At 57.8% G+C, this 69,531-nt stretch overlaps 1 protein-coding gene across 1 annotated transcript; it reads right to left on the reverse strand.

The window, feature by feature from the left end:
* Window positions 1-31,748: 31,748 nt before the first annotated feature.
* LOC309406652 (maestro heat-like repeat-containing protein family member 2B) lies at window positions 31,749-52,263 on the reverse strand (the record flags this gene model as incomplete). Its single annotated transcript, XM_082001931.1, has 34 exons — window positions 31,749-31,836; window positions 32,036-32,173; window positions 32,778-32,971; window positions 33,253-33,415; window positions 33,664-33,809; window positions 34,701-34,853; window positions 35,270-35,379; window positions 35,974-35,988; window positions 36,308-36,431; window positions 37,200-37,295; window positions 37,401-37,536; window positions 37,887-37,954; window positions 38,255-38,377; window positions 38,608-38,769; window positions 38,851-39,186; window positions 39,600-39,722; window positions 39,922-40,041; window positions 40,277-40,384; window positions 40,816-40,868; window positions 41,595-41,736; window positions 42,021-42,061; window positions 42,454-42,613; window positions 42,815-42,922; window positions 43,948-44,067; window positions 44,416-44,489; window positions 44,979-45,092; window positions 45,204-45,273; window positions 45,767-45,859; window positions 46,408-46,551; window positions 46,883-47,034; window positions 47,583-47,681; window positions 48,075-48,240; window positions 48,825-48,947; window positions 52,153-52,263. 34 exons carry the CDS (start codon window positions 52,261-52,263, stop codon window positions 31,749-31,751), a joined length of 4,173 nt encoding a protein of 1,390 aa, XP_081858057.1.
* Window positions 52,264-69,531: the final 17,268 nt, after the last annotated feature.

The following is a 69,531-nucleotide window of genomic DNA, read 5'->3' on the forward strand; positions in this document are numbered from 1 at the left end:
GCTGTTTGACGAGCGGTGTCGTGAACCGCCTGATAGCTGAGGCGTCCCGTGACATGCGGGCAGCCCAGGTGAGCTTGTTCCCTCTCAAGGCCACCAAAGGAGCCTGCCTCTGCCCCCGGTGTTTGGGGAAATACAGGGTGGCGCAGAGACATTGCTTGGCTATTCAGAGCCAGCGGAGGTCCCGAGGGAGAGGCTCTAGGGACACGTCATTACGGGGAATTCGGAGAGGGAACGCAGAGAGCTGTGCAGAGAAGCAGACTCAGGGCTGTTTCTAACGGAGCAAGAGCTAGCTTCAAGCTCATGGTTATTTCTCCTGCCTTGAGCAAGAGCCATAGGAATCCACCAGCCCCACGGAGACGTCCCGGGGCGGGTCTCGAGTCTGTGACCGTTGCTTCCTGGTATCTGCATGGAGAGGGAGAGGGGCCAGCGGCACAGGGCTGTGCCGGGGAAAAGCCTCCCTCGTCTCGCCAGGGAGCCGCTCGCCTCCCCCAGCGTAGAAGAGGCAGCAGCTGCCCAGCCCTGAGCACAACTGCCCCGAGGCGTCTCGCAGAGGAGACGGGCTCATTCCGCCTGTCCGAGGGCCTCAGCCTTTTTCTCGCCAGTGTTTAAGCTGTGACGCTTTTGCAGGGCGTGGCAGGTGACGTGAAGGTGGCCGCTAGCGACGTCCTGGTGGCTCTGGCCCGCTCCCACTTCCACTTTGTCATGTCCGAGCTCCAGAGCCACCTGAAGACCATGGGGAAGGCCCCCGATGAGATTGTGCTCCTCACCTTGGGCAAAATGGCCCGCAGCTATGGTACGGCTCCTGGATAGGGTAGGGGTCTGTGATAACAGGGAGGAGGGGCCCTCCCCCCTCCCTAAATGCTCTGTCTTGAACTGCGGGGCTATGGAGGTGCCGTTCCTCCTTGCTCCGTGCCAGGGCTGGCTGGCAGCTCTGCCTTACCAGCCCAACCCCGGTTCCTGAAGGGTGGGAACCTGCTGGAGTCAAACCCGCAGGGTCTCTGCCCCGCACTGTCCTTGGCATTTCCCCAAAGGGCTTCCCGGTGTCCCCCTTGGGGAAGGCAGCCCTCCCCACGCCCTCTGCCATGTCCCTCACGGCCCAGCAGCCCCAGCCTTGCCAGGGATCGACCCCAGTCTCCCGTGTCTCTCACTCACCCTCTCACTCCCTCTGTCCCTGCCTTCTCTGCAGCCCTGCGGTGCATCCCCTTCGTGGGAATGACGCTGCTCGCCCTGCGTGCCATGCTGAGCCGGGTAGGGAGTGGCCGGATCCTGCGCGCCATCTGCAGTGGTGAGTGTCGGCTCCTTGGCCAGGGTCCCAGGGCCAGGGGCCGGGATGGCCTTTGATGCCTCCGTGTGATCTCAGAGGGAGCACGGTGGACGTGAGCCCACAGCAAGGGCCTTGGTTATCCCAAACTGCTGCGAGTGTGTAGAAGGAGCGGGGGTAGGCCGGGAGGCTTCTGTGGGCAGGACGCGGCAGCGCTGCACGGAGGAACTCCCGGGTCCCTTCCCACAGCTTCCGTTCCCCTGCTGTCCTCTGGGTTTAAAATCCCTGCTCTGAAAGGGCGCGTACGTGGGAAGGGAAGGGGCTGCAGGGAGAAATGCTGGAGGGGAACGGGCCGTTGATGAGGAGAAGGGGCAGTGGGCAGGAGGAGAGAAACAGTGGGGTCTTTGAATCCAGACACCTGAAGAGAACAGGTGGCCCTCGGATCCAGAGCTGGTCCTGGGCTTAGCCCTGCCGAGCCTGGGACTGTCCTTAAAGCAGGCTTGGGCGTGGATGCAAGGTACCGCCCCTGCTGCAGTCTCTCACAGGCTCCCTTTTCCTTTCTCCTGGTGCAGCTCTGGAGCAATGGTCGAACGGGGTCAATACGTACTTCTGCAGCCAGGAGCAAGGCCCCTTCCCTCGCAAGGGGGTGGCACAGTTCTGTGAAGCCATTTACCCGGTCTTCCGCTACGCAGTAGTAAATTGGCTGGACTGCAAGGAGGAAGAGGTGAGAAGTGCTGCTTTCCACGCCTGGGGCCGCAGCGGGGATGTCCCCGTCGGTCGATGGGTCCGTCTGTGCCCAGTGGGGTGCGAGCAGAGGGGCGAGGGGAGGGGGGCTCCCTGGCAGGAAGCAGCCGAGCCCTGGGGCCTTTCTGCAGGGAGGGCTGGGGTACCAGCGTGGGGAAACGCTCGCTCTCCTCTGGAGCGAGCCCCTCCCCTGCAGGACAGAAGGGAAAGGGAAACCCCTCCCAGGGGGAAGGGCAGACGGTGTCCCAGGGATGCTGAGCGCTAGGCCCACCTTCAGCCCTCCAAGCAGAGCCTTCCCCTTCCCTCTTCAGGACAAGCAGGCTGTCCTGGGGGCGCTGGCTGCCATGATGGAGGTCCTTCTGCATGAGGAGCAGCACCGAGAGCGTGGCTGGGAGCAGCTCCTCTGGCTCCTGCCCCAGTATCAAGAGGTCCGAGACACCTCCCGGGTCACCAAGGTGAGGTGCTGCACAGGGCCCGGCGCTGCTGCCGGGCTGGGTTCATGCGAGTGCCACGAGGTGCTGGGGAGCTGCGGGGTGCCAGGAGGAGCTGAGAAGCCCTTAGAGAAGGAACAGGGAGAGCAGAGGAGGCCTGAGGCTTCCTGGGCTCTTTGGGCAAGAAAAGAGCAAGCCGGTGGGGCCAGGAGGGAGGCAAGAGTCCCTGGGACTTCTCAGGAAGGGAGGCATTGCCACCTCCCTGGGGCTCTGTGTGCGGGAAGAGCTTTGCCCTAACGCCCAGGGCCATGCGCAGTCCAGTCCAGTGAGGAGCAAGGGCTGATGAGTGGGAAGTGCCGGGAAACGGAGTTGTCAACAGCGGGCTCTCTTCAGAGCAATGAGACCTTCCCGATGCTGCTCTGAGGGGAGGGCAAACAAGAAGCCCCGTGCAGGGGGGTTTCCCCTGGGAGCTGGTGCTAGGGACTCCCCTTGTCCCAGATGTGCTGGGTTTCTCCTTTCCCAAGTGCCTGTAGGTGGCTTTAGCCTCCCTTTCCTCCCCCGGTCTCTTGTAGAGCCTCAGCTATGTCCTGGAGATGCTGGAGGGAGTTCAGACCCCAATCCCACAGGGCATGGCTCTAGCCATCAGCAGCGCTGTGCACCGCCAGGTAAGGGCAGCCTGCGCCCTGCCGCTGGCGTGGGGCCCGCACGCCTGATCGCCTTGGAGGGCAAAGGCTTGCCTGCGGGCAGGGCAGGGCAGGGCACCCCTCTGCCGGGACCTTTGTGCAGGCCAGCAGCATGCCAGGATTTGTGATGCAGGTGCCACCTTCAGGCTGCAGGAGGCCTGATCCTGGCTGCTTGGACCAGGCCCGAGGGGCAGCCCGGTTCCCACAGCAATCTCCCGAACGGCCGAGTCGTGGGAGGACTCTGGGGCGCCGGCACCCTAAGGGCAGCCTTTCGACCCTCCTCAGCCTCAGCTCCTGGGCGGCCTGGGCTGCTACAAGCCTCTGCGTGTGCTCGGGGCCACCGTTGCATGGGCTGGGCTTTGGCTGTGTGTGCCGTGCCCAGAGTGCCCAGGGCGAGGAGAGCGGAGAGCACCGTTTCTTTCAGGCCCTCTCAATTCTGATGCGACTTCCTCTAAAATGGACCTTGTTCCCACAGCTCTCTGATGTGACCAAGGAGCCCAGCCCAGCCCATAAGGCAGCGCTGTCCCGCTGCATCGTGCTGCAGGGTAAGGAGAAGAGACTGGGCGATGGCCTGCCCTGCCGTGGCAGCTCTCTCCCTGTCCTCGGCAGTCGGGAGCAGCTGTCTGCTAATGCAGAATGCAATTTCTTACCCGCAGCACAAATCTGCCCCGAGGACACAGTCACGTTTCTGCAGTCCCGGCTGAGCGGTGGGAGCGAGGCCGGTTGCGTGGCAGCCCTGGGCCTGCTGGGAGCGCTGGCCCACTCAGACGGTCAGTGCCACGCACCAGGGACACGAGGCAGGGGTCAGGGCTGCTGGGCTGAGAGCAGGAACCGGCTGAAAGTGGTGCGCCTGCACCCACAAGGAGCTGCAAAGTGCGGGTCCCCCAGGCGAGCTGACGCCCCGCGACAGGGATCGAGCTCTCCCCCGGCAGTTAGAAACGGTGGCACAGCAGGGACGATGCTCCAAGCTCAGTAACACGGGCAGGCTGGTGGGTGGGCAGCTGAGCGGGTTTGCACAGGAGCTGCTTGTACCCATGCTGTTTCTCTCGTTCTCTGTGTTCCTGTAGCGTTTGGTCCCTATAAAATAGCCCTGCCTCTAGAAACGGAGTTGCTCTGGCTACACCGCTGCCTCCTGTGAAGTCAGAGTCAGGCCCTGCTTTTCTGTCCCCTTGGTGTGCGGAAAACTTGGAAGCTTTAAAAGGGATCCCCTCTGCCATCGGGGCTCTGCCTCGACGCACACCTCTCCCTATCTCTTGCAGCACCTGCGACGAGGGAGAAGCTGCCCCAGGTGGTGGAGGCTGTGCGGTCAGTGTGCAACGACCCCAGTGCCCAGGTGAGCTTGGTGGGGAAGGGACCATTGCAGGGTTGGGTTTCTCTGCAAGGCGAGGCAGAGAAACCCTTTGCCTCGGGACAGAGCTAGGGTGCCTGGGGAAGCGCCAGCGCATTGCCCGGGTGGTTGGTGATGGCTCCTCCCCGGGGAGAGCTGGCAGAGTGGGGCAGGGATGTCGCTGTGCTCTGTGGGGCAAATACCCATCCAGCCTGGTGCTGAAGCCCAGCCCTGATGCCAGGAGCAAAAGCTCCTGCCGTGCCCTCGTCATCGCTCTGCGGGCCACAAAGGCTGCCCCAAGCAAACTCTTTGGGTTCAGAACAGGAGGCTCATAACCACACTCTCCCCTGGCAGGTGCGGAGGGCGGTTCTGGAGTTCATCAGGGAGCTGCTCAGCTCTGGCTCCCCCAGCTGCTGGGCGTGGGATGTGGTGGGGCACATCTTCAACGAGTTCAGCCGGACCTCGGGCAGACTGGTGAGGGCCGAGCAGGACATCCGGGGCTTTGACCGGTGCCTGGACTGTGCTGAGAGCTCCTGCAGGTGTCCTTGGCCATGGAGAGCTCCACGCTGCAGGGCCATCGGCACCAGCACTGCCGTCAGAGCGGCTTCCAAATGGCCGTTCCTTGTGCGTGTCTCTGCTGACGTTGGTGGCGATGTCAGCGGATGATGTGGGTTTACGCCTGGGCGTGCCACCCAGGACCGCGGGGCTGCGTGTGCACCCCACGGGCTGAGCTGTGCCCACAGGCACCTTCAGCAAAGCCGCCGTGCAAAGGGAGGGGCTTGTAGGGACGCGACGTCCTCCATCCTTAAATGCTGATGGACGATCAGCAAAACACAGCCAGTGCAGACAGGTGGGCCTGGCTAGAGGAGCTTTCTGTGGTGGTCTCGTGCTCTGGCCCTCCAAGGCACACCCTGCCCATCTGATAACTTTCTGGGGGCCCGCATCCCTTCTGGCAAGGGGACAGGCCGTTTGGCAGTCCCTTCGGTGGGCATTTCCAGCGGGGTGCCCAGGAGATGAAAGCTGGGGATGGCCGAGCCTCCCGCTGACTTGCCACGGATCTTCCCTCTGGACGGAGCTTCCCTCTAGCTGGGAGATCCGTGTGTGTCGCTTTGCTCTGAGGCTCAGGGAGGCTCTGCTTTGGGAGCAGGGCGAAGGAAAGGGCTTCCAGGTGCTCCTCCGCATCCATCGGGCTGGGCGCGCTGCCGCCAGGGCTGGCACTGAGCACAGCCCTGCTGAAGGGCACGTTCCTCACCTCTGCTTTGGTAGCACGATGGCAGCATTTGGGCTGTGGGGGACCGTGCAGACTAGCAGTGGTGCCCTCTGCTCCCAGGCTTCCCCGGGTCTGAGACCTGGTCCTCGAGCTGGCTCCGGCTGTCCTTGTCCTCCTTCAGGAGGTCAGTGCTTCCAGGAGGCTGGCGCAGGAGCACTGGTGGGTCCTGCCTGAGCCTCATCGGTCGGGAGCTGAGAGTAACGGGGGTTTTGCCAACTCTGTCTTGCAGGTGGCAGGAGGCCTTTTCGCCTGGGAAACCCAGGAGGATGGAGCTCTTCGAGCGCTCTGCATGGACATCCTGGGCTCTCTGGATGTCTCTCTGAGAGGGATGACCAGAGTAAGTTGACCTCTGCCCATCTGCTGTGGCCACTTCTTGCCTTCAGGACGTTTTCCCTCGTTCTCCCCCATGCCCTGAGCCTCTCCCTTCACGTCGGCTGAAGCGCACGCGGCTCAGGGAAACGCAGACCGTTCTTTTCGTCTTCAAGCTGAGTGGAAGTGCCAATGTGGTGAATTGCAATTGCCCGGTTCTTCTCCACAGCTCCTGTGGCCAAGGCTGCTGCGGTACGTGGTGCCAGCCCAGTACAGCGGCATGCTGATCCCGCTCTCCCACTGCCTCCAAGCCCTCGTTGAGAGACGGGAGAGAGCAGGGTGCAAAGAAGAAGAGGAGGAGCTGGATGCCGTGGACTGCCAGGAGCAAGGTAGGAGCTCCAGTGAGTGCTGCTGGGCTTGGCTGGGGGTCAGGCCAGTGTGTGTCTCCCTGCGCCTCACCAACGCTGAGCAGGATCCCGGGAGAACCAAAGGGCAGAGACAGGCTCTGCTGCGGGGCACGAGGGGCTCTGCCTTGCATGGCCCCTTGCCCAGCGCAGAGGCCTGTCTCTCCTGCTGGCAGTGCTCTCCTGGTGAGCTGGGGCTCGTTCCTGGCCATGCCAGAGCTGCCTTCATCTCGTGGTGGGCAGCCCTCGGGAGCGCCCCCCGGGCCAGCGCTGCTGCAGCGCAGCTGCTCTCAGCCCTGTGCGGGGCCATCAGAGGTGCGAGGGGCAGGGCATGGTGGGGGCTCGTCGGCTCACCCAGCCTTTCTGCCTCCCCGTAGGCCAGCTGCCAGCTCCCCAGGCCCTGTTGGCTCGACTGCTGGTGAGTAGTGGGGCCCCGGGGAAAGGGCTTTTCTGGCCAGGGGTGGTGGGGCAGCCTGGGGCAGAGATGCTGTTGAGGCCAGTGCTGGGACCCCCCGCAGAGGAGGCAGGATACCCCAGCCTGCCCGAGCCCATGGAGGATCCCACTACTTTCTCAGGGCTGGCAGCACTCTGGGTGACACCATGGCTGCCCACTGCTGGCCGAGCAGCGCCAAGCTCCCTCCCTCCCGGGAGAAGCTGTGGCTCTGGTGGCAGGAGTGACCCTTCTGTCCTGCCCTTGCCTAGGTGGTGGCAGCGGCTGCTTACGGCAGCAGCCAACACGCAGTCGCAGCCTTGCAGCTGCTGCAGGCGCTCCGCGGCAGGATCCACGCAGCCGTGGGGGCGGCATGGGCGACCCAGATCCCCCTCCTGCTGCAGTACCTGGAAGGTAAAGTGCGGGTGGGGAGGGAGAGGCTGGTGGGGAGGAAGGCGGGGCAGGGAACTGTGGCTCCCCAGCAGGATGGAGGGGAGTTGTCCCCAGTTGCCCAGCTCTTGCTCTGCTGCCTTTCCCCTTCCAGGGAGCCAGCACTGAGGCTGGGGGCAGCCATCCCCCGGCGTCGCTTTGGCCTAGGGGATGGATGGGGCCGTTGATGTCCCCTTGGACGGCAGGTCTTGGAGGCACCCCCATGTCCTGGTCGGAACGGTGTTTGGGGGAGGGACGGGACTGGTGCTCCTGGAGGGGGTGCAGCCCCTGTCTTTGGAGGACCAAGTGCCCAGGCCAGGGCCGGTTTGCAGCAGCCGTGCTCGGCAATAGCCAGGGAGAAGGGCTGCAAATGGGCAGAAAGCAGTGCGTCTTTAAGGAGAAAGTATGTTGCTGGTGGGTGCTGTGACCTCAGTGGTCGGAATTGCTCTGGGAGCTGCACTGACGGCAGCAGTGGGGATCAGCTGTGGTCAGTGCACCCTTCCCCACCATGAATCAGTGGCTCTGACAAATGCCCCTGGGACCCCTGCGGTGTCTTTGGCCTCACAAGGGCCTTGACGTTGGTGCTCGTAGGCACCTTCTAGCCTGATGGCCTGGGACTTTTGGGAGGTCTGATCGCAGAGGAGACCACCGGGCTCTTCTTGGCTGTGAGCTTAAACAGCAGCGAGAGCTTTTGTTCCTCTTGCTTTCTAGGAAAAACCGAGAGCTCCCTGGACTCCGCAGAGTGGGAGCACCGTGTGCTTAAGGTACAGCATCCTTGCGGGGGTGTCTCAAATAGAGAGGGAGAAGAGGGAGCAGACAAAGCCGTGGGAGGCAGCTCGGGGCTGCCTATGTAGGCACCAGGAGGTGGGGGCACCTCCCGAGTGCCCTGCGCCTCCCCCCGCAGTAGGTGCCTGCCCGCTCGGAGGAGCTGCTGTCCGCACACGTGCCACGGCTGATGGCTAATGCCCGCTAACGCTGTGGCACGCGCCTTAGCACCGCCTCCTGCTCTACGTCCGGCGTGCCGGGGGGTCTCGCCTGAGGTGTTAGGAGAAGAGGGAGGCTGGTGAAAAGAGGGTTGGGGAGGAGACTGCTCTTCCCAGCAGCTCTCCCCCCGCCGCATGCCGGGACACGCGAGTGTGGAAAGGGCCCGGGCCAAGGCCAGGGGAACACTCGCTTCCTCTCCTGCTCACCCCAGTTCCTGCGAGCGTCGCTGGAGCCCATCGAGGACAAGGCCTGGACCGTGGGCCTGAGCCAGGAGCTGAGCCAGCAGCTGGGCAGCTCTGCCCCGAGCTCCTGGGAGAAGGTGTGTCTCCTGCCCGCGCTGGGGCTGGCGCCAGTGCTCTGCCCACACTGGCGGTTTTCACTGCTTCCCGTGCCCCCAAAAGGCGCTTACCGCGGGGCTGCCCCAGCGCCTGGCTGCAGCCTGGCATCGCGGCCGGCCTGGCCTGTGCCCAGGGGCAGTCGAGTCCGTCCAGGCCAGCCCTCTCCTGACAGGTCAGGCCGTGACCGCATCTCGGGCTCGGCCTCTTCTCTTTCAGCTTTTCCTGTACAAGGCTCTTGGGACGGCGCTGGCAGCTTGTCGGGACCTCAGGCACGTCCAAGGGCAGGTGCTGCAGTTCCTTCAGGAGACAAACCCTGTGGAGCTGTCTGAGGCTCAGGTGAGGTGATGCTCATGTCCTGAGCATCCCCTGCCTGCTCCTGGGGGAGAGGGAGGGCTGCTGCTGGCCCTGCTCCGCACCTGCTGGATTTCCCCGTTGCTGCCATTTCCCCCCTGCCGCAACGTCCTGCCTGGCCGTTGTCGCTGGCCACAGCTGATGCCTGGGCTGGGGCCGACTCCCTCTTTCTCTGCGGTTGCAGGGAATGATTTTGGTTGTGTCTCACGCTGCCGAGAGCCACTTCCACCTGGTCTTGGACACGGTGACTATGTTCTCTGCCGCTTTCACCCGGCACTGGTTTTATCGGGCTTCCACGGGCTGGAAGGTAAAGGATCCAGGGTTTTGCTGCTTGGCTTTCCCTTTTGGCCTTTGTTTCCACTTCTACACCTGCAGCAGCCAAACCGTGGCAGCTGCCTTTAGCTTAGCTCTCTTGGAAGAGCTACCTGCGACCTGTGTTTCAGAGGGGATGTCCTGGCATTGGGGCCCCTGAAGTGTCTTTGGAAAGGACAGGGTTTGACACCTTGTGGATCAGAGCCACCCAGCTGGGGCAGCTGCAGCACTTGCTTGCTTGCAGCCGCGTTTCCCCGGCAAACCTTCAGCAGGAGCTAGCAACGAGGGGGTGGGCACCGTGTGACACTCTGCCTCTCCCTCCGAGCTGAGGGTCAGGAGCAGGGGCCTGGTGAAGTCTCGCTGGCTCTGCTGCCCCCCTGGGGGCTGTGGGGAAGCCTTTCTGGGCAGGGCAGGGCCCTGCGGAGGGAGCGGTGCCGCCTGGCCTGGCGCGGTGAGCAGACTGCTCTCATCTGCACTGCTGCCCCGCGCAGGCTGCGCAGCTCTGCGCAGGACCGTGAGCAGCTATGGCAGATACCTTTCCACGGGAAGGTGCCAGGCGGCTCCCCGCCCTCTCAAATCAGTGGTAAAACTGCCAGCAGTGTGTGTGATGCTGGCTGCACCCTCCTCCCCATCCCCATGCGAGAAGCCAAGCTGCGGGATGGGAACAGCTCCCGGCCCCGCAGCTTGCAGCTCGAGGAGCGGCTTGGGAAGCTGCTGGGAGGTGCCCAGGGAAACAAGGAGCTGGTGAGGCTGCGGGGCAGGGCCTGCCGCAGGAGCCCGTGGGAGTGCCGGGGCTGACCTCTTGGGGCCTCTCTGTCAAAACAGGTATGGCAGCAGCAGGACGTGGAGAGAGCCCAGGCCACTCGCGCTGCTCTCATGCGCACCTACGGCGGCATTGCGCTGCGTGCCCCCAAGGAGCAGCTGCTCACCCGCGTGGATAAAGAAATCCTGGGCAACATCCTGCAGCTCTCCAGAGACAAACAGAGGGTAGGAGCACGGGGCGCACAGGGCAGGGATGATGCCTGGGTGCCCCAGCTCCAGCCGCTTAGGGCTGGGGCGTGCCAAGATGGGCGGTCTCTTTCTAAACATCCTCCGAGGAAGGTTTTGTCTGCAACGTGGAGGCCCAAAGCCGCCATGGGCTCCCCCTGGCCATGCTCCTCTTCAATCTCTCAGCCCTTCAAAGAGTTCAAGGGGTGCTTTGCTCTCTTTGCCCTCAGGACTTGCAGCTCAAGCTCGCCCTGGTGCAGAGCATCACGGAGGTCAGCTGTGCCATCCAGGCTGCAGGCGACCGCGGCAGCTTTGAGATCTCCTTGAAGCGGGAGGCAACGCGGACCCTGCTGGTGAGTGGCCATAGCTGGGCGAGTCTTGGGCTGCGTCATTAGACTGGTTTCCCCAGAGGCACGATGGTCTTGAGGCTTCATGTGCGCTCCTGGAGCTGTGTCCCAGGCTGGTGGGGCCCTTGAGTGCTCGTGCTGCATGGCTGTGGCTGAGGAGCCGTGTCCCTCCTGCGGTGCCTTTGGGGATCGGTGGGGGTGACGGGGCAGTGTCTGTCAGCAGAGCCTGTGCCCGGGGGAGGCGGGAGGGCTGTCCCGTGTCCCGGCCCGCTGGCAACTCTGCGCTTGTCTCTCTGGGACTTGCAGGACTGGATAAAGGGGGAGCCCTGGGACTCCCTGGTGTATGGAGTGTTTCAGGCGCTGGAGGAGTTGAGGTGAGGTCTGTTCCCTGGGCTCTGGGGATTCCCGCTATGCCTCGTCCCAGCTGGCTGGGGCGGCCCCAGTGGCCATGAGCATGGGACCGGGAGCTGCTGGGGCTGTTCATCAGTGGGAGGGTGTTGCCCATTTTGGGTGTCTCCCAAAGGAGGGGAGCCCCAGGGGTTCCGTAACCGGCTGCGTGGAAGGAGGCAGGAGCTGCTGGAGCTGAAGGCAGTGCTCGCTGGCCTGGGCTGGGGGTGTTGGGTTTGGGGCCCTCGATTAGGAGGAAGCCAGCTGTGGTTTGAGCCACTCTGGAGAGGGCTAGTAAATCCCCTTTCTGTTTCCTCTTCCTTTTTCCTCTGGCCAGCAAGCTGAGGCCGCCTCTGAGCAGGGAGGAAAATCGCAACCTGCTGGCAGTGTGCTGCCAGAGTGTCTTGTCGCGTCCTCCCAAGGAGCGGATGAACAAGGGAAGGAAGACAGTGAGGGCAGCTGTGAACATGCAGGTACCCACTGGCCAGTGCCTGCCCACCTCTGGGTCAGGATCCCACCTCAGCGCATGCTGGCACCCCCCATGCTGTAGTACCCCAGCTCTCCTTTCCCGCTCTCAGCTTCTGCACAGGAGCTGCATGGAAGATCTGGGCCATCTCATAGGAACCCTTCTGGGGGCGGAGGAGACGTCTGCCTGCTTTGATGACATGGTCCAAGTGAGTAGCTACGGGGCAGCAGGGAGAGTGTCATGGGGGCAGAGAATCGAGGCCTTAGAGGGTGACAGGAGGCGGCTGCCTTTCCTGCAGGAAAGTGGGCCTTTGGCTCTTGGCCCTGAGGCTGTGCGTCTGGCCAGGGCCAGGGGCTGAGCTGGGGGACGGGAGCACCCGGCCACTGCAGGCTCAGGACAGGCCGAGACGTGGGCCCTGCCAGCAGGAAAGCCAAGAGCCAGCCCTGAGCTGGGTGAGAGCAGCCTGGGGGAAGGCTGGAGCGGGGATCCGCCTGCAGGGAAGCAACACCTGGCTCAGGGCAGAGGCGGCTGGAGAGAGTGGAGCAGTGCCAGTGCTCGGTGGGGCCGCGGACCGTGCCGGCAAGGGGCCAGAGAAGGAGGGAAGGGGGTCTCAGGGAGAGAAAGGTGCCTGTTGTGAGAGAGGTGCACCCTGCCCCAGGTCCTGAAGGGCTGGCTCACCTCGGCCAAAGAATGGGAGCGGGACAGAGCCCTGTGGGTTTGCGCCCATGTGCTGGGCGCTTGCAAGGAGCGATCTGAGCTCGTGGTGAGTAGAGAGCCCCCGCGTGCCCTGGTGCCCCCTCCCCACCATTCACGGCCTCGGGAGGGAGCCCTGCCTGGCTGGGTGCTGGGTTTTGGGGCTCCTGGGATTATAAGGCAGCCCGTCTGCCCAGTTGCTGCTCAGGGAGCAGGATGGGCAGTAGGGGCGAGCGGGTGCCGGGGCTGCCTGCAACCGTTTTCCTGCTGCTCTCCCCTGCAGAGAGGACACCTTTGCAAGCAGTTTGGCTCCCTGGTGGGACTGCTGGGGACTCTGACCAGCGACTGCCTGGCCATGTCCCACCAGAGGGCATTGGTCTGCCTTGGCCACCTTCTCGAAATACAAGGTGAGGAGAGCAGGCGCTTCCCAGCCTCGCTCAGCCTGATCCTCCCGCCCTTCCTGGCCTGGTGCCACCAGGGTCCCACCGGGCCAGGGCCCTGGGAGGGAAGGGGGAGGCAACGTGCTCGGCTGGTTTTGTGCCCCCGCCCTGGGAGCCTTCTGCCTCCCCGACCATCTCAGGAAGGATCTCTGGCAGAGGGTCTCTGAGTCCCACCTCCCCAGGGCATGGGTGAGGTTGGGTGGTCAGGGCCATCCCCCACTGCCATCTGAGAGCAAGATGTTGTCACCAACGCTGGGGACTGTCCCCCTCCACATGTCTCCCCTGCCGTGTTCCAGGAGAGAGAGCGCATGGTGAGACAGCTCACTCGGATGAGGTCCCTGACATTTCAGAGGGTGCCTTCCCCCTCGCTCCCTGCCTGGAGCCTGCAGAGACAGGCAGCTACCCAGGCAGTCTCCAAACTCATCCCTGCCAGGGAAATAATCCCCTGCCGAGCACAAGAGCGAAAACCAGTTTGCTGCCCAGAGCAAACTGGGCAGGGAGGAGGGATGTGAGCTGCAGGCCCAGAGCGTGCTGTGGAGGGTTGTGTTTGACCCTTTCCTCTTCAGGCAGCAGGGTCTGCCTGTGCTGAGGACGGAGGAGGTTTCCTGCCTCCCAGAGATGACGGTGGCCTGTGCGCGAATAGGGGATGCAGCTGCTAGGAGCAGAGGCTGCTGAAACCCTGACGCCCCAGCAAACGGTTCAAGGAGCAAGAGGGCTCTTTCCAGCGGGGGATTTGTCCGCCACTTATCGGGCTTGGGAAATCCTGCTGCAGGATTCAGCAGGAGGGGCCTGGCTTTCCCTGTGGCCTTCACTGCCACCACTTGTGTTGTGCTTTGTCGGTATCTGGGGCCAGAGGTTGGGTTTCTGTAGGTGTGAGTCCTCTGTTCTCCTGGTGTTTGTTCCAGCCAAGACCATGAAGGTGGTGCTGCAGGCAGGTGAGATCGGGCGCCTGTGTGAGGAGCTCAACAGCCCGGACACCCAGACTCTGGTGGAGACCTGTACCAAAATAGCAAAGGTAACTGGCCCTACGAGAGCGGCGTGGGGGCCCAGCTCCTGGGCTCCTGCACGTCTCCCTGCTCCCCTCCAGAGTGTCTCGCTGTCTCCCAGGAGGGCTGTTGTTGGCAAGGAGCAGGAGGCTTTGAGACAAGACTGTCCTTCAGGCACGCTGGAGCAGATACCGGGGGGTGGGGGGGTGTGTGCAAGTGCTCGTCAGAAGGAAAAAATTGGTATATGAGCAAACAACATGGGGGGAGACACTTCCAAATCGGTTAGCTGCATCAGATGTAAACGGCACTGTATGCACAGCAGGAGGGCCAAGCGATTGCCCCCTCCGTGACTGCCAAACTAACGGTCCCGTGGAGTTTCCTTTTCTTTCTGAATTGCTGAAGCAGCGCTGTGACACGGTCTCTCCTGTTCTGGCTTCTCTCCAGGCTGTTTGCAAGTACATCCCTCCAGCACAGGCGCCGGACTTTCTCACTGTCGTCCTGGATGGCCTGCTGCATGTCACACCCACGCGTGCAAGAGCAGTGTGGAAGTGGGTGTTTGTCTTCCTGGTGGAATGCAGGAAGGAAATACTCCAGGAGGTAAAGGAGACCTTTTCTGCCATTTGACTTTGTCTCGTCTCCTGTTGCCTGTTGCACTACTCCCTGTGCAGTTGGCATGGGCTCAAGAAACGCCGCCTGTGTGCCGAGCCGAGGGGCTGCTGGTGGTCTGAGTGGTGCATTAGCAACTGCTGCTGGTGTCTGCTCCACCTGGTGACAAGGATATGGGCACTTCTTGTGCAAAGTTTCCCGTTGGTCCAGGTCCTACCCATGCGTGAGGCACTGGGAGGCACCAGCCTTGCCATTCTGCCCCTTCCTCTGGGGTCACTGTCAGTCCTCCGTGCCCTGGGACCCACTTGACCCCGCTCTTTCTTCACGGGTCCCCAATTCCATTCCTTATCGTGGCCACGGCTTCTAGCTGTGAAAGGTTCAAAGAAATGCCCCTTCCTTCGGGGGAAGGCCCTCTGAGTGGCGAAGGGGTTAGCGCTTTGGGAAAGGAGGGTAGAGGCAAGGAAAAGTGTCCCTGGAGAACTGGGATCCTCTGGAAGGCATCTTCAGGCTCTCAAAGAGCGTGTTTGGTTGTGCTCTTGCATGGCTGCAGACCCATGGTGGGAGTCATTCTGGGGCTGGGTGTGAAGCGTGGCCGTGTCCTCTGTGTGCACACAGGGCACGCAGCTGCTCACACGGTTGGGCCCAGACACATTCAGTGACGAAGGCTGCGCGTGTGGATGCGTGCAGGCGTGCGTTGTGAGGGCGTGCGTGCGTGCGCAGGCTTGCCGAGAGCAGACTCGGCTCCAGACGTGAGCCAGGGTCAGGCAGGTGGAAGGGGTGAGGTTTTGAGCTGGATCTGGACCCTGCCAAGGGAGCAGGCATTGCTCCCGTGCTGAGTGACTGCGTCTGGGTCCCACAGCAGGTTCTCCTCTTCTTCCCTTCAGGTGCCAAAGATCCTGAACACCCTTTACACCTACATGCAGCAGAGCACCCACAGGCCCTTCCTGCTCCATGCAGTGTTTCTCCTTGCCCGCTTTCACCGGGAGCCCACCATCAGCAGTCTCCTCCAGAAAGGTCTGCCCATGGACAGGTACGTGCACTACCCACTTCCCCACTGTAGTCAAACAGAGACCACGTAGCTTGCTTGTACTGGGAGGGGTCTGGTTGAGGAGCAGGTCTTTTTTTTTTCTGCCTGAACCGTCTTGAGTGTGGCAAGACTGCGTGCTTGTGTCTCTGCCGTGAGTGGGGCGTTCTAAGCCCCACTGCAGATGAGGAGGTTTGAGGGCACTGCAGGACTGCGAGGATACGGGCTCAGGGGCAAACGTCTCTTCCCTTGCAGCGATGCCGTGGAGCTGTGGAGGAGCCTGGGGAGAAGCGCCTTTGGGATTCAGATCCTGAGGTGCTTAGTGGAGAAACTAAACAGAGCAGGAGACTACCGCCTGGGGACTGACGACTCTGCTTGTGAGCGACACAACCGTCAGACTGCTCTGGAGACTCTGACGGTACGTTCAACGGCAAACACGTTCCTGCAGCTTTGCATCTGCTTTCTAACTCGTACTTTGGTGCGAGGGAGTCAGGTGCCCTTTGCGGATGCCCCCGGAGACTCCCAGGGTGCTGTGCTGGGCCGGCCTCAAGGAGTGTGGGGAGCCGGGAACGTTTTGTGCTCCTGAGCCACAAGGCTGTCGCAGAAGTGACAATTGCGGACTGTAGCCCCCGGCCCCAGGCAGGCTGGTGGGAAAAGGCCTTGCCTGAGCAGGTGGTTCTCGGTCATTTTTCTCTGCAGATCACCCGTGCCATCTCCGAGGTGGTGCTTGCCCTGAGGAGCATGGAGGAGCTCAGGCAACTGCTTCCGCACATCCTTCGCAGCCTCCTGAGGTGGGCCAGTGAAACGCTGGGTGAGGAGAGGCTGCGCTCCCCCATGAGCGGCTGGAGACAACTGTTCCTTGAGGGCAAGGTGCTTGAGGAGAAGCCGTGCAGGTAAGGAGCCGAAGGGGCAGATGGAGACACTGCCTCAGTTCCCCTCGCCAAGGCATGTGCCTTTGTGGGTCTCAGGGAGCGCTTTGCCGGCCCCGCTTCCTAGAATGTGGAAACCGGTCGTTGTGGTTGGTTCTCCTTCTGTTCCTTCATGGAGAAAGTCCAGCTCCCAGGCGGGAAGGTCTTACGTAGCTCGTACTGCGGATGGCTGTCATCCTACCTCCCGTGTAGCCTTGCATGCACAATCGCATCGCACTCCCTCAACAGACCCCCGGTGGGAGCAGTGACTGTCGCGGGCACTGGTGTCAGTCATCCCAAAATGCTGGTGGGAGGAGGTATTAGGTGTTGCCTTGGTTGGTATCCAGCATGGAGGCAGGCCAGGGCTATGGGTTTTCTTCTGCTTCAGTGGGTTTGGGGCATGAAGAAAATGCCAGAGTCATTAGCTGCAGTCTTGAAGGCTACGAAGCATCATTTCAGGGGTACTTAGCTCTGCTGAAGACAAGTCTTCCCCCAGCCTGCTGTGATTTGAGATCTCTTTGGGTTTGTGGTGGTGCTGTTATTTTGATTCGTTTTGTTTGTTTATTTTGTGTTTTGTTTCTTCTGCCAGGATCTTCCTTTCAGCTGTGGAGTTGGTGCTAGGCAAATGCATGGCACAGAAATGGATGCAGCGGCTCCTGAATGGGGCCGTGTGGGCTCGTCTGGAAGACCCCCTGGCTCACCCTGAGGGGGTGCATCTCCTGAGCAGGTAAGAGCCGCAGGGATGCATCTGGCCGCCTCCTGCGGGGCTGTGCCTGGGGAAACGGCTGCTGGGACCCTTCCAGCGTGCCTGGGAAGCTGTCCTGAGCTACAAGACTAGTGTCTGCATCGGCGCAAGTGGGTTTTGGAGTCGCGGCCTGTGGCCATCCTGGGTCACTGTGTCCCCCTCGCTTGTGTCCCCTGTGCAGCGTCCTACTCGACACTGGGCTCGTCTCCCCCAGTCTGGTGAAGAACCTCTTGCCGGGCTGGATTCCTGCTCAGGCAAGCCGTGGGTAGCTTGCTTTGCTGAGGTAAGACAAAGATGGGGAAGGAAGGGTTCGGAGCGGTTTTACCAAGATACTGCTGCTTGGGACACGTATTTTTGTGGGAAGACCCCTGGAGAAAGGGACCCTGGAGTGGGGCGGCCAGCAGAGCCCCTGGCCAGGACCAGCTCCCCACAGTGTTTGCCTGTGTCATTCCAGCTCTCTCAGGACTGCAGGACGACAGGGACCCCCGAGTGAGGCCAGCACAGCCCTCGTCTCCTCCCCAAGCCTCTTGTCTAAAGTTCCCACCCGTTGTTCTGGCTCCTTGATGCTACCAGCTGGTTTCCAAGGCTGGGCCTGGCAGAGGAGGGAGGAGACTTGCGGTCGGCCCTTTTTCGCTCATCAGGCTTGAGGATGACATCCTTAGCTGAACCAAAGCAGCAGACGCGGCAAGAGGGATGATACTGGAACAACTTAGTCTGTCTAAGCTCAAGATCTGCAAGCAAGACTAAAGCAAGCCCTGCCTCTGGTGACTTGGCTTCCCAGCCCACCATGGGATGGAAGGGAACCCTCTTGCTGAGGATCTGCCATGGACAGATGTTGCCACCACCGGCATGTACAGCTCCTCCAAGGGTCACTCTGGGTGCCTCAGTGGAAGGCAGAGGCGGCTCCAGGCCTGAAAGACCAGCTGTAGTGAGCTCTGGTGCCCTTGAGCGCTGCTGCCCATGGGATTCCCCCCAAAAGCCCCCTGAAGAGGCAAAAATGGTCACTACAGCCAAGGCTGACAGGGGGTTCTACAGCCCTGATCAGCACTCCCTCTTTTGCAAGGACCAGAGTCAGGTGAGCATCACCGTTCTTGGGCTAACCGATTATGATCCCTCCTGAGGTGGTGTCCTGGCCTATCTCCTGCCCCGTGTGGTGCTTTAGGCTGTAAAGAGAATCAAAACAATGCCTCTCACTGGGGGACCTGCAGCGGCAGCTGGCCGAGGAGATGGTGAGGCCCAGCAGGAGCGGCAGGGAGGCCCGAAGCAAGCTCCAGGACCTCCTCGGCAAGCTACGCTGGGAGATGGATGGCTTCCAGCCCGCCCGCATCCGCCACCTCCAGAACCAGCTGCAGCTGGAGAGAAGACTCTTCATCAAATACATCCTGCAGTGGGTCGAGGGCGAGCTGCCCGCCTCCCCCGGCACGGCCCAGCCCGAAGGCCCTCTTGGGCACCAGGGCCATCAGGAGACGCAGAGCTCCTGCTCCTCTGGCAGAAACGGGCCCCAAGCCCTGGCAGCGCTAAGGGAAAGACTGCCGGAAAGCCACCGCGCTGGGCAGCAAACAGCATGCAAGGCTGTGGCAGATGCTAAGCTCTGGGTGCCGGAGGGGGAAGGCTTGGTGCTGCTTGGAAGCACATGCAGCTGACTCCTGGAGCCAAACACCCGCCTGCAGCATCTTCTAGAAGACCTGGAGAGGCAACAGAGTGCCCTTGAGGCGGAGAGCTGCCTCCTGAAAAAGGAAGGCTCTCCAGAAGCGTGCGAGGAGGCAGAGAGGCTGCAGCAGAAAAAAGCTCAGCTAGCTGCCCTCGCCTCCCGGCTGGAAGAAAGATCCAGGCAACTGCAGGCGACTGTCCATCGCCTGGTCAATGCTGGAGTGCCGCTGCCCATCCAAAGCTCCACTGAGGATCTGTGCATGGCACCGTTGCCTCAGCAGAGAGATGGAGAAACGGGAGAGCCTGCCAGAGCTTTGCTGGCACAGGACAAGCAGGATGACTTCTCACAGAAGGGGGCTGAGGAGCTTCAGGCCCAAGGGGCTGCAGGTGATGAGGGCTCCTGTTACGTGAGCACCCACAGCCCAACTTGTGAGGAGTTGCAGGCGCAGCTCACAGAGATGACAAAGGAAAATGCTCGCCTGGTGGAAGAAAATGCTCGCCTCTGTGGGCAGATGGGTTTGACAGCACGGGTTCAAGCTGCAAATGCTGACCTGAAAGGGCAACTAGCACGAGTGGCAGAGGAGCGAGATTCTGCCATCCAAAGGAACGTCTGTCTTCAAACCCAGCTGGCAGAGGCCGAGCGCGAACTGAAAGCCATGGGAGAAATGGCAGAAAGGAGCCAACAGCTGGAGAAGGAACATGAGGAGGCACAGTTAGCGCTCCAGAGGAAAGAAGGGGACGGCAGGTGTTGGCAGAGGCCTCAGGCAGACGTACACAGGGAACGCAAAGAAACCCGGCAGCTGTTTCGAGCGCAGCCGACGGAACTGAGTGATCAGAATCCAAAGCTAAACAAACAACGCCAGCAGCCACTGAAGGACCTTGAATGGCTGGAGAGAGAGGCTAACCCGGGAGCAAGCAAGGAGTCCATCCTCCTGGAGGCTATGAGAAAACAACCGGCAGAGCTTCGAGCATTCATAGCTCGATACAGCTACGATCCTTTCGGTGGTCCTAATGAGCGGCCTGAACTAGAGCTTCCTCTAGTTGCTGGACAATAGTTTACGTCTTTGGAGATGTGGATGAAGACGGTTGGTATGTGGGAGAGCTGACCGACGGCACAAGAGGATTTGTCCCCTCTAATCTTGTTGAAGAAGTTTCAGATGACGGGCAACCTGATGACACCGGAGTCTCTCCAGAGACAAGTGATTGGTAGCCGGACGCAGATGATGTCCATCCTGTGTTCTTATATCTTCTTCTTAAATCTTTTCTTAACGATCTCTCTGCGCAATCTCACTCTCTGTCCTGTGTGTATGTGAATTGAAAGGACTCTGTGGCAGGTACTGGGGGGCTGGCGTGGCTGGACTGGGTGCCAGCTGCTGGAGTCAACCAGGGGCTGTGGGCACCCCTGGCTCCTGGTGCCAGCTACTGGCGTGGGCCCCAGTGCAGCTAGTGGAGTGAGTGGGGGGTCTGAGTGCAGCTGCTGGGGCGAGTGGGTGTCCCGGCCACCAGGCACTGGGGCGGGAACAGTCCTGAAAAGCACCTGGGGGGGGAGCAGCCTGAGTGAGGCGAGTGAGAGGCTCTGTGGGCGTCTGTGTCCTCCCCAAACGTGGTGTGCACGGGTGTGCGTGTGCCTTCACCAGCAAATGTCAAACTGGACCAGCGGCTGACTAGGGGGGCCCGGGCTGTGGTGTCAGGCGGGCAGAGGGTGCACGCTGCACCCAGGGAGATGGGCGAGTGTGGGGTGCCTGCGGGACAGGCGAAACGTGTGAGTGCTGCACGTTTGCAGGGAGCACCAAGATGGACCAGTCAGTGAGTAGGGGACCCATGGGCTGGGTCAGGGCTACCAAATCCATGAACGGGCATGTGCTTGGGGACACAGAGAGTGTCGTGTGTGCGCCTGCGCTAGTGACCTCGTGTCTCTGCCAGCCCAAGAGGAGGAGGGGACACGGCTGTCCCGGTTTGTGTTTTACGTGAGTCCTGCCTGTGGGTGCTCTTGACGGCAGCGCCTCATCTGTGTCGGTCTGTGTGACTGGCTGTGTCAGTGTCCGCTGTGAGTCCGCGTGTCTGTGTGTGTGCATCTTGGGGGAGGATGCTCAGCTTTGCCGCAAGTTACACCTGCAAGCGGAAAAGTGGCAGCTGCGTCCCTCAGCCTGGGCAAAGACTCCAGATCCCCAGGCAACGGGCTGGGCTCCAGCAGCCAGGCAGGACTGTACTGGGTGGCACTGGCCAGTACTAGGCTCCGGCGGCATGGCAGGAGGGGTCCTGGGCCGGAGTGGCTGGAAGTGGTGGCCAGTCTTGACATGCCTTAAGACTGTGTCTCTGTGGGGTGCATGGGGAGAGCTGAATCCCGCTTCATCCCGAGGGCTTCCAGCTGGGGATGAGATGCCCGCGTTGCTTCAGCTGAATGCCTGCCTGGCACAGGGTCCAAGCAAGAGCTCCCTGTCACCGCCTGTGTGTCCTTCTTGTTATGGGACACCAGTATGCAGAGGGCAACATTTGTACCTCTCACGGGACATCCATGCTCTGGCAGCACAAACCATGCTTTTGGCATCGGTCTCTTTTGGGAGGGGCAACTGGTGATTACTGCAGGCAGACAAAAAGCCCATTCCCCAAGGGTGACTCTGCTGCCTTTCAGGAGCTGTCAGCCCTGGAGCCCTTGGGACATGTCCAGGGAGCCCAGAAGGGGCCGAGAAAGTGGTGCCTTGGGCTGGACCTCTGCTGCTGGGCTGGGCCGGGCTCCTGGGACAGAGGGAGCTCATAGCAAGCGGGCAGCGCTTGTGAGAGACAGCTCTGCCCAGGAGCAGCTCCCCTGCCAAGTGCAGCAGGGCTGAGGGCACTGCCTGCAGGCAGCGAGGGGAGAGAGGAGCGAGGCAGGGAGAGCTTAGTGGGAGGACGGCTGAGCTTGTCACCGAAATCGGGAATAAACCTCGTAACACCAATGTAATGTTAAAAGGCAGGCATTCATTATTTTCAGCGCTGGGAACACGGGGGATAGTTCCGGGCAGCCAGACAGGGAGGTGAGCCAGCAGAGAGGCAGACGCAGGCAGGGACAGGCAGGGAGGCAGCAGAGGTCTGGGGCAGGGCAGCAGAGATGGACCAGGACACGCACAAGAGAACGCGTGACTCACCGCAGCTCCTGGTGCCGGCTGGAGACCTTCACCGCCCCAATCCTTCTCCCTCTGCCTCTTCCTCCTCTGCAGGGCCACCTGCTCAGCCCTCCCCTGCTCAGCAGCACACAGTGAACGCCTCAGTGCTCCTCATCCACACGGCTTCCTCGATCCACGGTGGCTCATGCGTGTAGCCGCCGGAGACACCGAGCTCCCAGCACCACGTGCTGGTGGTCTGCTCTGCCAGGGACATCTCGGCGACATCCCTCTTTGATGCAGGGACTGTCTGTTCCTCGCTGGAGGCACCTGCCTGCAGCACCCCCCTGCATTCCCTCCTCAGCCAGTTCCCCTTCACCAGCTCCCTCAGGCAGCCGTGCCCCGGCAGCCCCTTTACAGCCAGAGCCCCAGCGGCAGCAGGGCCAGCCCCCCCTCAGCCTCACTGGCCACGCCTGGGGCTGCCCCAGCCCCAGCTGGAGCCCATCGGGAACAGGGACCATGGCCAAAGCCCCACGGCACAGGGCCCCTTTCCCTGAAGCTGTCCTCAGCCACGAGCTCTGCCCCCGGGGCTGCGACCACAGCCGGGGGGCACAGAGGAGGCAGGAAAAGGTTATTCATTAATGCACCTCAGGAATCCGGGCAGCGAGGCGGCTGCGAGGCTCAGTGCCCAAAGGCAGCAGGACAGAGGGAGACAAAGGGAAGAGACAACAGGAGGAAGGACAGAGGGACATAGAGAAGAGGCGTGGGACAGGGAGCCAGAAAACAGGCCACTGTGAATAAGAGAGGGACGGGGAGCGGAGAGAGAGGAGTGCGGAGAGATTGAGGAAAACAAGAAAAAAGGACAGAGGGATGGTGGAATAAATGAGAGAGACAGGGAGGAGGAGAGAAAAGCAGAGGGACCAACAAGACAACAAGATAGAGACAAGACAAGGGCTGGGGAAAGTGATAGGGGAAAAGAAACATAGGCGAGAAATGAAAAATACAAACAGGGAGCAGGACAGAGGGAGACACAGAAAGAAAATGTTGAAAAGAAACAGGGTACAAGAAACATAGGCAAGAACTAACAAATAGGGACAGGGAGATGTAGAAAAAAGTATAAGCAGTGATGTGCTACAGGACAGAGAGGGAAGAATTAGAGACAGGGAGATGGATAGAGGGAGACGCAGAAAATTTTAAAAGCGACAGGATAAAAGAATCAGAGACAACAATTAAAAAATAGGTAACTGGAGCTGCATAGAGGGAGACGTAGGGAGGAAAAGTGACAGGGTACAAGAAACACAGACAAGAAATTAAAATTAGGTCAGGGAGACAGAAAGAGCGAAAGGCAGGAGGAAAAAGTAGAAAGTGACTGGGTTCAAGAAACATGCAATAATTTAAAAAATAAGAACGAAGAGGTAGAAAGAAAGTTTCCAAAGCAGTGGGGTACAAGAGACGTAGGCATAAATTAAAAAGTAGAGACAGGGAGCCTGAAAGAAGGGGGGGATGACCTTGTCTGGCTGCCAGGTGCCCACCAAGCTTCTGTATCGCTCCCCCTCCTCAATATGACAAGGGGAGAAAATACAACAAAAATGCTTGTGGGTTGAGATAAGGCTAAAGTGATCCTCCGAAAAGAGGCAGGTAATGTGGCAAAAGTCTACTCGGGGGCGACGCGGCGCGAGGCTCCCGGGGGGCGACGCTACGAGAGGCTCCTGGGGCGCGACGCTACGAGAGGCTCCGAAAGGAGGCGGTCTATGCGGCCAAAGGCTCCGAAAGGAGGCGGTCAACGCGGCCAAAGGCTCCTAAAGGAGACAGGCGACGCGGGAAAAGGCTCCAAAAGGAGACGGGCGATGCGGGTAAAGGCTCCGAAACCAGGCAGGCGACGCGGGAAAAGGCTCCAAAAGGAGGCGGGCGACACGGGAAAAGGCTCCGAAAGGAGGCGGGCGGTGCGGGAAAAGGCTCCGAAAGGAGGCGGGCGAAACACCAAAAGGCTCCTTGGGGACGACGTGGCGAGAGGCTCCTCGGGGACGACGCGGCGAAGAGGCTCCTCGGGGCCAGGTGGCGACGAGGCTCCTCGGGGCCACGCGGCGACGAGGCTCCTCGGGGCCACACGGCGACAGGCTCCTCGGGGGCCACGCGGCGACAGGCTCCACAGACGCGAAGCGACGAAAGACTCCGAAAAGCGGTGGGCGACGCGGCAAAAGTCTCCGAAAGGAGGCAGGTGACGCGGCAAAAGGCTCCGAAAGGAGGCAGGTGACGTGGCAAAAGTCTCCTCGGGGGCGACGCGGCGCCAGGTTGCTGGGGGGCGACGCAGCGAGAGGCTCCCGGGGCGCGACGCGGCAAGAGGCTCCCGGGGCGCGACGTGGCAAAACGCTCCAAAAGGAGGCGGTCGACGCGGGAAAAGGCTCCAAAAGGAGGCGGTCGACGCGACAGGGGGCCCGTCGGAGGCGCCGCGGCAAGGGGCTCCAAAAGGTGCCCGTCGCCGCGACGGGGGGCCGGTCGGGGGCGGCGCAGCGAGGGTCTCCAAAAGGTGCCTGTCGCCGCGACGGGGGGGACGGTCGGGGGTGCTGCGGCGAGGACCTGGTCAGGGGTGCCGTGGCGAGGGGCTCCAAAAGGAGCCCGTCGTCGCAACGGAGGGCCGGTCGGGGGCACCGCGGCGAGGGGCTCCAAGAGGAGAGGCTCCTGGGGCGTGACGCGGCAAGATGCTCCGAAAGGATGCGGTCGACGCGGGAAAAGGCTCCAAAAGGAGACGGGTGGCGCGGGAAAAAGCTCCGAAAGGAGCCGGGCGACGCAACAAAAGGCTCCAAAAAGAGCTGGGCGATGCAACAAAGGGCTTCTCAGGGGCGACGCGGCAAAATACTTCTCGGGGGCGACGCTGCGAGAGGCTCCTGGGGCGCGACGCGACAAGAGGCTCCGAAAGCATGCGGGCGACGCGGCCAAAGGCTCCGAAAGGAGGCGGGCGGCACAGGAAAAGGCTCCGAAAGGAGGCGGGCGGCACGGGAAAAGGCTCCGAAAGGAGGCCGCTGACATGGCAAAAGGCTCCGAAAGGAGGCGGGTGACGTGGGAAAAGGCTCCTTGGGGGCGAGGCGGTGACAGGCTCCTTGGTGGCGATGCAGCGACAGGCTCCTGGGGCGCGACGCAGCGAGAGGCTCCGAAAGGAGGCAGTAGACATGGAAAAAGGCTCCGAAAGGAGGCGGGCAAAGCACCAAACGGCTACTCGGGGGCTATGAGGCGAGAGGCACCTTGGGGTCCATGCAGCGAGAGGCTCCTCGGTGGCAAGGCGGTGACAGGCTCCTCGGTGGCGATGCAGCGACAGGCTCCTGGGGCGCGACGCGGCGAGAGGCTCCGAAAGGAGGCGGTAGACGTGGAAAAAGGCTCCGAAAGGAGGCAGACAAAACAGCAAAAGGCTCCTTGGGGGCGACGCGGTGACAGGCTCCTCGGGGGCAACGTGGCGAGAGGCTCCCGGGGCGAGACGCAGCAAGAGGCTCCCGGGGGGTGACGCTACGAGAGGCTCCTGGGGCGTGACGCTACGAGAGGCTCCGAAAGGAGGCGATCGACGCGGGAAAAGGCTCCAAAAGGAGACGGGTGGCGCGGGAAAAAGCTCCGAAAGGAGCCGGGCGACGCAACAAAAGGCTCCAAAAAGAGCTGGGCGATGCAACAAAGGGCTTCTCAGGGGCGACGCGGCAAAATACTTCTCGGGGGTGACGCAGCGAGAGGCTCCTGGGGCGCGACGCGACAAGAGGCTCCGAAAGCATGCGGGCCACGCGGCCAAAGACTCCGAAAGGAGGCGGGCGGCACGGGAAAAGGCTCCGAAAGGAGGCGGGCGGCACGGGAAAAGGCTCCGAAAGGAGGCGGTCGACGCAGGAAAAGGGTCCAAAAGGAGGCCGCTGACATGGCAAAAGGCTCCGAAAGGAGGCGGGTGACGTGGGAAAAGGCTCCTTGGGGGCGAGGCGGTGACAGGCTCCTTGGGGGCCACGCAGCGAGAGGCTCCGAAAGGAGGCGGGCGATGCGGGAAAAGGCTCCAAAAAGAGGCGGGCGACACGGACAAAGGCTCCGAAAGGAGGCGGGCGACGCGGCCAAAGGCTCTGAAAGGAGGCGGGCGACGCGGCCAAGGGCTCGAAAGCAGGCGGGCGACGCGGCCAAAGGCTCCGAAAGGTGGTGGGCGAGGCGGGAAAAGGCTCCGAAAGGAGGCGGTCAACGCGGGAAAAGGTGCCGAATGGAGGCGGGCGGCGCGGGAAAAGGATCCTCGGGGCCAACGCAGTGAGAGGCTCCTGGGGCGCGACACGGCGACAGGCTCCGAAAGGAGGTGGTAGACATGGAAAAAGGCTCCGAAAGGAGGCAGGCAAAGCACCAAAAGGCTACTCGGAGGCTACGAGGCGAGAGGCACCTTGGGGTCCATGCAGCGAGAGGCTCCTCGGTGGCAAGGCGGTGACAGGCTCCTCGGTGGCGATGCAGCGACAGGCTCCTGGGGCGCGACGCGGCGAGAGGCTCCGAAAGGAGGCGGTAGATGTGGAAAAAGGCTCCGAAAGGAGGCGGGCAAAGCACCAAAAGGCTCCTTGGGGGCGACGTGGCGAGAGGCTCCCGGGGCGAGACGCAGCAAGAGGCTCCCGGGGGGTGACGCTACGAGAGGCTCCTGGGGCGGGACGCTACGAGAGGCTCCGAAAGGAGGGGATCGACGCGGGAAAAGGCTCCAAAAGGAGATGGGTGGCGCGGGAAAAGGCTCCGAAAGGAGCCGGGCGACGCAACAAAAGGCTCCAAAAAGAGCTGGGCGATGCAACAAAGGGCTTCTCAGGGGCGACGCGGCAAAATACTTCTCGGGGGCGACACTGCGAGAGGCTCCTGGGGCGCGACGCGACAAGAGGCTCCGAAAGCATGTGGGCGACGTGGCCAAAGGCTCCGAAAGGAGGCGGGCGGCACGGGAAAAGGCTCCGAAAGGAGGCGGGCGGCACGGGAAAAGGCTCCGAAAGGAGGCGGTCGACGCGGGAAAAGGGTCCGAAAGCAGGCTGCTGACATGGCAAAAGGCTCCGAAAGGAGGCGGGTGACGTGGGAAAAGGCTCCTTGGGGGCGAGGCGGTGACAGGCTCCTTGGTGGCGATGCAGCGACAGGCTCCTGGGGAGTGACGCGGCAAGAGGCTCCGAAAGGAGGCGGGCGACGCGGCCAAAGGCTCCGAAAGGAGGCGGGTGACGCGGCCAAAGGCTCCGAAAGGAAGCGGGCGACGCGGCCAAAGGCTCCGAAAGGAAGCGGGCGACGCGTCCAAAAGGCTACTCGGTGGCGAGGCGGTGACAGGCTCCTTGGGGGCCACGCAGCGAGAGGCTCCGAAAGGAGGCGGGCGATGCGGGAAAAGGCTCCAAAAGGAGGCGGGCGACGCAGCCATAGGCTCCGAAAGGAGGCGGGCGACGCAGCCAAAGGCTCTGAAAGGAGGCGGGCGACGCGGGAAAAGGCTCCAAAAGGAGGCAGGCGACGCGGGAAAAGGCTCCAAAAGGAGGCAGGCGACGCAGCCAAAGGCTCCGAAAGGAGGCGGGCGACGCAGCCAAAGGCTCCGAAAGGAGGCGGGCGACGCGGCCAAAGGCTCCGAAAGGAGGCGGGCGACGCGGACAAAGGCTCTGAAAGGAGGCGGGCGACGCGGCCAAAGGCTCCGAAAGGAAGCGGGCGACGCGGCCGAAAGGCTACTCGGTGGCGAGGCGGTGACAGGCTCCTTGGGGGCCACGCAGCGAGAGGCTCCGAAAGGAGGCGGGCGATGCGGGAAAAGGCTCCAAAAGGAGGCGGGCGACGCAGCCAAAGGCTCCGAAAGGAGGCGGGCGACGCAGCCAAAGGCTCTGAAAGGAGGCGGGCGACGTGGCCAAAGGCTCCAAAAGCAGGCGGGCGACGCGGTCAAAGGCTCCGAAAGGTGGTGGGCGACGCGGGAAAAGGCTCCGAAAGGAGGCGGGCGAAACACCAAAAGGCTCCTTGGGGGCGACGCGGTGACAGGCTCCTCGCGGGTGACGTGGCGAGAGGCTCCCGGAGCGAGACGCAGCAAGAGGCTCCCGGGGCGCGACGCTACGAGAGGCTCCTGGGGCGTGACGCTACGAGAGGCTCCGAAAGGAGGCGATCGACGCGGGAAAAGGCTCTAAAAGGAGACGGGTGGCGCGGGAAAAAGCTCCGAAAGGAGCCGGGCGACGCAACAAAAGGCTCCAAAAAGAGCTGGGCGATGCAACAAAGGGCTTCTCAGGGGCGACGCGGCAAAATACTTCTCGGGGGCGACGCTGCGAGAGGCTCCTGGGGCGCGACGCGACAAGAGGCTCCGAAAGCATGCGGGCGACGCGGCCAAAGGCTCCGAAAGGAGGTGGGCGGCACGGGAAAAGGCTCCGAAAGGAGGCGGGCGGCACAGGAAAAGGCTCCGAACTGAGGCGGGCTGCACGGCCAAAGGTTCCGAAACGGGGCGGGCAGCGCGGCCAAAGGCTCCAAAAGGAGGCGGGCGACGCAGCCAAAGGATCCAAAAGAAGGTGGGCGACACGACCAAAGGCTCCCGAAAGAAGGCGGACGGCACGGGAAAGGCTCCGAAAGGAGGCGGGAGGCGCGCGAACAGGTTCCGAAAGGATGAGGACGACAAAGCCAAAGGCGCGGAAAGGAGGTGAGCGACACGGGAAAAGGCTCCATAAGGAGGCGGTCGACGCGGGAAAAGGTGCCGAATGGAGGCGGGCGGCACGGGAAAAGGATCCTCGGGGCCAACGCAGTGAGAGGCTCCTGGGGCGCGACACGGCGACAGGCTCCTGGGGCGCGACACGGCGACAGGCTCCGAAAGGAGGTGGTAGACATGGAAAAAGGCTCCGAAAGGCGGCGGGCAAAGCACCAAAAGGCTACTCGGGGGCTACAAGGCGAGAGGCACTTGGGGGTCCATGCAGCGAGAGGCTCCTCGGTGGCGATGCAGCGACAGGCTCCTGGGGCGCGACGCGGCGAGAGGCTCCGAAAGGAGGCGGGCGGCACGGGAAAAGGCTCCGAAAGGAGGCAGGCGAAGCGGGAAAAGGCTCCGAAAGGAGGCAGATGACATGGCAAAAGGCTCCGAAAGGAGGCGGGTGACATGGCAAAAGGCTCCTTGGGGGCGACACGGCGACAGGCTCCGTGGGGGCCACGCAGCGAGAGCCTCCTCGGTGGCGAGGCGGTGACAGGCTCCTGGGGTGCGACGCGGCGACAGGCTCCGAACGGAGGCTGGCAACGTGGGAAAAGGCGCCGAAAGGAGGCGGGCGACGCGGCAAAAGGCTCCGAAAGGAGCCACACGGCGAGAGGCTCCTCGGTGGCGACGTGGCGACAGGCTGCTGGGGCGCGATGAGGCAAGAGACTCCACAGGCGCGAAGCAAGGAAAGGCTCCGAAAGGAGGCGGTCGACGCGGCCAAAGGCTCCAAAAGGAGGCGGTCGACACGGGAAAAATCTCCAAAAGGAGGCGGGCGACGCGGCCAAAGGCTTCGAAAAGGAGATGGGCGGCGCGGCCAAAGGCTTCGAAAAGGAGGTGGGCGGCGCGGCCAACGGCTCCGAAAAGGGGGCGGGCGGTGCGGCCAACGGCTCCGAAAAGGGGGCGGGCGGCGAGAGGCTCCTCAGTGGTGACAGGCTGCTGGAGCGCGATGAGGCGAGAGACTCCACAGGCGCGAAGCGGCAAAAGGCTCCGAAAGGAGGCGGTCGATGCAGCGAGAGGCTCCGGAAGGAGGCGGGCGACGCGGCGAGAGGCTCCGGAAGGAGGCGGGCGACGCAGCGAGAGGCTCCGGAAGGAGGCGGGCGACGCGGCGAGAGGCTCCTCGGGCGTGAAGCGACGAAAGGATCCGAAAACAGCCGGGCGACATGACAAACGAATCCCCAGGCGCAACGTGACGAAAGGCTCCTTGGGGGCGACACGAAGAGAGGCTCCTCGGGGGGGCGACACGGCGTGAGGCTCCTGGAGGGCGACGCGGCAAGAGGCTCCAAAAAGGGCCCAGCACAGTGACGAGAGGTTCCTCAGGCGCGACGCGACAAAAGGCTCCAAAAGGACCCCGGTGGAGTGACAAAAGGCTCCCGTGGGGCGATGCGGCGAGACGCTCCTGGGGGGCGATTCGGCGAGAGACAGCAAAAAGAGGTCGCGGAGTGACAAAAGGCTCTGCAGGGGCGACGTGACGAAAAGCTCCAAAAAGAGTCCAGTGGCATGATGAAAATTTCCTCAGGCAAACGTTCCTTTGGATGGCAGAATCTCGCTCCTCTGCCACTCGTGCTAGTTGCCTTTTCAGGTCAGCATTTGCAGCTTGAACCCATGCTGTCAAACCCATCTGCCCACAGAGGCGAGCATTTTCTTCCGCCAGGTGAGCATTTTCCTTTGTCATCTCTGTGAGCTGCGCCTGCAACTCCTCACAAGTTGGGCTGTGGGTGCTCACATAACAGGAGCCCTCATCACCTGCAGCCCCTTGGGCCTGAAGCTCCTCAGCCCCCTTCTGTGAGAAGTCATCCTGCTTGTCCTGTGCCAGCAAAGCTCTGGCAGGCTCTCCCGTTTCTCCATCTCTCTGCTGAGGCAACGGTGCCATGCACAGATCCTCAGTGGAGCTTTGGATGGGCAGCGGCACTCCAGCATTGACCAGGCGATGGACAGTCGCCTGCAGTTGCCTGGATCTTTCTTCCAGCCAGGAGGCGAGGGCAGCTAGCTGAGCTTTTTTCTGCTGCAGCCTCTCTGCCTCCTCGCACGCTTCTGGAGAGCCTTCCTTTTTCAGGAGGCAGCTCTCCGCCTCAAGGGCACTCTGTTGCCTCTCCAGGTCTTCTAGAAGATGCTGCAGGCGGGTGTTTGGCTCCAGGAGTCGGCTGCATGTGCTTCCAAGCAGCACCAAGCCTTCCCCTCCGGCACCCAGAGCTTAGCATCTGCCACAGCCTTGCATGCTGTTTGCTGCCCAGCGCGGTGGCTTTCCGGCAGTCTTTCCCTTAGCGCTGCCAGGGCTTGGGGCCCGTTTCTGCCAGAGGAGCAGGAGCTCTGCATCTCCTGATGGCCCTGGTGCCCAAGAGGGCCTTCGGGCTGGGCCGTGCCGGGGGAGGCGGGCAGCTCGCCCTCGACCCACTGCAGGATGTATTTGATGAAGAGTCTTCTCTCCAGCTGCAGCTGGTTCTGGAGGTGGCAGATGCGGGCGGGCTGGAAGCCATCCATCTCCCAGCGTAGCTTGCCGAGGAGGTCCTGGAGCTTGCTTCGGGCCTCCCTGCCGCTCCTGCTGGGCCTCACCATCTCCTCGGCCAGCTGCCGCTGCAGGTCCCCCAGTGAGAGGCATTGTTTTGATTCTCTTTACAGCCTAAAGCACCACACGGGGCAGGAGATAGGCCAGGACACCACCTCAGGAGGGATCATAATCGGTTAGCCCAAGAACGGTGATGCTCACCTGACTCTGGTCCTTGCAAAAGAGGGAGTGCTGATCAGGGCTGTAGAACCCCCTGTCAGCCTTGGCTGTAGTGACCATTTTTGCCTCTTCAGGGGGCTTTTGGGGGGAATCCCATGGGCAGCAGCGCTCAAGGCTACCAGAGCTCACTACAGCTGGTCTTTCAGGCCTGGAGCCGCCTCTGCCTTCCACTGAGGCACCCAGAGTGACCCTTGGAGGAGCTGTACATGCCGGTGGTGGCAACATCTGTCCATGGCAGATCCTCAGCAAGAGGGTCCCCTTCCATCCCATGGTGGGCTGGGAAGCCAAGTCACCAGAGGCAGGGCTTGCTTTAGTCTTGCTTGCAGATCTTGAGCTTAGACAGACTAAGTTGTTCCAGTATCATCCCTCTTGCCGCGTCTGCTGCTTTGGTTCAGCTAAGGATGTCATCCTCAAGCCTGATGAGCGAAAAAGGGCCGACCGCAAGTCTCCTCCCTCCTCTGCCAGGCCCAGCCTTGGAAACCAGCTGGTAGCATCAAGGAGCCAGAACAACGGGTGGGAACTTTAGACAAGAGGCTTGGGGAGGAGACGAGGGCTGTGCTGGCCTCACTCGGGGGTCCCTGTCGTCCTGCAGTCCTGAGAGAGCTGGAATGACACAGGCAAACACTGTGGGGAGCTGGTCCTGGCCAGGGGCTCTGCTGGCCGCCCCACTCCAGGGTCCCTTTCTCCAGGGGTCTTCCCACAAAAATACGTGTCCCAAGCAGCAGTATCTTGGTAAAACCGCTCCGAACCCTTCCTTCCCCATCTTTGTCTTACCTCAGCAAAGCAAGCTACCCACGGCTTGCCTGAGCAGGAATCCAGCCCGGCAAGAGGTTCTTCACCAGACTGGGGGAGATGAGCCCAGTGTCGAGTAGGACGCTGCACAGGGGACACAAGCGAGGGGGACACAGTGACCCAGGATGGCCACAGGCCACGTCTCCAAAACCCACTTGCGCCGATGCAGACACTAGTCTTGTAGCTCAGGACAGCTTCCCAGGCACGCTGGAAGGGTCCCAGCAGCCGTTTCCCCAGGCACAGCCCCGCAGGAGGCGGCCAGATGCATCCCTGCGGCTCTTACCTGCTCAGGAGATGCACCCCCTCAGGGTGAGCCAGGGGGTCTTCCAGACGAGCCCACACGGCCCCATTCAGGAGCCGCTGCATCCATTTCTGTGCCATGCATTTGCCTAGCACCAACTCCACAGCTGAAAGGAAGATCCTGGCAGAAGAAACAAAACACAAAATAAACAAACAAAACGAATCAAAATAACAGCACCACCACAAACCCAAAGAGATCTCAAATCACAGCAGGCTGGGGGAAGACTTGTCTTCAGCAGAGCTAAGTACCCCTGAAATGATGCTTCGTAGCCTTCAAGACTGCAGCTAATGACTCTGGCATTTTCTTCATGCCCCAAACCCACTGAAGCAGAAGAAAACCCATAGCCCTGGCCTGCCTCCATGCTGGATACCAACCAAGGCAACACCTAATACCTCCTCCCACCAGCATTTTGGGATGACTGACACCAGTGCCCGCGACAGTCACTGCTCCCACCGGGGGTCTGCTGAGGGAGTGCGATGCGATTGTGCATGCAAGGCTACACGGGAGGTAGGATGACAGCCATCCGCAGTACGAGCTACGTAAGACCTTCCCGCCTGGGAGCTGGACTTTCTCCATGAAGGAACAGAAGGAGAACCAACCACAACGACCGGTTTCCACATTCTAGGAAGCGGGGCCGGCAAAGCGCTCCCTGAGACCCACAAAGGCACATGCCTTGGCGAGGGGAACTGAGGCAGTGTCTCCATCTGCCCCTTCGGCTCCTTACCTGCACGGCTTCTCCTCAAGCACCTTGCCCTCAAGGAACAGTTGTCTCCAGCCGCTCATGGGGGAGCGCAGCCTCTCCTCACCCAGCGTTTCACTGGCCCACCTCAGGAGGCTGCGAAGGATGTGCGGAAGCAGTTGCCTGAGCTCCTCCATGCTCCTCAGGGCAAGCACCACCTCGGAGATGGCACGGGTGATCTGCAGAGAAAAATGACCGAGAACCACCTGCTCAGGCAAGGCCTTTTCCCACCAGCCTGCCTGGGGCCGGGGGCTACAGTCCGCAATTGTCACTTCTGCGACAGCCTTGTGGCTCAGGAGCACAAAACGTTCCCGGCTCCCCACACTCCTTGAGGCCGGCCCAGCACAGCACCCTGGGAGTCTCCGGGGGCATCCGCAAAGGGCACCTGACTCCCTCGCACCAAAGTACGAGTTAGAAAGCAGATGCAAAGCTGCAGGAACGTGTCTGCCGTTGAACGTACCGTCAGAGTCTCCAGAGCAGTCTGACGGTTGTGTCGCTCACAAGCAGAGTCGTCAGTCCCCAGGCGGTGGTCTCCTGCTCTGTTTAGTTTCTCCACTAAGCACCTCAGGATCTGAATCCCAGAGGCGCTTCTCCCCAGGCTCCTCCACAGCTCCACGGCATCGCTGCAAGGGAAGAGACGTTTGCCCCTGAGCCCGTATCCTCGCAGTCCTGCAGTGCCCTCAAACCTCCTCATCTGCAATGGGGCTTAGAACACCCCACTCACGGCAGAGACACAAGCACGCAGTCTTGCCACACTCAAGACAGTTCAGGCAGAAAAAAAAAAGACCTGCTCCTCAACCAGACCCCTCCCAGTACAAGCAAGCTACGTGGTCTCTGTTTGACTACAGTGGGGAGTGGGTAGTGCACGTACCTGTCCATGGGCAGACCTTTCTGGAGGAGACTGCTGATGGTGGGCTCCCGGTGAAAGCGGGCAAGGAGAAACACTGCATGGAGCAGGAAGGGCCTGTGGGTGCTCTGCTGCATGTAGGTGTAAAGGGTGTTCAGGATCTTTGGCACCTGAAGGGAAGAAGAGGAGAACCTGCTGTGGGACCCAGACGCAGTCACTCAGCACGGGAGCAATGCCTGCTCCCTTGGCAGGGTCCAGATCCAGCTCAAAACCTCACCCCTTCCACCTGCCTGACCCTGGCTCACGTCTGGAGCCGAGTCTGCTCTCGGCAAGCCTGCGCATGCACGCACGCCCTCACACGCACGCCTGCACGCATCCACACGCGCAGCCTTCGTCACTGAATGTGTCTGGGCCCAACCGTGTGAGCAGCTGCGTGCCCTGTGTGCACACAGAGGACACGGCCACGCTTCACACCCAGCCCCAGAATGACTCCCGCATGGGTCTGCAGCCATGCAAGAGCACAACCAAACACGCTCTTTGAGAGCCTGAAGATGCCTTCCAGAGGAACCCAGTTCTCCAGGGACACTTTTCCTTGCCTCTACCCTCCTTTCCCAAAGCGCTAACCCCTTCGCCACTCAGAGGGCCTTCCCCCGAAGGAAGGGGTATTTCTTTGAGCTTTTCACAGCTAGAAGCCGTGGCCACGATAAGGAATGGAATTGGGGACCCGTGAAGAAAGAGCAGGGTCAAGTGAGTCCCAGGGCACGGAGGACTGACAGTGACCCCAGAGGAAGGGGCAGAATGGCAAGGCTGGTGCCTCCCAGTGCCTCACGCATGGGTAGGACCTGGACCAACGGGAAACTTTGCACAAGAAGTGCCCATATCCTTGTCACCAGCTGGAGCAGACGCCAGCAGCACTTGCTAATGCACCACTCAGACCACCAGCAGCCCCTCGGCTCGGCACACAGGCGGCGTTTCTTGAGCCCATGCCAACTGCACAGGGAGTAGTGCAACAGGCAACAGGAGACAAGACAAAGTCAAATGGCAGAAAAGGTCTCCTTTACCTCCTGGAGTATTTCCTTCCTGCATTCCACCAGGAAGACAAACACCCACTTCCACACTGCTCTTGCACGCGTGGGTGTGACATGCAGCAGGCCATCCAGGACGACAGTCAGAAAGTCCGGTGCCTGTGCTGGAGGGATGTACTTGCAAACAGCCTGGAGAGAAGCCAGAACAGGAGAGACCGTGTCACAGCGCTGCTTTCAGCAATTCAGAAAGAAAAGGAAACTCCACGGGACCGTTAGTTCGGCAGTCAGGGAGGGGGCAATCGCTTGGCCCTCCTACTGTGCATACAGTGCCGTTTACATCTGATGCAGCTAACCGATTTGGAAGTGTCTCCCCCCATGTTGTTTGCTCATATACCAATTTTTTCCTTCTGACGAGCACTTGCACACACACCCCCACCCCCCGGTATCTGCTCCAGCGTGCCTGAAGGACAGTCTTGTCTCAAAGCCTCCTGCTCCTTGCCAACAACAGCCCTCCTGGGAGACAGCGAGACACTCTGGAGGGGAGCAGGGAGACGTGCAGGAGCCCAGGAGCTGGGCCCCCACGCCGCTCTCGTAGGGCCGGTTACCTTTGCTATTTTGGTACAGGTCTCCACCAGAGTCTGGGTGTCCGGGCTGTTGAGCTCCTCACACAGGCGCCCGATCTCACCTGCCTGCAGCACCACCTTCATGGTCTTGGCTGGAACAAACACCAGGAGAACAGAGGACTCACACCTACAGAAACCCAACCTCTGGCCCCAGATACCGATAAAGCACAACACAAGTGGTGGCAGTGAAGGCCACAGGGAAAGCCAGGCCCCTCCTGCTGAATCCTGCAGCAGGATTTCCCAAGCCTGATAAGTGGCGGACAAATCCCCCGCTGGAAAGAGCCCTCTTGCTCCTTGAACCGTTTGCTGGGGCGTCAGGGTTTCAGCAGCCTCTGCTCCTAGCAGCTGCATCCCCTATTCACGCACAGGCCACCGTCATCTCTGGGAGGCAGGAAACCTCCTCCGTCCTCAGCACAGGCAGACCCTGCTGCCTGAAGAGGAAAGGGTCAAACACAACCCTCCACAGCACGCTCTGGGCCTGCAGCTCACATCCCTCCTCCCTGCCCAGTTTGCTCTGGGCAGCAAACTGGTTTTCGCTCTTGTGCTCGGCAGGGGATTATTTCCCTGGCAGGGATGAGTTTGGAGACTGCCTGGGTAGCTGCCTGTCTCTGCAGGCTCCAGGCAGGGAGCGAGGGGGAAGGCACCCTCTGAAATGTCAGGGACCTCATCCGAGTGAGCTGTCTCACCACGCTCGCTCTCTCCTGGAACACGGCAGGGGAGACATGTGGAGGGGGACAGTCCCCAGCGTTGGTGACAACATCGTGCTCTCAGACGGCAGTGGGGGATGGCCCTGACCACCCAACCTCACCCATGCCCTGGGGAGGTGGGACTCAGAGACCCTCTGCCAGGGATCCTTCCTGAGATGGTCGGGGAGGCAGAGGGCTCCCAGGGCGGGGGCACAAAACCAGCCGAGCACGTTGCCTCCCCCTTCCCTCCCAGGGCCCTGGCCCGGTGGGACCCTGGTGGCGCCAGGCCAGGAAGGGCGGGAGGATCAGGCTGGGAAGCGCCTGCTCTCCTCACCTTGTATTTCGAGAAGGTGGCCAAGGCAGACCAACGCCCTCTGGCGGGACATGGCCAGGCAGTCGCTGGTCAGAGTCCCCAGCAGTCCCACCAGGGAGCCAAACTGCTTGCAAAGGTGTCCTCTCTGCAGGGGAGAGCAGCAGGAAAACGGTTGCAGGCAGCCCCGGCACCCGCTCGCCCCTACTGCCCATCCTGCTCCCTGAGCAGCAACCGGGCAGCTGGGCTGCCTCATAATCCCAGGAGCCCCAAAACCCAGCACCCAGCCAGGCAGGGCTCCCTCCCGAGGCCGTGAATGGTGGGGAGGGGGCACCAGAGCACGCGGGGGCTCTCTACTCACCACGAGCTCAGATCGCTCCTTGCAAGCGCCCAGCACATGGGCGCAAACCCACAGGGCTCTGTCCCGCTCCCATTCTTTGGCCGAGGTGAGCCAGCCCTTCAGGACCTGGGGCAGGGTGCACCTCTCTTGCAACAGGCACCTTTCTCTCCCTGAGACCCCCCTCCCTCCTTCTCTGGCCCCTTGCCGGCGCGGTCCGCAGCCCCACCGAGCACTGGCACTGCTCCACTCTCTCCAGCCGCCTCTGCCCTGAGCCAGGTGTTGCTTCCCTGCCGGCGGATCCCCGCTCCAGCCTTCCCCCAGGCTGCTCTCACCCAGCTCAGGGCTGGCTCTTGGCTTTCCTGCTGGCAGGGCCCACGTCTCGGCCTGTCTTGAGCCTGCAGTGGCCGGGTGCTCCCGTCCCCCAGCTCAGCCCCTGGCCCTGGCCAGACGCACAGCCTCAGGGCCAAGAGCCAAAGGCCCACTTTCCTGCAGGAAAGGCAGCCGCCTCCTGTCACCCTCTAAGGCCTCGATTCTCTGCCCCCATGACACTCTCCCTGCTGCCCCATAGCTACTCACTTGGACCACGTCATCAAAGCAGGCAGACGTCTCCTCCGCCTCCAGAAGGGTTCCTATGAGATGGCCCAGATCTTCCATGCAGCTCCTGTGCAGAAGCTGAGAGCGGGAAAGGAGAGCTGGGGTTCTACACCATGGGGGGTGCCAGCATGCGCTGAGGTGGGATCCTGACCCAGAGGTGGGCAGGCACTGGCCAGTGGGTACCTGCATGTTCACAGCTGCCCTCACTGCCTTCCTTCCCTTGTTCATCCGCTCCTTGGGAGGACGCGACAAGACACTCTGGCAGCACACTGCCAGCAGGTTGCGATTTTCCTCCCTGCTCAGAGGCGGCCTCAGCTTGCTGGCCAGAGGAAAAAGGAAGAGGAAACAGAAAGGGGATTTACTAGCCCTCTCCAGAGTGGCTCAAACCACAACTGGCTTCCTCCTAATCGAGGGCTCCAAACCCAACACCCCCAGCCCAGGCCAGTGAGCACTGCCTTCAGCTCCAGCAGCTCCTGCCTCCTTCCACGCAACCAGTTACGGAACCCCTGGGGCTCCCCTCCTTTGGGAGACACCCAAAATGGGCAACACCCTCCCACTGATGAACAGCCCCAGCAGCTCCCGGCCCCATGCTCATGGCCACTGGGGCCACCCCAGCCAGCTGGGACGGGGCATAGCGGGAGTCCCCAGAGCCCAGGGAACAGACCTCACCTCAACTCCTCCAGCGCCTGAAACACTCCATACACCAGGGAGTCCCAGGGCTCCCCCTTTATCCAGTCCTGCAAGTCCCAGAGAGACAAGCGCAGAGTTGCCAGCGGGCCGGGACACGGGACAGCCCTCCCGCCTCCCCCGGGCACAGGCTCTGCTGACAGACACTGCCCCGTCACCCCCACCGATCCCCAAAGGCACCGCAGGAGGGACACGGCTCCTCAGCCACAGCCATGCAGCACGAGCACTCAAGGGCCCCACCAGCCTGGGACACAGCTCCAGGAGCGCACATGAAGCCTCAAGACCATCGTGCCTCTGGGGAAACCAGTCTAATGACGCAGCCCAAGACTCGCCCAGCTATGGCCACTCACCAGCAGGGTCCGCGTCGCCTCCCGCTTCAAGGAGATCTCAAAGCTGCCGCGGTCGCCTGCAGCCTGGATGGCACAGCTGACCTCCGTGATGCTCTGCACCAGGGCGAGCTTGAGCTGCAAGTCCTGAGGGCAAAGAGAGCAAAGCACCCCTTGAACTCTTTGAAGGGCTGAGACATTGAAGAGGAGCATGGCCGGGGGGAGCCCATGGCGGCTTTGGGCCTCCACGTTGCAGACAAACCCTTCCTCGGAGGATGTTTAGAAAGAGACCGCCCATCTCAGCACGCCCCAGCCCTAAGCGGCTGGAGCTGGGGCACCCAGGCATCATCCCTGCCCTGTGCGCCCCATGCTCCTACCCTCTGTTTGTCTCTGGAGAGCTGCAGGATGTTGCCCAGGATTTCTTTATCCACGCGGGTGAGCAGCTGCTCCTTGGGGGCACGCAGCGCAATGCCGCCATAGGTGCGCATGAGAGCAGCACGAGTGGCCTGGGCTCTCTCCACGTCCTGCTGCTGCCATACCTGTTTTGACAGAGAGGCCCCAAGAGGTCAGCCCCGGCACTCCCACGGGCTCCTGCGGCAGGCCCTGCCCCGCAGCCTCACCAGCTCCTTGTTTCCCTGGGCACCTCCCAGCAGCTTCCCAAGCCGCTCCTCGAGCTGCAAGCTGCGGGGCCGGGAGCTGTTCCCATCCCGCAGCTTGGCTTCTCGCATGGGGATGGGGAGGAGGGTGCAGCCAGCATCACACACACTGCTGGCAGTTTTACCACTGATTTGAGAGGGCGGGGAGCCGCCTGGCACCTTCCCGTGGAAAGGTATCTGCCATAGCTGCTCACGGTCCTGCGCAGAGCTGCGCAGCCTGCGCGGGGCAGCAGTGCAGATGAGAGCAGTCTGCTCACCGCGCCAGGCCAGGCGGCACCGCTCCCTCCGCAGGGCCCTGCCCTGCCCAGAAAGGCTTCCCCACAGCCCCCAGGGGGGCAGCAGAGCCAGCGAGACTTCACCAGGCCCCTGCTCCTGACCCTCAGCTCGGAGGGAGAGGCAGAGTGTCACACGGTGCCCACCCCCTCGTTGCTAGCTCCTGCTGAAGGTTTGCCGGGGAAACGCGGCTGCAAGCAAGCAAGTGCTGCAGCTGCCCCAGCTGGGTGGCTCTGATCCACAAGGTGTCAAACCCTGTCCTTTCCAAAGACACTTCAGGGGCCCCAATGCCAGGACGTCCCCTCTGAAACACAGGTCTCAGGTAGCTCTTCCAAGAGAGCTAAGCTAAAGGCAGCTGCCACGGTTTGGCTGCTGCAGGTGTAGAAGTGGAAACAAGGGCCAAAAAGGAAAGCCAAGCAGCAAAACCCTGGATCCTTTACCTTCCAGCCCGTGGAAGCCCGATAAAACCAGTGCCGGGTGAAAGCGGCAGAGAACATAGTCACCGTGTCCAAGACCAGGTGGAAGTGGCTCTCGGCAGCGTGAGACACAACCAAAATCATTCCCTGCAACCGCAGAGAAAGAGGGAGTCGGCCCCAGCCCAGGCATCAGCTGTGGCCAGCGACAACGGCCAGGCAGGACGTTGCGGCAGGGGGGAAATGGCAGCAACGGGGAAATCCAGCAGGTGCGGAGCAGGGCCAGCAGCAGCCCTCCCTCTCCCCCAGGAGCAGGCAGGGGATGCTCAGGACATGAGCATCACCTCACCTGAGCCTCAGACAGCTCCACAGGGTTTGTCTCCTGAAGGAACTGCAGCACCTGCCCTTGGACGTGCCTGAGGTCCCGACAAGCTGCCAGCGCCGTCCCAAGAGCCTTGTACAGGAAAAGCTGAAAGAGAAGAGGCCGAGCCCGAGATGCGGTCACGGCCTGACCTGTCAGGAGAGGGCTGGCCTGGACGGACTCGACTGCCCCTGGGCACAGGCCAGGCCGGCCGCGATGCCAGGCTGCAGCCAGGCGCTGGGGCAGCCCCGCGGTAAGCGCCTTTTGGGGGCACGGGAAGCAGTGAAAACCGCCAGTGTGGGCAGAGCACTGGCGCCAGCCCCAGCGCGGGCAGGAGACACACCTTCTCCCAGGAGCTCGGGGCAGAGCTGCCCAGCTGCTGGCTCAGCTCCTGGCTCAGGCCCACGGTCCAGGCCTTGTCCTCGATGGGCTCCAGCGACGCTCGCAGGAACTGGGGTGAGCAGGAGAGGAAGCGAGTGTTCCCCTGGCCTTGGCCCGGGCCCTTTCCACACTCGCGTGTCCCGGCATGCGGCGGGGGGAGAGCTGCTGGGAAGAGCAGTCTCCTCCCCAACCCTCTTTTCACCAGCCTCCCTCTTCTCCTAACACCTCAGGCGAGACACCCCGGCACGCCGGACGTAGAGCAGGAGGCGGTGCTAAGGCGCGTGCCACAGCGTTAGCGGGCATTAGCCATCAGCCGTGGCACGTGTGCGGACAGCAGCTCCTCCGAGCGGGCAGGCACCTACTGCGGGGGGAGGCGCAGGGCGCTCGGGAGGTGCCCCCACCTCCTGGTGCCTACATAGGCAGCCCCGAGCTGCCTCCCACAGCTTTGTCTGCTCCCTCTTCTCCCTCTCTATTTGAGACACCCCCGCAAGGATGCTGTACCTTAAGCACACGGTGCTCCCACTCTGCGGAGTCCAGGGAGCTCTCGGTTTTTCCTAGAAAGCAAGAGGAACAAAAGCTCTCGCTGCTATTTAAGCTCACAGCCAAGAAGAGCCCGGTGGTCTCCTCTGCGATCAGACCTCCCAAAAGTCCCAGGCCATCAGGCTAGAAGGTGCCTACGAGCACCAACGTCAAGGCCCTTGTGAGGCCAAAGACACCGCAGGGGTCCCAGGGGCATTTGTCAGAGCCACTGATTCATGGTGGGGAAGGGTGCGCTGACCACAGCTGATCCCCACTGCTGCCGTCAGTGCAGCTCCCAGAGCAATTCCGACCACTGAGGTCACAGCACCCACCAGCAACATACTTTCTCCTTAAAGACGCACTGCTTTCTGCCCATTTGCAGCCCTTCTCCCTGGCTATTGCCGAGCACGGCTGCTGCAAACCGGCCCTGGCCTGGGCACTTGGTCCTCCAAAGACAGGGGCTGCACCCCCTCCAGGAGCACCAGTCCCGTCCCTCCCCCAAACACCGTTCCGACCAGGACATGGGGGTGCCTCCAAGACCTGCCGTCCAAGGGGACATCAACGGCCCCATCCATCCCCTAGGCCAAAGCGACGCCGGGGGATGGCTGCCCCCAGCCTCAGTGCTGGCTCCCTGGAAGGGGAAAGGCAGCAGAGCAAGAGCTGGGCAACTGGGGACAACTCCCCTCCATCCTGCTGGGGAGCCACAGTTCCCTGCCCCGCCTTCCTCCCCACCAGCCTCTCCCTCCCCACCCGCACTTTACCTTCCAGGTACTGCAGCAGGAGGGGGATCTGGGTCGCCCATGCCGCCCCCACGGCTGCGTGGATCCTGCCGCGGAGCGCCTGCAGCAGCTGCAAGGCTGCGACTGCGTGTTGGCTGCTGCCGTAAGCAGCCGCTGCCACCACCTAGGCAAGGGCAGGACAGAAGGGTCACTCCTGCCACCAGAGCCACAGCTTCTCCCGGGAGGGAGGGAGCTTGGCGCTGCTCGGCCAGCAGTGGGCAGCCATGGTGTCACCCAGAGTGCTGCCAGCCCTGAGAAAGTAGTGGGATCCTCCATGGGCTCGGGCAGGCTGGGGTATCCTGCCTCCTCTGCGGGGGGTCCCAGCACTGGCCTCAACAGCATCTCTGCCCCAGGCTGCCCCACCACCCCTGGCCAGAAAAGCCCTTTCCCCGGGGCCCCACTACTCACCAGCAGTCGAGCCAACAGGGCCTGGGGAGCTGGCAGCTGGCCTACGGGGAGGCAGAAAGGCTGGGTGAGCCGACGAGCCCCCACCATGCCCTGCCCCTCGCACCTCTGATGGCCCCGCACAGGGCTGAGAGCAGCTGCGCTGCAGCAGCGCTGGCCCGGGGGGCGCTCCCGAGGGCTGCCCACCACGAGATGAAGGCAGCTCTGGCATGGCCAGGAACGAGCCCCAGCTCACCAGGAGAGCACTGCCAGCAGGAGAGACAGGCCTCTGCGCTGGGCAAGGGGCCATGCAAGGCAGAGCCCCTCGTGCCCCGCAGCAGAGCCTGTCTCTGCCCTTTGGTTCTCCCGGGATCCTGCTCAGCGTTGGTGAGGCGCAGGGAGACACACACTGGCCTGACCCCCAGCCAAGCCCAGCAGCACTCACTGGAGCTCCTACCTTGCTCCTGGCAGTCCACGGCATCCAGCTCCTCCTCTTCTTCTTTGCACCCTGCTCTCTCCCGTCTCTCAACGAGGGCTTGGAGGCAGTGGGAGAGCGGGATCAGCATGCCGCTGTACTGGGCTGGCACCACGTACCGCAGCAGCCTTGGCCACAGGAGCTGTGGAGAAGAACCGGGCAATTGCAATTCACCACATTGGCACTTCCACTCAGCTTGAAGACGAAAAGAACGGTCTGCGTTTCCCTGAGCCGCGTGCGCTTCAGCCGACGTGAAGGGAGAGGCTCAGGGCATGGGGGAGAACGAGGGAAAACGTCCTGAAGGCAAGAAGTGGCCACAGCAGATGGGCAGAGGTCAACTTACTCTGGTCATCCCTCTCAGAGAGACATCCAGAGAGCCCAGGATGTCCATGCAGAGCGCTCGAAGAGCTCCATCCTCCTGGGTTTCCCAGGCGAAAAGGCCTCCTGCCACCTGCAAGACAGAGTTGGCAAAACCCCCGTTACTCTCAGCTCCCGACCGATGAGGCTCAGGCAGGACCCACCAGTGCTCCTGCGCCAGCCTCCTGGAAGCACTGACCTCCTGAAGGAGGACAAGGACAGCCGGAGCCAGCTCGAGGACCAGGTCTCAGACCCGGGGAAGCCTGGGAGCAGAGGGCACCACTGCTAGTCTGCACGGTCCCCCACAGCCCAAATGCTGCCATCGTGCTACCAAAGCAGAGGTGAGGAACGTGCCCTTCAGCAGGGCTGTGCTCAGTGCCAGCCCTGGTGGCAGCGCGCCCAGCCCGATGGATGCGGAGGAGCACCTGGAAGCCCTTTCCTTCGCCCTGCTCCCAAAGCAGAGCCTCCCTGAGCCTCAGAGCAAAGCGACACACACGGATCTCCCAGCTAGAGGGAAGCTCCGTCCAGAGGGAAGATCCGTGGCAAGTCAGCGGGAGGCTCGGCCATCCCCAGCTTTCATCTCCTGGGCACCCCGCTGGAAATGCCCACCGAAGGGACTGCCAAACGGCCTGTCCCCTTGCCAGAAGGGATGCGGGCCCCCAGAAAGTTATCAGATGGGCAGGGTGTGCCTTGGAGGGCCAGAGCACGAGACCACCACAGAAAGCTCCTCTAGCCAGGCCCACCTGTCTGCACTGGCTGTGTTTTGCTGATCGTCCATCAGCATTTAAGGATGGAGGACGTCGCGTCCCTACAAGCCCCTCCCTTTGCACGGCGGCTTTGCTGAAGGTGCCTGTGGGCACAGCTCAGCCCGTGGGGTGCACACGCAGCCCCGCGGTCCTGGGTGGCACGCCCAGGCGTAAACCCACATCATCCGCTGACATCGCCACCAACGTCAGCAGAGACACGCACAAGGAACGGCCATTTGGAAGCCGCTCTGACGGCAGTGCTGGTGCCGATGGCCCTGCAGCGTGGAGCTCTCCATGGCCAAGGACACCTGCAGGAGCTCTCAGCACAGTCCAGGCACCGGTCAAAGCCCCGGATGTCCTGCTCGGCCCTCACCAGTCTGCCCGAGGTCCGGCTGAACTCGTTGAAGATGTGCCCCACCACATCCCACGCCCAGCAGCTGGGGGAGCCGGAGCTGAGCAGCTCCCTGATGAACTCCAGAACCGCCCTCCGCACCTGCCAGGGGAGAGTGTGGTTATGAGCCTCCTGTTCTGAACCCAAAGAGTTTGCTTGGGGCAGCCTTTGTGGCCCGCAGAGCGATGATGAGGGCACGGCAGGAGCTTTTGCTCCTGGCATCAGGGCTGGGCTTCAGCACCAGGCTGGATGGGTATTTGCCCCACAGAGCACAGCGACCTCCCTGCCCCACTCTGCCAGCTCTCCCCGGGGAGGAGCCATCACCAACCACCCGGGCAATGCGCTGGCGCTTCCCCAGGCACCCTAGCTCTGTCCCGAGGCAAAGGGTTTCTCTGCCTCGCCTGGCAGAGAAACCCAACCCTGCGATGGTCCCTTCCCCACCAAGCTCACCTGGGCACTGGGGTCGTTGCACACTGACCGCACAGCCTCCACCACCTGGGGCAGCTTCTCCCTCGTCGCAGGTGCTGCAAGAGATAGGGAGAGGTGTGCGTCGAGGCAGAGCCCCGATGGCAGAGGGGATCCCTTTTAAAGCTTCCAAGTTTTCCGCACACCAAGGGGACAGAAAAGCAGGGCCTGACTCTGACTTCACAGGAGGCAGCGGTGTAGCCAGAGCAACTCCGTTTCTAGAGGCAGGGCTATTTTATAGGGACCAAACGCTACAGGAACACAGAGAATGAGAGAAACAGCATGGGTACAAGCAGCTCCTGTGCAAACCCGCTCAGCTGCCCACCCACCAGCCTGCCCGTGTTACTGAGCTTGGAGCATCGTCCCTGCTGTGCCACCGTTTCTAACTGCCGGGGGAGAGCTCGATCCCTGTCGCGGGGCGTCAGCTCGCCTGGGGGACCTGCACTTTGCAGCTCCTAGTGGGTGCAGGCGCACCACTTTCAGCCGGTTCCTGCTCTCAGCCCAGCAGCCCTGACCCCTGCCTCGTGTCCCTGGTGCATGGCACTGACCGTCTGAGTGGGCCAGCGCTCCCAGCAGGCCCAGGGCTGCCACGCAACCGGCCTCGCTCCCACCGCTCAGCCGGGACTGCAGAAACGTGACTGTGTCCTCGGGGCAGATTTGTGCTGCGGGTAAGAAATTGCATTCTGCATTAGCAGACAGCTGCTCCCGACTGCCGAGGACAGGGAGAGAGCTGCCACGGCAGGGCAGGCCATCGCCCAGTCTCTTCTCCTTACCCTGCAGCACGATGCAGCGGGACAGCGCTGCCTTATGGGCTGGGCTGGGCTCCTTGGTCACATCAGAGAGCTGTGGGAACAAGGTCCATTTTAGAGGAAGTCGCATCAGAATTGAGAGGGCCTGAAAGAAACGGTGCTCTCCGCTCTCCTCGCCCTGGGCACTCTGGGCACGGCACACACAGCCAAAGCCCAGCCCATGCAACGGTGGCCCCGAGCACACGCAGAGGCTTGTAGCAGCCCAGGCCGCCCAGGAGCTGAGGCTGAGGAGGGTCGAAAGGCTGCCCTTAGGGTGCCGGCGCCCCAGAGTCCTCCCACGACTCGGCCGTTCGGGAGATTGCTGTGGGAACCGGGCTGCCCCTCGGGCCTGGTCCAAGCAGCCAGGATCAGGCCTCCTGCAGCCTGAAGGTGGCACCTGCATCACAAATCCTGGCATGCTGCTGGCCTGCACAAAGGTCCCGGCAGAGGGGTGCCCTGCCCTGCCCTGCCCGCAGGCAAGCCTTTGCCCTCCAAGGTGATCAGGCGTGCGGGCCCCACGCCAGCGGCAGGGCGCAGGCTGCCCTTACCTGGCGGTGCACAGCGCTGCTGATGGCTAGAGCCATGCCCTGTGGGATTGGGGTCTGAACTCCCTCCAGCATCTCCAGGACATAGCTGAGGCTCTACAAGAGACCGGGGGAGGAAAGGGAGGCTAAAGCCACCTACAGGCACTTGGGAAAGGAGAAACCCAGCACATCTGGGACAAGGGGAGTCCCTAGCACCAGCTCCCAGGGGAAACCCCCCTGCACGGGGCTTCTTGTTTGCCCTCCCCTCAGAGCAGCATCGGGAAGGTCTCATTGCTTTGAAGAGAGCCCGCTGTTGACAACTCCGTTTCCCGGCACTTCCCACTCATCAGCCCTTGCTCCTCACTGGACTGGACTGCGCATGGCCCTGGGCGTTAGGGCAAAGCTCTTCCCGCACACAGAGCCCCAGGGAGGTGGCAATGCCTCCCTTCCTGAGAAGTCTCAGGGACTCTTGCCTCCCTCCTGGCCCCACCGGCTTGCTCTTTTCTTGCCCAAAGAGCCCAGGAAGCCTCAGGCCTCCTCTGCTCTCCCTGTTCCTTCTCTAAGGGCTTCTCAGCTCCTCCTGGCACCCCGCAGCTCCCCAGCACCTCGTGGCACTCGCATGAACCCAGCCCGGCAGCAGCGCCGGGCCCTGTGCAGCACCTCACCTTGGTGACCCGGGAGGTGTCTCGGACCTCTTGATATTGGGGCAGGAGCCAGAGGAGCTGCTCCCAGCCACGCTCTCGGTGCTGCTCCTCATGCAGAAGGACCTCCATCATGGCAGCCAGCGCCCCCAGGACAGCCTGCTTGTCCTGAAGAGGGAAGGGGGAGGCTCTGCTTGGAGGGCTGAAGGTGGGCCTAGCGCTCAGCATCCCTGGGACACCGTCTGCCCTTCCCCCTGGGAGGGGTTTCCCTTTCCCTTCTGTCCTGCAGGGGAGGGGCTCGCTCCAGAGGAGAGCGAGCGTTTCCCCACGCTGGTACCCCAGCCCTCCCTGCAGAAAGGCCCCAGGGCTCGGCTGCTTCCTGCCAGGGAGCCCCCCTCCCCTCGCCCCTCTGCTCGCACCCCACTGGGCACAGACGGACCCATCGACCGACGGGGACATCCCCGCTGCGGCCCCAGGCGTGGAAAGCAGCACTTCTCACCTCTTCCTCCTTGCAGTCCAGCCAATTTACCACTGCGTAGCGGAAGACCGGGTAAATGGCTTCACAGAACTGTGCCACCCCCTTGCGAGGGAAGGGGCCTTGCTCCTGGCTGCAGAAGTACGTATTGACCCCGTTCGACCATTGCTCCAGAGCTGCACCAGGAGAAAGGAAAAGGGAGCCTGTGAGAGACTGCAGCAGGGGCGGTACCTTGCATCCACGCCCAAGCCTGCTTTAAGGACAGTCCCAGGCTCGGCAGGGCTAAGCCCAGGACCAGCTCTGGATCCGAGGGCCACCTGTTCTCTTCAGGTGTCTGGATTCAAAGACCCCACTGTTTCTCTCCTCCTGCCCACTGCCCCTTCTCCTCATCAACGGCCCGTTCCCCTCCAGCATTTCTCACTGCAGCCCCTTCCCTTCCCACGTACGCGCCCTTTCAGAGCAGGGATTTTAAACCCAGAGGACAGCAGGGGAACGGAAGCTGTGGGAAGGGACCCGGGAGTTCCTCCGTGCAGCGCCGCCGCGTCCTGCCCACAGAAGCCTCCCGGCCTACCCCCGCTCCTTCTACACACTCGCAGCAGTTTGGGATAACCAAGGCCCTTGCTGTGGGCTCACGTCCACCGTGCTCCCTCTGAGATCACACGGAGGCATCAAAGGCCATCCCGGCCCCTGGCCCTGGGACCCTGGCCAAGGAGCCGACACTCACCACTGCAGATGGCGCGCAGGATCCGGCCACTCCCTACCCGGCTCAGCATGGCACGCAGGGCGAGCAGCGTCATTCCCACGAAGGGGATGCACCGCAGGGCTGCAGAGAAGGCAGGGACAGAGGGAGTGAGAGGGTGAGTGAGAGACACGGGAGACTGGGGTCGATCCCTGGCAAGGCTGGGGCTGCTGGGCCGTGAGGGACATGGCAGAGGGCGTGGGGAGGGCTGCCTTCCCCAAGGGGGACACCGGGAAGCCCTTTGGGGAAATGCCAAGGACAGTGCAGGGCAGAGACTCTGCGGGTTTGTCTCCAGCAGGTTCCCACCCTTCAGGAACCGGAGTTGGGCTGGTAAGGCAGAGCTGCCAGCCAGCCCTGGCACGGAGCAAGGAGGAACGGCACCTCCATAGCTCCGCAGCTCAAGACAGAGCATTTAGGGAGGGGGGAGGGCCCCTCCTCCCTGTTATCACAGACCCCTACCCTATCCAGGAGCCGTACCATAGCTGCGGGCCATTTTGCCCAAGGTGAGGAGCACAATCTCATCGGGGGCCTTCCCCATGGTCTTCAGGTGGCTCTGGAGCTCGGACATGACAAAGTGGAAGTGGGAGCGGGCCAGAGCCACCAGGACGTCGCTAGCGGCCATCTTCACATCACCTGCCACGCCCTGCAAAAGCGTCACAGCTTAAACACTGGCGAGAAAAAGGCTGAGGCCCTCGGACAGGCGGAATGAGCCCGTCTCCTCTACGAGACGCCTCGGGGCAGTTGTGCTCAGGGCTGGGCAGCTGCTGCCTCTTCTACGCTGGGGGAGGCGAGCGGCTCCCTGGTGAGACGAGGGAGGCTTTTCCCCGGTGAGACGAGGGAGGCTTTTTCCCGGCGCAGCCCTGTGCCGCTGGCCCCTCTCCCTCTCCATGCAGATACCAGGAAGCAACGGTCACAGACTCGAGACCCGCCCCGGGACGTCTCCGTGGGGCTGGTGGATTCCTATGGCTCTTGCTCAAGGCAGGAGAAATAACCATGAGCTTGAAGCTAGCTCTTGCTCCGTTAGAAACAGCCCTGAGTCTGCTTCTCTGCACAGCTCTCTGCGTTCCCTCTCCGAATTCCCCGTAATGACGTGTCCCTAGAGCCTCTCCCTCGGGACCTCCGCTGGCTCTGAATAGCCAAGCAACGTCTCTGCGCCACCCTGTATTTCCCCAAACACCGGGGGCAGAGGCAGGCTCCTTTGGTGGCCTTGAGAGGGAACAAGCTCACCTGGGCTGCCCGCATGTCACGGGACGCCTCAGCTATCAGGCGGTTCACGACACCGCTCGTCAAACAGCCGTCGTCTCCCTGCAAGACGCCCTCCAGCTCCCGGTATGTCTCCACTCGGTCGCCCTGGGGACAGACCACAAAGGGGAGCGATGGGACCGGCTTTGCCCGCGTTCCCAGGGAGCCACGAGAGAGACCTGCTGCCCCCCAGATCATCTGTGTGACACGGGCACGAGGTACGAGCTGCAGGCATTGGTCAGCACAGCCATGGGGAACAGCAAGATCTTCCGCGGCACCTCTGACTGTAACCAAGGTGGTAGGGAATTAAAATAAAATAGGGTTAGAAAATAGGTTTGTGAATTTGTAGCAAGTTGTAACTATAAGAACATTATGCACCAGCAATGCTGCTCGAGAACCCACCGAACCCTTCCCATCTTGATTTAATTATCAAGGAGTTAAGTGTAACATTGTGATCATGGTATTACGTTTTATTTTAATAGTGAGCAGTCAGAAAGTAGGAACACCTTGGTCAGTTCTACGGTCCGGTGGGTAGGTAATTATTCATTCTATAGTCTTGTCTTAAAACAAAGGACTGTGGGGTGAATGATTGCATATTGGACCGACAGCCCGTGAAGGTCTATTTAGTGTTGCCAAGCTTAAGTGAACTTTGTAGGAAAGGCAATTCCGGCAGGGGGAGGTCGCGACCACCGACTCAGAGACCACCCACTCAAGAAACCCTCCGACTCAAAAGATTAAGGAAGTAAAATTCCAAGAAATTATAGTGAGCATACGTGGACATTTACATGGTAGGCGAAGAATTTTTAACCAATCCTTGTATGGAAACCTGATGAATATGTATTGACCTTACGATCATATGCCTATAAATGTTTGATTTTTGAACTGATTGGGTGAACACGATTTGGGAGGAGCTATCCCCCGTGTTCCCGGCACCGTGAATGAAGAATGCCTGCCTTTTAACACTACATTGGTGTTACGAGGTTTATTCCCGATTTCGGTGACGTGACGCTAGCAGAGAGCCAGACAGGGAGATCGCCTCCACCAGCGTGAAAGGCCATGCGGGAGCCGAGGAAGTCACTGCTGAGCACGGGGGATGGCAGAGGTCAGAGGGAAAGTGCCAGCCAAGGAAGGGTGCGACTGTTCGCTCAAGTCCTGCTGCATTTTGGCTAAGGCCTGATGTGTGTGGGGAGCAGCGCCATTAGGGCAAAGCGAGAGCACCACGTACGCGGGGCAGGTGGCCAGAAAGAGCTAACGAGCCATGATGCAGCCATTGCCACCTGCAGACTGCTGTCTCCTGCAGACATTCTCTTTTGTCTGGCAGTTTCCTCAGAATCCACAAACTTATGGAAATGGTATAGGCCAAAGCTGCAAACTGGAGGGTACAAAACATGAGCTTACTCAAAAAGCTCTTGAAGTGGATCCAAGAGCAGCTGAAGTGCTGAGGCTTTCATGCTTCCCAGTGTGATACGGGGGACGGCCTCACGTCCTCCCCCGTGACGGAGGAGGAAGGATGAGCACTCTCGCTGTCGGCTAGGTAACTAGCTGGGTTTTTTTGCTCACGGGCGCACGGGATTAAGAGTTATGGATTGTAAATTATGAAGCCTTGTGACTTGACTGGTGAAGAAGTGAATTCACGCCATACACTAGTCTGGGCAAAAGGGGATTGAGCCCCTCTTTGTTTATGGTATTTCTTAGTGAGCTGATGAAAGAAAAGTGTAAGTCACAGAGTATGTTGTCCCGTACATTTGAGAGATCCAAATGGACCGTGACAAAGGGGAAGGTGTGGGAACGAGACCATGCCCCAAGGAGGGGAAGCCACAAGCACCCTGCACCTTGAGGCACAGCGGTGCTCCTCACACAGGCTGGGACAGTTCCCGAACCAAAGCTAAGGAGGGGCCTTGGGCACTTGGGCCTTGAGGCACGGGAGAGATACTGGGGTTTATGCCAGCGGCTTTGCCTTGCCCAGGAGAGCGCTGCGAGCTCCTGAGAAAGGAGCGGGGAGCAGTGGCATTAGTCCAGCGTGAGCAGGATCGGCGCTTGGGGACGAAGCGCCTGCCTGCAGGAGGGCAGATGTGCCGTCAGGCGCGACACCCCTCTGCCGCGGCACCCGGGGAAGCCGGGGGCGTAGAGGGAAGCCCTAAGGCCTCCCCTGCCTCACCTCATGGTCTTGCAGCCGTGTTAGCAGGGAAGTCCCGACGGCCGCAAAGGTAGTGATAGCCGCAGGGACAGTCCCCGTCGCCTTGCCTCCATGCTCAGGATGTGCAGGTCTGGACTGGGAGCCCACGCATGGGCAGAGAGCTGGGAGAAAAGAATGAAACGGTTTTGCTGGCGGCAGGGCTTCACGCCCGGGAGGGGTGAGGCTCTTCCCAGCCTCCCACAGCGCCATAGCCCACGCTGGGCTGTACTGGCAAGAGGGCAGTCTGTGGGCGGAGGGGAGGGAGTCCTCCCCTGACTGCGGCACTGGGACGGCCACGCGACGGGACTGGGCCCATTGTGGGCTCCTAGTGCCAGAACGGCAGCAACGCGCTGGAGCGAGTCCTCTGCGAGGAGAGGCCGGGGGGGTGGGGCTGGGCAGCCCCAACAAGAGCTGGCCGGGCCGGGCTGTCTCTGAGCGGTCCCCAGCTGCCCCACAGAGGGCGGGGAGAGGATGGAGCCAGAGCCCTCTGCGAGGGGCCTGGCAGCAGGATGAGAGGTGACAGGGACGCGGCCCGCAGCGGCCGGCGGGGAGGGACACTGCCTCCGGCAGGCATCAGCCCCCAGCCTCCCGCCAGCCCCTCACCTCTGAGATGAGAACCGCCAGCTCTCATCCTCCTCATGGCAGCAGGATCTCTTCAAAAGAAAACAGAACTCTGTAGCTGAGCATATAGAAATTTCTGATTACCTTGTTGTCCAGACACAACTCTGGTTCCGTAGAGGCAAAATACCTGTTGTGGGAACCTCAAAGACCGTATCTCACTGGTGCGTTAAGAGACGTATTACTAACTAGTTACAGTGTTAGAGGAACAAAACCCACATATGCAGAAGCCATCTGCTAATCTCTAAAAGACCCCATGTATATAAATTACCATCTTTTTTGAGCTCTTTGAGATGTGCTGATTACAAGTGCAATACAAAAGTTAAGGATTTATCCTTCCTAACAACAAATCTGAGTCGTCTAACACTGACACAGGGAAAACACTACTCAAAAATCCCACTGATGAGCAGGTTTCGCTTCACATCCTTGCAGATCTGGATCTTCAGAGTATCAACAGCTCTGCAAAGTTTCCATGTTCTGGTATCCCAGATTCTAATCTTTCACATCACAGGCACGTACCTCAGCAGTGCTGAATGGAGAATAGCCCTGAGGAAAAGCTGGGAACAAACCTCGGCTATCCGAGGGATTGCCGCAAAGTGCATGGCCTTTCCGCAGGGTTGCATTTAACATGGTGACTTTATGGCAGTTTGGCCAGCAGTTACTACAGACACAGGGAAGTGTGGCCAGGAGGGCTTAATCCAAATTGGGAAAGGATGTACAACACAGTGGAAATCATGAGTATTCTTTTCTTTTGAGGGTGCAGCTGTCACTTCCAAACATTCATTCCCCATCTCCAGCACAGGAAGACTGGACCTCCCCAAGCACAAAGCGCTTGGCTCGTTTCTGCCCCCCAGGTGCAGCTCAGTGCCTGGGCCAGGCTGCATTCACTCCACACAAATAATTCTGCCTGAAGAACAGGTTTTGAATCCGTTTACGAACCTTCTTACCTGCCCCTTCTTTCAACACTAACACAACTCCGGTAGTTTCCAAATGCCAAGGGAGGTGGGGGATATTGATCTCTGTTGAGGTGGAAGCAGGCAGCACCTGAGGCTCCCAGCCTCCCACTCCAGTGCTCAGCTTCTGAACTGCTGGGGTCTGACGTTTCAAACGCCCAATGTGACGCCCATGTCACACAGCCTGGAGCACACCTGGTGCCCGTTGCAGCGCCGGGCCCCGTCGGCAGGGCCGGGCCCGGGCCCGGGCCCCGGACTTCTAGGCAGGCTGCCCGCTGCCCGCCACCCGTTCCCCGGAGCAAAGTGCCTTCCTCGCCTGTACCTCGCGACCAGCTGCTCGCTCCCCCGGACGTCCGCCCCGAAAGCGCCCTCCTCCTCCTCAGGGCAGCGCCGCTCCGGACGCTCCAGCCCGCGGGCAGCGCCACACGCAAGCGCCGCGCGCCGGCGGCGGTTGCTTGCAACAACGCCCCCCTTCGCCTCGCGCCGGCCGTTACCGCGCGAAGCTTCCCGAAGCCGCGCGTGCACCCGCCGCCGGGGAGAGGGGAGGGGGCGCCGGCAGCCCCGGGCAGAGGCGAGGGCAGCCCCGGGCAGAGGCGAGGGCAGCCCCGGGCAGAGGCGAGGGCAGCCCCGGGCAGAGGCGAGGGCAGCCCCGGGCAGAGCTTCCCGCCGGGCAGCGCCCGCCTGCCGCTCTGGCAGGGGCAAGGAGAGGGGAAGAGAAAGCGGCGCGCAAGGCAGAGCCCGCCCCAGGGACCAGCCCTGGGGGAAACGCGAGCTGGCAGGGAAGGGGTCCGGCAGGGAAAGCCCCGACGGCCCCTCCCCTCAGCCGCGGCCCTGGCCAAACCCCAGCTGAGGCCGAGCCTGGGGCAAGGCCCAGCCCCACGCTACAGACCTGCTCCGGTCCCTCCTGGGGAGGGCTCGCTGGGGCGGCTCTGCCCTGACACTGCCTGGCTCCAGCCAGGCCCTGGGCACAACCTGCAGGCCAGCTCTCCCGGGACGGGGCAGGACAGGCGAAGCCCAGCCAGGCCGGGCTGGGCACTGCCTCGCTGCTGCAAGGGCAGCTTCCTCCGAGGGGAAGGATAGCGAGGAATTGAAAATGCATTCATTTCATTGCAAGATTAAATCACATTAACTCATGAGTTACATTTCAATACCCACAAAAATACTCAAATAAATTATCCAAGAGTTCCTGTGTATTCAGGCCATCACAACAACAACCAAAAAAACCAACCAAGTGACAACTGTGAGAAAGGAGCTAAATGTCCCCGTTTCACATGTCAGTGCAAACAGACCTGTCAGAGAGACGGGAGGTTGGCAGGTACCGGTACCTGGAGGGTACGTCTCCAAGAAAAGCTAGAAGGGACAACAGGTCACACTTGGCTTTCAGGCAGGTAAAGGAATCAAGCAAGGCAGCACCAGCAGGGTCAGAGCATGAACATGAGGTATGGCTACGCTAGTTGGTGAAATCTGGACTAGCTGTCAGCTAAGCGAGGCATTCGTGTCTACCAGGTTTGGTTTCTGTTCAACTTTTCACCTTCGAGAAAACACCATTTCTTTGCAAACTTGAGTTTCTTACCTGAAGCTGGAAAGTCACCTAAGAACTGCTCCTGGCCATTTATAGCAGAGAAGCCGACCTGCTGACCAGTCTGCACCAGTCTCCTAATCTTAAGTTTCAAGCTTGTCAGAAGATGCTGCAAAGGACAAGCTGCATTACTACGGTCCATTCCAGAAGAAAAATAAAGCAGACAGATTCATTTCTGGGCTGCCAAATACCAGAGTACAGCAAATTCTGCAAATGGGTACTCACGGGGAAAGCAATGAGCAAGCCAGTGCACTTTAGGCTAGACTCAACAAGACTTTCACATGGTGGGGGGGGGGAGGGGGGGGGGCTCTCCAAAAGCAAGTTGCCATCTCTCCCTGCAAGCAGCAGAGATGGAAGAGCAGCAGGTCATCTACAGACATAACTATCTGCTTTTAAACACTTAGATATTGATATCTGTCAAGGACTGACTTGCTAAACAAAGGAAGTGATAACAGGAACTGCAATGATAGTCTTATCACACAACCGGGTAGAACTTGTTAACAACTGCTGAAATCATCAAGTAAGAAGAGAGCACGTGTAAATGATTGAAGTTCATCTAAAAGACAAAAGAGGAAGATAACACCCCTGAAGAAGTAAACGACCACCAGATCATGCATAACATAAACTACTGACACAAACCTTTGGAACCACTCCGCCTCACTTCACATGTATGTTTTGTATTGCGTAACCATATGAATATGTATGCTTTTGTGTAATAAATATTTGCCTGCTTACCGAAACGGTGTGCAGTTAGGAGGAGCGATCCCCCTTGCACCCGGCACCATAATGAACATACCTGCTTTATAACTCTTTTGAGTTGTGAAGTTTGTTTCCGCACGTCACAGGCACCCACACCACAAGCAAAGCCACATTTGTGACACCGCTCTGAAAAGAGGACTCCACGCCACCTTTTCAGGCAAGCACTGCAAAACTGGGCAATGCCAGAATCAAGCCTGCTCAGGCAGCTCCTGCTTGGCTCGGGGGTGATTTACACACCCTTCCCCCCATGTCCAGCACAGGGAAACCGGAGCTCCCCCAGCACAAAACCCTTGGCTCGTTTCTGCCCCCCAGGTGCAGTTCAGTGCCTGGGCCAGGCTGCATTCACTCCACACAAATAATTCTGCCTGAAGAACAGGTTTTGAATACGTTTACGAACCTTCTTACCTTCCCCTTCTTTCAACACTAACACAACTCCGGTAGTTTCCAAATGCCAAGGGAGGCGGGGGATATTGATCTCTGTTGAGGTGGAAGCAGGCAGCACCTGAGGCCCCCAGCCTCCCACTCCAGTGCTCAGCTTCTGAACTGCTGGGGTCTGACGTTTCAAACACCCATTGTGACGCCCATGTCGCACAGCCTGGAGCACACCTGGTGCCCGTTGCAGCGCCGGGCCCTGTCGGCAGGGCCAGGCCCGGGCCCGGGCCCCGGACTTCTAGGCAGGCTGCCCGCTGCCCGCCGCCCGTTCCCCGGAGGAAAGTGCCTTCCTCGCCTGTACCTCGCGACCAGCTGCCCGCTCCCCCGGACGTCCGCCCCGAAAGCGCCCTCCTCCTCCTCAGGGCAGCGCCGCTCCGGACGCTCCAGCCCGCGGGCAGCGCCACACGCAAGCGCCGCGCGCCGGCGGCCGTTGCTTGGCAACGACGCCCCCCTTCGCCTCGCGCCGGCCGTTACCGCGCGAAGCTTCCCGAAGCCGCGCGTGCACCCGCCGCCGGGGAGAGGGGAGGGGGCGCCGGCAGCCCTGGGCAGAGGCGAGGGCAGCCCCGGGCAGAGGCGAGGGCAGCCCCGGGCAGAGGCGAGGGCAGCCCCGGGCAGAGCTTCCCGCCCGGCAGCGCCCGCCTGCCGCTCTGGCACGGAGAGAAATCTGACCGGGCGCCTCCAAGGAGAAAAAGCCGGTTCAGCTTTCATAGAGTGGCGGCGCCTGAGGGCAGCTTAAACAGCCGTTTACAAGACAACGCTACGATACAGAGCGCTCCGGCCTGAGGAAGGCTACAGGCACAGAAGTTATCAGACGCTGTGAAAAAACCACCAAGTAGGTTCATTCTGTGTGAAATAGCTTTAGCAAACAGTAAGTCACCGGCCAACAGGCGCTGATGTTCTCCAAAGTGGGAACAGTTGCCCTTTCCAAATACTTGTATTTTCGCTATCCAGAATTTTTGAGAGAAGCTTCTGGCACACAGTTGGCAAAAGATCCAAAAGCAGCCTAATATCAGTTTGCAGCAATGGCCGTTTTATTTGAAGCAGAGAACATTTACATTTTGCCACCCAGCTGAAAAGCTTGCGTGTAGTTGTAGGTCTATTTTCAACCACGATTGGGCATGTGAGGAATGAGTGATTCGTGTAAAGAAAATCTAGTGAATATAAGCTTGAAGCAAATGTCATTTATATTGAAATAAAGGAATATATGTAGGGCATGACCATAAACAGGGGAGTGGTAGTCTTTATGTAACTTCCTGATAAGTGTAGCTTAGGTAACTCCCTTGATATGTGTAGCTTATGTAGCCTCCTGAGATGTGTATGTTAGTTCCTGATATACTAGTGCAAACCCGTGTTGTAGGTAACCGCAGAAATGTCGAGAAAATGTATAGCCAAATAAGGTAGCATTATATAAGTAGAATAACGGAGCGCCTGCGCAAACAGAGAGGTCATGTAGAGTGCACTGACGAAGAGGAGCATCTTCCTCCCAACGACCACCGGACGACCACCTAGAAAAAGATGAAGCATGCGCAGACCGGGGAAGTGGTGACGTACTTAGAGAAAGAGTCATCTTCCAAGAAAAAGACGGAGAAAGGCGAGAAATGAAGCCTAGAGAAGTATAAAGGAAGGAATTGTAAGAAGTGAAGGTGTGCGTCTTGGTGGAGCGGAGACTCCCGGCGCACCCAGCGCTGTTTGCTTGCCTCTATTCGTTTAATAAATTGTAAACTTAAATTGGAATCCTGTTTGGGACTAAATCATTTATCACAATTGGGGGCTCATCCGGGATGGTCTTGGTTCCTGAATACTGACTTGATCTAGGAGGGGCGCCCCACCATTTGGTGGCTCCTGATCGGGTCGGGTCGGGACTAACGCCGTCCTGAACCCAAATAGGGGCAAGCATAGAATTTAATTTTTATGAGCACCCTTGCCGGCTGCAGTAGTTTATTTTGCCCGTAATTCTGCGCGCGAAGATCCGAACGAAGACGACGGAGTCGTAAGTATTTAAGGTGTGTACCGTTCGGTTGGGTGGGATTCGGTTGCCTGTGTGTGTACGAGCGTGACTGAGACGGAACCTCGTTCCGAAGCGATTGTGGAGGTCTTCTAACTGCGGTTCCAATCTCCCGCGAGGGACTTGGCCGGTGAAGGACCGAAGTGATTTTTATAGGATCCATAGGTGAGTGACAAGTTTGAAACCCCCTGCAAGACACTCTTATTGGTAACCAAGGGCTGTAGGAATTGCCACAGTAAAAATTCCTAGATGGATCAGACGAAATCGAGAACCCAGGACCAGAAGAAAGGGAGCGAATTACTAAAAATACCTCCGGAGAGTCCATTAGGAATAATGTTAAAACATTGGAATAATAAGGGTCCTAGAAAAGGGAAGACAGAAGAGAAATTAGTTAAATATTGTATGGTAAAATGGCCAAAGAACCCCTTGAGACCCCATGTTTTTTGGCCTGTTGGGTCATTTGAGGATTGGGTTTGTCAGGTGCTAAACCTGTATGTAAATTCTAAGGAACCGTTTTGCCAAGAGGAGAGCGAGTATGCTAGTTTATGGATAAAGGCCCGTGTGGGCATTTTTAATCTTAAAACAGGAGTAGGGAAAAATAAGACCGTAGGGGAGCAACACATGGAAAAGGAAAAGAAGGAGTGGGACCCCCTAGATCACTTACCTCCCCCGTATAATCCAGCTACCCGTCAAATACCGTCACCAAATTTGACGACTTCCCCTACGGCCCCGGGGTCGAATTCAACTCTAAGGGAAGGATCCCAAACTGAGCACCCAGAAGCGTCTTTGTATCCTTTACAGGAAGTACCTCTGGGTGGAGATAGAGGATTGGCAAGAGAGAGGGTTGGAAGAATTACTAAGAGAAGCTCAAAAGGTTTATGTCAGGAGGGATGAAGAAAAACAAAAAGCAGAGGCAAGAATTTTTGTAGCAGCAGTGAGGGAAAGTCAGAGGAGTAAGACTCAGCCGGGAGAGAAAAAAGATAAGAGACCAGAACAGCCACCCCAGGGACAATCTCATCAAGACAAACCCACAGTTCCCGTCTGTTACTATTGTAACAAAAAGGGACATGTTCAGAAAAACTGCCGTAAACGGGAGCGGGATGAGAAAATGTTCAAAGAGGACTATGGGTGTCAGGGGCTATATCTTCTGGGGACCTCAACATCAACAGAGCCCTCGATAAAACTATTAGTAGGTCCCCAAAAAGAAGAATTTTTATTTTTAGTAGATACTGGAGCTGAAAGGTCAACAATTCAGAAACTCCAAAAAGGGGTAGGAAAAGGAAAAGCCCAGATGTCAGTAATAGGTGCAAAAGGAGAACCCTTCAAAGTCCCCATCTTAGAAGAAGTAGAGATTGAGACAGGGACAAAAATTTGTTTAAATGATTTACTTTTATTACCAGAAGCAGAATATAACCTATTAGGGAGGGACTTGATTTTAAAACTAAACCTAACTATTCAGAGCCAAGGAGATCGGTTATATATTAACTTATGTACCTTAACCCAACTTGATGAGGAAAAAATTGACCCCCAAGTATGCTATAAGGAAGGAGATGTTGGGAGACTAGATATGGAACCCATCAAGGTACAAATAACAGACCCTCATAAGCCAATTAGAATTAAACAATATCCTATATCTATAGAAGGCCGGAGAGGTCTAAAACCTATTGTGGATAAATTACTAAAAAAATGGGACTTTGGAACCATGTATGTCACCCCATAATACCCCGATACTCCCTGTAAAGAAATCAGATGGTACATATAGGATGGTACAGGATTTGAGAGCCGTGAATCGGCGAACAATCACCAAATTCCCTCTCGTGGCAAATCCTTATACTTTATTGAGTCACCTGTCTCCTAAACATATTTGGTATAGTGTAATAGATTTGAAAGATGCCTTTTGGGCCTGTCCTTTGGATAAGGGGTCCAGAGATTATTTTACCTTTGAATGGGAAGACCCCGAAACAGGACGAAAAACAACAATTAAGGTGGACTGTGCTACCACAAGGGTTTACGGAGTCACCAAATTTGTTTGGACAGACCTTAAAGAAAATCTTACAAGGTTTTACAGTACACGAGGAGGGAAAATTATTACAATATGTGAATGATTTACTGATAGCAGGAGAAACTGAAGAGGAGACCCGAAAAGCCAGCATTAGATTGTTAAATTTTTTAGAGAAAAAGGGATTAAAAGTGTCCTGCTCGAAATTACAATTTATAGAGCAAGAAGTAAAATATTTGGGACATTGGTTAAGCAAAGGAAAAAAAAGAAATTAGATCCTGACCGGGTTTCTGGTATTTTAATCCTAAGACCTCCACAGACTAAAAAGGAGAAAGAAAAAAAAGAAAAACAACAAAAAAACAACCAAAAAACTGGTGGGATATTTATCCAAATTATTAGATCCGGTGAGCAGGGAGTGGCCAGCATGTCTCCAAGCCCTAGTTGCTATGGCATTATTGATAGAGGAAGCTAGGAAAATTACCTTTAGTGCACCTCTAAAGGTATATACGCCACATAATGTTAGGAATGTCCTCCAACAGAGGACAGAGAAGTGGTTGACAGATAGTTGACTTTTGAAATATGAAACCATCTTGATAGATTCACCTAATTTGGAATTAGGAGTCACCTCTGCCCAGAGCCCCGCTCAGTTCCAGTTTGGGGAACCCTCAGAAGCAGTAGTGCTATAACACAATTGTTTAGAAGTTATAGAATCCCAGACAAAAGTAAGGCTCGATCTTAGAGATCTTGAATTAGAGGGAGGAGAAAAATTGTTTGTAGATGGATCCTCCCGAGTAATAGAAGGGAAGAGAAAATCAGGATATGCAAAAATTGACAAGGACTTAGAACTTGTGGAATCAGGACCTCTGAGTCCCTCATGGTCAGCTCAGGCTTGTGAGCTTTATGCCCTAGGTAGGGCCCTGGAATTATTAAAAGAAAGAAGAGGGACCATATTCACAGATTCCAAATATGCATATGGAGTAGTCCATACTTTTGGAAAAATTTGGGAGGAAAGAGGCTTGATTAACACTCAAGGAAAGAACTTAATACATCAGGAGTTGATAGTAAAAATTTTAAAAGTGTTAAGAGAACCAAAGGAAATAGCCGTGGTGCATGTGAGGGGACACCCAAAGGGATTAGATTATCGAATTAGAGGAAATAATTTAGCAGATAAGGAGGCTCAGGAAGCAGCCTTGAGGATTGAAACTGTTAAAATTCATCATACACAAACAAGGGAGGACACTAGTGGAAGAGGATAAGAGGAAAAGGAGAAAAAGTTTATGCTGGAGAAACAAGCAAAATTAGAGAAAATAGGAGCTAGAGTGGAACAAGGGAAATGGACATTACCTGATGAGCGAGAGATGTTGCCAAAAGCTTACGCTAGGCAAGTATTAGAACGCTTACACGTGCAAACACATTGGGGTACAAAAGCGTTAAGTGATCATTTCCTTAAACAGTTTGGCTGTATTGGAATTTTTTGAAATAGCAAGGCAAATTACACAAGGGTGTTTAACTTGTCAAAGGGTAAATAAGGCCGTGTTTCGACAAGTGGCCATGGGAGGAAGAAAACTAGCTTATAGACCGTTTGAAAGGATTCAAGTCGACTTTACCGAATTGCCGAGAATAGGAAGATTGAAATATTTGTTGGTTATAGCAGACCATTTAACACGATGGGTCGAAGCCTATCCTGTAGCAAGAGCGACAGCTCAGACGGTGATAAAATTTTATTAAAACACGTAATCCCCAGGTATGGGATGATACAATATATTGATTCTGATCAAGGCACTCGCTTTACTTCTAAAATTATAAAATCCTTGTGCCAATCATTAGGTATTAAATGGGAATATCATACCCCATGGCATCCTCAAAGTTCGGGAGTAGTAGAAAGAATAAACCAAACAATAAAGCAAGAGCTAGCGAAGCTAATGGTTGAAACACAGATGCCATGGACTAAATGTTTACCGCTAGCCCTTCTTAACACATAAGGATCAAACCGCACAGTGAGACTGGATTATCGCCATATGAGGTTTTATACGGCATGCCCTATCTCCAAGGGATGCCCATTGGAAACAATGTAGTGGAAGATTATAATATTCGGAAATATGTTATCGTTTTAGGAGAAAGGTTGAAAGAAGTAAGAGATATAGGAATAATGGCACAAACCCTACCTTTGGGGTTTGCAATCCATCAATTCAAACCAGGGGATAAGGTACTGATCAAAACTTGGAAGAAAGAAACTTTAGTTCCTTCATGGGAAGGACCCTTTGTTGTATTGTTAACTACAGATACTGCCATCCGGACCGCGGAAAAGGGGTGGACACACACGACTCGAGTAAAAGGACCCATGAAAGACTGGAAAGTTATTTTACAACCTGGAACCACAAAAATAACATTAAAAAGGGAATGAACGTATGAGAAATGATCACGAATTAAAGACTATAGCATTAAGCAATTATCGGGCAGGACTAAGTTTATGTCCACTATGTAAACCATGTTGTATGATTATTGAGGGTTAGGTGTAACCTGTGTAACAAATATATCATTTCCCACAGAGGCTAACAGGGACGTTTTCAAATTCAAAGCTGAAGTTTCCTCTGCATTCGGTGTGGACAGACTACTCCTATAGGAGATTTCTGGTGAGTAAGATTTATTACTGTCATCGAAATAAAGAAGTCCGCTTGAGAAGGGGGAGAGGGCAAGACCGGGTAGGGATTCTCAGTCGCGACCAAGTAAGGCCAGTCAAGGATGACCACCCCTTGTAGCTGATGCCTCCGACCATGAGATCCCTTACCAGACCTCTCCTGATTTTACTCGGACTCACCAACCTGGTGACAGGTAATCAAAATTGCACCGAGTGCATAAGAACCGGCCGGCATGGACGAGTAAGTACTAAAACATTAATATACCACACCTATTACGAGTGCAAAGGGAAACAGAACGGGAGTTGTATATACAATGGAACGCAATATAAGAAATGCTCGCTGGAAAATGATACTGTTTGTTATGATCCAAAGGAACTTCCTTATCAATAGTGGGTAGAAATGAAAACAAATTCGGAAGTAGGAAGATTAATTGGAATAAGTAAGGATATGGCCAATTTGAGCACATCAGTATCGGTAATTTTTGATGCATGCGATATTATAGATGATGATCTGGATATTAATTGTGGGAGTTTAGAGTGGAGACAGTACTATAGTAATGAACCAAAATATATTTGCCCAGGTGGAGGTGGACGTCAATGTCAGATAAATCCTGATTATGTACCCAGTCAAACGGCGAGATATCAGTCAGCACACCTATGTGGAAGAAGGGGATGGTCTTGTGTATGTTAGGATACTGTAAGCTGGGGATATGACAGCCAATGTGGGGATTTACAAGCTTCAATCACAAGGGTACAAACAGACAATAACTGTACAACCTGTACCTGTAATTTAGTAAATTTAACCCTTATAAATTTAGAAATTTGGAAACAGAAAAAAAAAAAACCCCAAAAAACCCCAAAATTGGACTTAAGATATATGGACCTGGAGAAGACCCAGGTGTAGTTATTAATATTGAAATGAAAGAAAAGAGAATCAGTGCAGCATAGACTGTTGTTTAAGTCATTTTATCATGAAATGGAAACAGGAACGAAATATGAAATTCCCACAGTGGCTAAAAATCTATTTGTCAATCTTGCTGAGAACATTGCTAAGTCACTAAATGTAACTAATTGTTATGTATGTGGTGGAACTACTCAAGGAGAGAATTGGCCCTGGGAGGCCCAAGAGTGTTGGGATGACTCTGCACGGCTCGACCTTAAGGAGAAGGAGCTGCAGCATTGAGAAGCTGGTAAACAGCTAGATATCTGCATGGCTCGGCCTTGAGAAGAGGGAGCTGTGGCACTGGGAAGCTGGTAAACAGCTGGACATCTGCAGGGCTCGGCCTTGAGGAGAAGGAGCTGTGGTAAACAGCTAAGAAGAAGCACTGTATAAGAAAAACAGGATGGAACCCGGACCACGTAGCAGTAACGGCAAGTAGGAGGAGTATGATAATGCAATCTTTAGAGCTAAGCCAATGATTGTAAGACAAGTATGCATAAGGTAGAACTTAGTGTATAAATATGTATAAGGTTTTGCAATAAAGTTGAAGCTTGCTTTATCACTCATATTGAGTCGACTGCATGCCTTCCCTCGCTCGTCGCAAGTGGCGCCCGAACAGGGACCCCCATCCTTGTTTTTCACCGGACAGCGAGATCGGAGAAGCACTGGTAGCAGCGACCAGGGAGCAGAAGATCGGCGGACGCTGCCGCGGCGCGCCTGATCCGTGCTTGAACCCAGGATAATTAAGAAGGGGTTCGCCGTCCGAAAGAAGGCTACCCAAGGGAAAAGGCTGCAAAAATAATTGACCGGATAATTAAGAAGGTCAACGTAGCGCGCAATGGAAATAGAGGTAGCATTCGAAATCTTAAAATGCTTTTTAGAAAAGCGGGGAGTAAGCCAATTAAAAGATCTGGCTGGGTTAATTGCGTTAGGGAAAGCGAAAGGGTTTTTTAAAGACCCTGAAAGTATGTTTGAAGTAGACGAGTGGCGTTCTTATGGAGATTGTTTGTGGGATCTAGTAATCGATGATGAAAAATCAGCAAAAAATTAATGAAATCTTGGAGAGATGTTATTCATTGCATGAAAAGATATAAAACTGAAAAGCGAATAGCACAGGCAACAAAGACAGTATAAAATCTACGACGCTCTAGAGGTTGATCCTAGAGACATTAAAAGAACTAAAGGCAGAACGCATCGCATGAAGAAGGGGCGATGGTCAGACTCCTGCTGCATATGCTCTCTAAGAGAGGACTGAAATATGATGAATATACACTTAGAAGGCTTCTAATTTGGTGCCAAAAAGGGTACCCCCCCGATGCGTCTGTGGCGTTTAAGGCAGAGACGTGGGAGGAGATAGGAAAAATGTTATAGGAACATATTGGGAATGGAGATAAAACCACCGCAGAGTTAGTGACGACATGGAAGTTGATGTTAAACACATTAAAAGCCTTAAAGGCAGAGAGAAAAGCTGCAGCTGATATGGAGGAGGCTGTTAAACCGTCTTCAACCAATCCCTTTTTAACTGAGTCAGAGGGTCCAGGACCTTCAGCGACTCCGACTGCACCTCCTGAGGTGCCAGATGCACCGAGTAAACCAGCTGCATAGATAAGTCAGAGAAACAGATCTACGATGATGTACGTTAGGGCAAGACGGGACAACGTTGCCCAGAACATTGTACTCAATGTTCCCCTGTGTGCCCATGTGAAAGATCAATGGGGCGAGTCTCGAAAGGAGATGGGCAAGCAGCGGAGCTAGCAACAACATGGCAATTGCTATTGGAGACTGTTTTGAAGAGCCAGGGGCTAGCAGCAGACTCTGCAACAGCTTTTGAGTTACCTACCTGGGAGAAAGCAGGGAAATTGGTGTTTGAGGCAGCCTCTAAAGAGGATCATACGGCTGTGAAAGTGTTAACAACCTGGCGATTAGTCAGAGACTCTATAAAGGCGATAAAATCAGAGCGGACGGCGGCAGCAGCTGCCGCTGCCACAGCCTTGGGAGAGAAGGGAGGCCGAGCTGGGGATGGTGAGAACGAGCAACCCCTGCCCGCCCCACCCCACTCCCCCCGCCCCCCCCCTCCCCCCCCCGCTAACGCAACCAACGGAGGTGGTGAGTCCTCCTTGGCCCCCGCCTCCTGACCCGTGCCGCAACAGGAGGGGGCTGCCTGGGATGATCCTTCCCCCAAGTCAAGATACGACCCTGCCCAACATTGGCGAGGCATGAGACAAGAGACTTTGGCAGAGAGGGAGGGGACAGAGTGAAGCAGGTACCGGCCAGGTCGGTACGGCCGACAGTAAGACCTGAAGATCTTGTCACACGTCCCACGGACGCAGTCAACTCCGTCGTACCACCAGCTGATGCTTTCACTCTTTTGTATGCAGAATGATGGCTCGTTGACTGTCTCAGCGGCTCTCCCCGGACGGTCAAGAGCAGGAACTTCAATATGCCATATTTGTAAAACGGTGTTGTGGGTTTGTTCTATGTCATTGTAATTATTGTCACAAATGTATCATTTCTTTTGCAGGGAATCGAAGAGTATATTTCAATTGCTTTTTTACCATTCCCTTAGCAGCTGAGGATGCGGAGAAGTTTGCCTTTACGGTACCATCGGTAAATAAAGGAGAGCTAGCAAAAAGTATCATTGGGTAGTGTTACCACAAGGAATGCAAAATTCACCTACGATGTGTCAGACATTTGTGGCATGGGCTCTAGAACCGGTGTGGAAAAAGTATCCAGATTTAATAATGTATCATTATATAGTTGATATATTAATAGCAGGGACACAATTGAATGCAGACCACATTTTACAGCACTTAGAGCACTATTTAGGAAAATGGGGTTTAAAAATAACACCAAAAAAAAAAAAAAAAAAAAAGGCAAAAGAAGGGACCATGGCAATATTTGAGCTGGATTATTACCAGGGCAGCGGTCCACCCACAAAAAATAAAGATTAAGGCGAAAATAGAAAATCTTTCTGATGTCCAAAAATTAATGGGGGATATACAGTGGGTTCGCAATATTTGCGGAATTACTAATGATGATCTAAGGCCATTGATGCTGCTCCTGGAGTCTTCGGTGGAGGCTCCAGAGCGACGTCAACTGAATGAGGATCACCAAGCTTTGCAGAAAATTACTGAGAAGATAGCCAGGTCACAGGATGGAAACCCCACGTTAGCCATTTTTCAGAATGCTACCAATTGGTGTAATTATACAACGAGCAACATCTCACGCTCTACTATTGTCCCAATGAGACTCCCTAAAGGAATATTCTTGATTTGTGGTGATCGTGCATGGCAAGGTGTTCCCTCCCGTTTGAGAGGTGGTCCTTACACATTGGGGCACCTAACATTGTTAACTCCCAACACTTCTATGATATTGAACCTTACCCGACGGCATAGAATAAGATGACAGATTTGAAAATATCAGGAAGAGTGCAATGACCAACTGGATTTTTGGACTGCGGACAAAACCATACTAACCTCTTTCCTTGCCCCTGGGGTCGCTGCTGCCCAAGGCTTAACCACTTTAAATAAATTGGGATGTTGGCTAGCGAAACAAACCAATGCTACTTCTGCAACACTCAGTGCTTTGTTAATGGAAACTGACTCAATAAGGCATGCGACATTGCAAAATAGGGCAGCTATCAACTTCCTACTTTTGGCCCAAGGGCACAGGTGTGAGGAGTTTGATGGCACGTGTTGTATGAATTTAACAGATACATCACAGTCGGTAACTCAACAATTACAAAAACTGAAGGACTTAACGGACAGGTTACAGACAAGTTCACTAAACCTCGAATCATAGCTGTCAAGTTTGGGCCTAAGTGGATGGTTACAAGACTTAATAAAAGGGGCAGTTGTTATAGTACTTGTTATCTTAATACTAATGCTTATTGTACCATGTTTATTGCATTGTCTACAAGGAATGGTTCAAAAGGTAGTAAAGAATGCTTGGCTAGCTAATAACTCAAACAAGTATCTTACACACCCAGTGAATGAGCTTTGTTAGATAATCACGCTCAAAACAAAAAGGGGGAGAGGCTACCACATTACCCTAAGAACGTTTGAATAAAGCCTTATATGTGTTAAATTATTTGCGGAAGGAGAAAGGACCTTTTCAACTGCTAACCAGGGGACGAGGTTGACGGTGGTGGCTGTTTAAAACCATGGGTAAAACCATGGGTAACCCACTTTGCAGGTGCCTCGAAGTGGGTGAGGCCATGGGTGGGGCAGTCGCCATCATCATCGTTGAACACATCATGACACTATCAGGTGTCATCGCAATCTGGATGCCACCTCAGTCAAAAGAAAATGTAGGGGTAAATCACACTGAAATTTGCGGTATCATGAGATGAACGTGGAAAGCTTTTGAGGCAAAGCGTTCTATAACTACAAATGCTTTGGTAAGATATAATATTGGTCTTCATAGCCTTATACAAGTACCTTTTTTCTATCACTAGGAGTAGTTTATATCACTAGGAGTAGTACAGCTAGAATTGTTTTGCTTTGTAATATTCTGCTATTGACTTAAGCATAAGTTGATATGTGACTGCTGAGTTATGAAAAAATGCCGTGTGAACAAAGCCTACGAACCAATAGACAGGATGGCTGTGGCGCGTGCAGCACGTCTGGCCAGTGGGCGCATACGCCATAGGCTCCCTGTGTTAAAAGGTGACAACTGAGGTGAGTTCCGACACTCACTGGCCACGTGTGTCGAAACTCGTTCCTCTACAAATGTGTAATACCGGGATTTCCTGAAGGGCAGTGGGCTGGTGTACAGCAAGGCCACCGTTGCCTCCATGGGGACGCCACGTAAAGCTGGCACCTACCAACTGCTGGGCTGAGTTCGCGGCACAGGACGATACAAGAATGTACAGAGGGTCCATCTTCCTCACAGTCCTTGGGTTGCAAATGATCCATCAGGTTTTGTTTATACAAAAACAAAAAGGGGGAGATGTTGGGATCACTCTGCACGGCTCGACCTTAAGGAGAAGGAGCTGCAGCATTGAGAAGCTGGTAAACAGCTAGATATCTGCATGGCTCGGCCTTGAGAAGAGGGAGCTGTGGCACTGGGAAGCTGGTAAACAGCTGGACATCTGCAGGGCTCGGCCTTGAGGAGAAGGAGCTGTGGTAAACAGCTAAGAAGAAGCACTGTATAAGAAAAACAGGATGGAACCCGGACCACGTAGCAGTAACGGCAAGTAGGAGGAGTATGATAATGCAATCTTTAGAGCTAAGCCAATGATTGTAAGACAAGTATGCATAAGGTAGAACTTAGTGTATAAATATGTATAAGGTTTTGCAATAAAGTTGAAGCTTGCTTTATCACTCATATTGAGTCGACTGCATGCCTTCCCTCGCTCGTCGCACAAGAGAGCAACATATCAGACCCTAATGTTTGGAATATATCAACTCAGGTCAGGAAACAACAATGGATATTACAAACCAGCATAATAGGAAGAAGCTGTTGGCAAAATGACGGCGGGAGTAAACCAGTCAGATATTTAGTATGTGAAGAGAGATATAACTGGAAGAGTACTTACCAAAAGTAGGATAAATGGGGCACTGCCCAAGAAATAAGTAAAAATCATGCGAATTGGACCAACGGAACCACTATTGATAAAGGGTGGTCAAGTCCAGAAGGGCAATATTGGATCTGTGGAAAATTGGCATATACCCGATTACCAAAAAAATTGGACCGGAGCGTGCGTGTTAGGAACTATATGGCCAAGCTTTTTCTTATTACCTATAAACCGAGGAGAACGCCTAGGGGTACCGGTATATACAGACACATTAGAAACTCACAACCGAAGGGAAAAAAGAGAGCTACAAATAGGAAAATGGAAAGATAATGAGTGGCCACCTGAAAGAATAATAGCATATTATGACCCAGCAACATGGGCAGAAGATGGGTCCTGGGGATATAGGACCCCCATTTATATGTTGAATAGAATAATCAGGTTGCAAGCTGTAGTAGAAATAATTGTAAATAAAACGGGCAATGCTCTAGGATCGGTGGCTAAACAGAGTACTAAAATGCGTACAGCCCTATATCGAAATAGACTCGCACTAGACTATTTACTAGCACAGGAAGGAGGAGTCTGCGGAAAATTTAATCTCACAAATTGTTGTTTAGAGATAAATGATGAAGGAAAAGCCATCAATGAATTAGTAAGAGAAATGAGAAAAGTAGGCCATGTGCCAGTCCAAACGTGGAATGGAATAAATGTCCAAGGACTATGGACAACGTGGGAAAATTTATTCTCAGGAAACTGGGTAACAAAAATCATTATCGTTTTGTTAGGATTGTTTGGAGGTATGTTAATAATACCATGTCTAATTCCTTGTCTTTCACAAGCTGTAGCTTCTGCGATTAATGGAATGAAATTTACAGCCACTCCAATAGAACCAACACAGAGTGAGAGAAAACATGTTTTAATGTTGGTAAAACATATAGAGGAACCCGAGTTAATACCCATCAAACAAACTCTAAATAAATTTTACACGAATCACAGTGGTGAAAAAGAAAACGGGGGATTGTGAGGAATGAGTGATTCGTGTAAAGAAAATCTAGTGAATATAAGCTTGAAGCAAATG

Source organism: Phaethon aethereus (genome assembly GCF_964289735.1).
Source record: "Phaethon aethereus genome assembly, chromosome: 7".
In the NCBI taxonomy this organism is placed as follows: domain Eukaryota; kingdom Metazoa; phylum Chordata; class Aves; order Phaethontiformes; family Phaethontidae; genus Phaethon; species Phaethon aethereus.